Below are 72,089 nucleotides of genomic sequence, written 5' to 3'. Positions count from 1 at the left end.
TTAAGTATCCTAAAGTATGAGTTGAGGCATATGGATCAACAAGTGGGATTTGTCCATCCCGATGACGGATAGATATACTCCTGGGCCCTCTCGGTGGAATGTCGTCTAATGTCTTGCAAGCATATGAATGAGTTCATAAGAGACCACATACCACGGTGCGAGTAAAGAGTACTTGTCAGAGACGAGCTTGAACAAGGTATAGAGTGATACCGAAGATCAAACCTCGGACAAGTAAAATATCGCGAGACAAAGGGAATTGGTAATATATGTGTATGGTTCATTCGATCACTAAAGTCATCGTTGAATATGTGGGAGCCATTATGGATCTCCAGATCCCGCTATTGGTTATTGGTCGGAGTGAGTACTCAACCATGTCCGCATAGTTCTCGAACCGTAGGGTGACACACTTAAAGTTGGATGTTGAAATGGTAGTTCTTGAATTATGGAATGGAGTTCGAATATTTGTTCGGAGTCCCGGATGAGATCCCGGACATCACGAGGAGTTCCGGAATGGTCCGGAGAATAAGATTCATATATAGGATGTCATTTTATGTGAAATAAAATGTCGCGGAAGGTTCTATGGAAGGTTCTAGAAGGTTCTAGAAAAGTCCGGAAGAAACCACCAAGGAAGGTGGAGTCCACAAGGGACTCCACCTCCATGGCCGGCCAGCCCTAGTGGGGGTGGAGTCCCAAGTGGACTCCACCATAGGGGGCCGGCCAACCCCACATGGGAGGTGGGAATCCCACCTTTGGGTGGGAGTCCTAGTTGGGCTAGGTTTGCCCCCTCCTATGGAAGGTTTTGGTTTCGGGTCTTATTCGAAGACTTGGACACCAACACTTGGGATCCACCTATATAATGAGGGGCCAAGGGAGGGGGCCGGCCACCCCAAGACCATAGCTTGGCCGCCCCCCTTGAGTGGCCGGCCACCCCCTCCCAAACCCTAGCTTTGCTCCTCCACTTCATATTTCCCGCGTAGCTTAGCGAAGCTCCGCCGGACTTCTACACCGCCACCGACACCACGCCGTCGTGCTGTCGGATTCAAGAGGAGCTACTACTTCCGCTGCCCGCTGGAACGGGGAGGTGGACGTCGTCTTCATCAACAACCGAACGTGTGACCGAGTACGGAGGTGCTGCCCGTTCGTGGCGCCGGAACCGATCGTGATCAAGATCTTCTACGCGCTTTTGCAAGCGGCAAGTGATCGTCTACCGCAGCAACAAGAGCCTCATCTTGTAGGCTTTGGAATCTCTTCAAGGGTGAGACTCGATACCCCCTCGTTGCTACCGTCTTCTAGATTGCATCTTGGCTTGGATTGCGTGTTCGCGGTAGGAAAATTTTTGTTTTCTATGCAACGTTATCCTACAGTTTGTTCTTCTTCAAGTTCATCCTTTAGAGATGCCACATCATTGGCAGACTCTCGTTCAAGAGCACCCATTTTATCAATGGTGTTCTCATGCATCCAAATAAGTTTTTGGCTCTCAATAGCGGTAGTCAAGATTTCAAACAAGTGAGTGCTAGCAATTTTATCTTTGCAAATAACCTTGAATACGCTCTTACCCTTATCGCGTAGAGAGACAACCCAATCCTCTTCTTCATATTCATCCTCATCCTTATCACCACGAGACATATCAGGTTCCATGGTAGGAGGTACCGTGGAACCCTTGGCCATAAGGCATTTATGAGGACCGTGAGATAAAGATGAGGAGTTACTTGAGGCTCCTTTCAAGATCTTGTCTTTACCAATAGAATCTTTGGTTTCCTCTACATTGTTAGACACACAACAACTAGAGGAAATAGAAGCATTTTTATCATGGCCACAAGACAATGCAAGCATATCATCATTAGATTTATTCAAGCAACTTACACATGATATGCAAGGACTATCAACACAAGCATGTAAATCATTTCTAGTGCTAGATGTGTTTGAGTCCGTAGATGAAGCATTGCAATGAGATAGAGATGAAGAATCATCTATAGTAAGCTCAATATCAACATTGCAATTTTCATCACCACTCACCATATCATTACCTTGTGTCTTGACACACTTTGGTGAAGTGGATGAAGATGAGAACTCATCACGGCCGGAAGTGGAAGTAATACAATCATCCTTAATAATATTGGACACATCATATTTGTCTTGAAGCTTTGTCCATAATTCATGAGAGCTCCCAAAAGGCATGATTGACGAAGTAACTACATTGCTCACAACAATGGAAAACTCATGAGAAGCAAGAGCATCGAGGCAAGAGTTTTTCTCCTCCTCAAGAGATAAATTTTGAGGATCCTTAGGAAAAGAAAAATCCATGCCAAGATATCGCTCCATGTCCGGGGACATACCCCGTAAGATTTTAAGCACATAAATTTTCCATAGATCATAATTTGTGCCATCAAATATAAACAAGTTATTGTGCGCTAATCCCCTAACCGACATCTTTACTCTCAAGGCGGTGAAGCCTAAGAATGAGAGACCTTGCTCTGATACCAATTGAAAGGACACAGATGTCGCCTAGAGGGGGGGGTGAATAGGCGATTTAAAACTTTTACGAGATGGGCTTAACAAATGCGGAATAAAACCAGCGTTTACTTTGTCAAGCCCAAAGCCTATATACTATGGTTCACCTATGTGCACCAACAACTTATGCTAAGCAATACAAGCAAGTATGTGATAGCAAGATATATATAACTTCAAGCACGATGGCTATCACAAGGTAAAGTGCATAAGTAAAGAGCTCGGGTATAGAGATAACCGAGGCACACGGGAGACGACGATGTAGCCCGAAGTTCACACTCTTGCGAGTGCTACTCTCCGTTGGAGCGGTGTGGAGGACAAGTCACTCCAAATGCATGAGGGCCACCGTATTCTCCTCGAGAATTCCCACCAAGAGGGATGTCCTCGATCCACTATGTAACCTTAGGGAGGTTACCGAACCCGCACAAAGCTTGGGGCTATGTCCACAACTTAATTGGAGGCTCCCAACAAATTGCCACAAAGGCCTTGCCCTTGAAGAATCTCCACAACTTAATTGGAGTCCCCAAGAACACCACTAAGATGCCACAAAGGCCTTGCCCTTGAAGATTCTCCACAACTTAATTGGAGTCCCCAAGGACACCACAAAGATGCCACAAAGGCCTGGAAACCGTCTAGGGTTCCAAGAACCCAAGAGTAACAACTTTCTTGCTTTCACCTCCACGAATCACCGTGGAGATCTCAAACCGATGCACCAAATGCAATGGCAAGAACACCACAAAGATGCTCAAGTCCTTCTCTCTCAAATTCCAACAAAGCTACAAAAGCTATTGAGGGAATAAGAGAGGAAGAACAAAGGAATTCACAAAGAACACCAAGATCAAGATCTAGAGAGTTCCACTCACAAAGAGATGGATTTGATTGGTAGAAATGTAGATCTAGATCTCCTCTCTCTTTTCCCTCAAATGGGGGCAAGAATCATGGAGGGATTGAGAGATAGAGCAAGCTTCTCTAGTTCAACAATGGAGGAGAGAGAGAGTGAGAGAAGCACTTTGTTCCAATGGGGAAGAAAGCTATTTATATGAGAAGATGCTCCAAATCTGACCGTTATGCACGTTTATGTATAACACCGGAAGTTCCGGCCACAGGGGCCGGAAGTTCCGGCTGGATCCCTTCGCACCTGAGCATCTGATGGACTGAGTGTAGGCGGAACTAGGGCGGAACTTCCGGTGACCGGAAGTTCCGGCCAAGTTCCGGCCTACTTCCGGAAAAGCGCGAAAACCATACTGGAACTATCTGCGAGTAAAAACGATGTTTCCGGAACTTGCCCGGAAGTTGGGCGGAAGTTCCGCTGACCGGAACTTCCGGCCAACAGCACCGGAACTTCCGGCCAGCGAACTTCGAGCTTCAACGTGACGGGCGCTGAGGATCTGCTGAGAGGAGCATCTGCGCGGAACTTCTGCCAGAAGAGGCCGGAACTTCCGCCAGGAGCAAAAGACAAACCGGTAAAACCTCCAACCTCGAAAATGCAATAAGTTGAGTTAGGAAACTCGGTTTTAAGTGAAACCAATTTTGTTGGAAAGAGGACGACAAGAGCTACCCAACAAAAAAGCAACACCTCAACACCTCAACATGAGAAACCGAGAAAATCGCCAAACTAGAGGGGGGTGATTTTCTATTATTTTTAGAGGTGCATTCCACTTGAGGTCGATGATGACGATCTTGACCGCAACAAGATGGAACGCCTTTCTTGCTTGTGCTTGCTTGACGAAGTCTTGTAGATTGCTCCCCCATAAACCACCATGGGAGAGCTTCTTCTTCGGCGCAGCTTCACATATCCATGATCACCATATGGATGGCAAGACTCAATCAAAGGATCTCTTCAAGATGGCTCATCTTGAACTAGCACTTCATTTCTCCATGGCAAGCTTCAAGCTTATGATCTCTTCGAGTTGGCTCATCTTGAACTTGCACTTCATTTCTTCATTCTTCATCATGTTGATGTCTTGAAGTAACTTGAGGGCTCACTTCATCTTCATCTTCAAGACATACTTGACACTTGATATCCTTCATCAATTTCTTCTTATTGCAACCTAATACAAACATGTTGATGTCTTGAAGTAACTTGATGGCTCACTTCATCTTCAAGACATACTTGACACTTGATATCCTTCATCAAATTCTTCTTATTGCAACCTTGAAGCCAACATATGGTTCAAGAATTGCCTATGGACAACTCCTACAAATATAACTCAATGCAAACATTAGTCCATATGGATTGTCATTAATTACCAAAACCACACATGGGGGCTCCATGCACTTTCACATGGTTGCTTCAGATCTTGATTGGCATGTGTCTTGCTGCAACCAGTCGATGATTGCTGCGGATCTTGCTTTGCTCAGGCTCTGTAGAATTTAGATCTGGTTTACTGCAGTCCCTATATGATTACCTACTGCCGATCTTGCTTGCTGTATGCAACCAGTTAATTAGTGATGCGGATCTTGCCTGACGTGGGTCTCGCTGCAACCAGTCCGTGATTGTTGGGGGATTTTACTTGGCTTGGGCTCTGTAGATTGTACATCTAGTTTACTGCAGTCCATATATGATTTGCTGCTACAGATCTTTCTTGCTGCAACTAGTACATAATATGATTACCTGCTGCGGATCTTGCTTGGTACAGATCTTTACCAAGGCATGCCCTTTTATATTTCATCGATGAACATTTATATTGCCCTTTTATCCTGTGTTGATGAAACTTCTCCCAAACAAAGTTTGGTTTCCCTGTTTACCTGTACATGCCTACAGCTTTATCTGTGTACATGTCTATTGTTGTATGAAGGGATATGTCTAATGATTATAACCTGTTATCTTCTTAGGTAATACTATCAAGGTCTGACCTACTTCAAGGAGCAAGGTGAACCAGGTGATTGTTGATCAACATGAACCTATGTTGCTTGGTTCTTTAATTGCATCCATATGTTGTATCTGCTGTCACTAATTGTTATTCTTTTCGTGCCAGCACATATCCAACCCATCAACATCAGGCATGGCAAAGACTGGGAAGAAGCAGCTAGCTGGTATGCGGCTTCATCCTAACATCATCGTGTCTAATTGATGCTTTTAATCGGGTGCTGGGGTTTTTTGGTTCTGTCTGAATATTTCTGTACCCTAGGATTAAATGAAACTAAAAGCTGAAAATTGCTATGATTAAACAATTTACCTTAGTTGTTCGAGTTGGCTTGCTTCTATGCATTTCAACCATCAATCTAATGGTTACATATTTCTCCCATACATGTAAAGAAGCGCCCCTCACCGAGATAGAGAAGGACAGGGCTAGGACAATGATGCGGAACAACCGTGTCTTGCAGTCCCTGGGTATTCCCGCCGTAGTGTCAATATTTAGGAAGTCACGTGGTGGTCAAGGTGGAGGTGGTTTCACACTTTCAAATGATGAGTCATCTGCAATAACACAAGGCGAGAGCTCAGATTATCATCCGAGCAATGACCAATTGGTTGACCAGGAGGATGGGGAGGTTGAAGGGAGTATAGGGGAACACATTGAGAAGGTGCATTCTGGTTATCATCTTTGGAGGGCTGGCATTACTTGTATCTGTTTTCTTATTTTTGTCTTGCTATAACCTGTGATGTAATGCCATTTTTGTTTTGCTATTTTTGCGAGGCATTGAAGGATCCCAAGAGTAGAAAGAAAAAGGCATCTGTTGGAAAGACAAGCCCAGGGAGGAGGAGTAAGAGGTTGCAGAAGGAACAAAGTTCAATGCCTCCTGGTAGAGTGTTTGCTGATGCTCCAGGAGGGAGAAAGAGGCATCTGGAACCTGTTGCTGAGGCTCCTTCCAAAAGAGTCACCAGGAGGACATCAAGTGAAGCGTCTGCAACCAACAATGAAGATACTCCGCCCCGCAACAATCGCAGTAGCTCACCGCAGATTGATGAAAGGATCAATGAAGGAAGCACTGTTCGCAGGGACATAGGTCCTACTGCATCTGATGTCATGGACCATCAGCACTTTGATTCTGATGGTTTTCTTGATCCCGAGGATGATGAAGGCAAGTTTTTGTTGGACAGCTGTCCTCACTATCTACTGCCTTTTTTGTTTATCTTTATAAACTCTTTTGGATGTGGGTGCTGCTTTCTGACATGATCTTTGTATGTATGCTATTCAGGTGGAACCACTGCTGCAGGTGGCCGTAAAAGGAAGGGCACCGGGCTGGAGTAGATTTGCAAGGGGATGGGAGTCAAGCTTACCATTGAGATTCCTCCAGGGCTGAAACGTCCTGAGAAGCCTTTGCCTGCTGCCAAGTTTGCATCGGAGGGTGGAATGCTTGCAAGAGGCCAGATGCCACTCCTTCCGCATTTCAAGTTGTACAAGAGGGATGAGAATTTGTTGGCCGACTTCGTTGGAAAGATGGGGGTAATCTTCTTCATCACCAGTTCATTAGTTAGATGATAGGACTGCTTGCTTGATAGTTCATAGTTCATGATAACTAACCTCGTCCTTGCCCTTGTTTGCTTTGTAGGCAAATTTCAACATGGACACAGAGTCGGAAGACATCCAGAAGACTTGCTATGACGTACTGCGGAAAGTGTCGAAGAACAGGCGCTACATCCTGAAAAGGGACTACTTCGACAAAGTACCAGCAAATGAAGTCAGCATCAAGTCCCCTGTTAAGGATGTCTCAGATGAAGAATGGGAAGCTCTAACTGCTCTGTGGGTAACCCCAAGACACAGGGTATGTTTTTTGCTTCAGTTGCAGTCATTAGTGCTTGCATGGTAGACATGATGCTCATCGTTATAGTGTGCACATTGCTGAATATCATGATTGTGCCCTTCTGCAGAACACATGTACCAAGAACAAGGACAGTCGTGCTGCGGTCAAATTTGGCCAAAAGACTGGCTCTCGTAGCTATGCTGCTCATCTGTATGCAACTGTAAGAACACTCTTACAGAATTTCCTTTTGCATCTTACTCTTGTCTCCACAAGCTTTATGTTCTGATTCTTGGTGAACATCATTTCCAGAGGGAGGAGCGCAGAGGTGAAGAGCTAGATGCAGTTGACATCTTTAAGGCGACCCATCACAGCAAGAAGGATGGTTTCTCTGAGGAAGCTCTAGCTGCAATAGTAAGTGCTTGTTCATTTCACTTTTGTGAACCATTCTTGGACCTATGCTTTTCCTGAATTGATGACTCTTTTGGAAACGGATCTCCAGGCTGATATGGAAGCTGAGATGGCTATTCCTGTGCCAGAAGGTGCACTGCCAAGGTCTGCAGTCGCTGTTGTTGCACATGTTCTTAGCAAGGAAGCCAAGCACAACACTTTCCTGAAGAATGCTGGACTTCAGCCCAGTTCCACTGTCAAGCTCAACAAGCCCACCACAGCTGCTGTATCGGCGCATGTTCATGACCTGGAAGCACAGCTGAAGAGGTCCCAGGAGGAAGCTGAACAGATGAAGCAGCAGTTTGCTGCCATCATGGAAGAAGCAGCTGCCCATAAGGAGAAGCAAGCGGCAAATGAAGCGGCACAAGCTCAGCGCGACAAGGACTACATGGAGCTCCTCAAGCGGACTGAGGAAAGTGATAGGAGGCTTGCTCACATGATGTCCATCTTCGGAGCTTCTGCGAATTAGCTCCTGCTACTGGTCGTATCCCTTTTTTGTGTCCCGCCATGGAACTTGGTCACATCCTGGCAGCGTGACAATAACTTGGTCATATTTGTGAACTTCTTATTGGTGAATCTGTGAACTTTCTTGACATGTTGGTGAATCTGTGAACTTTCTTGACATGTTGGTGAATCTATAAACCTGGTCATTTTGCTGATGTGACTCTGCTGTGAAATTTGCAGATTCGAAATGTTGTCTTTTATATTTTGCTGTTGAATTTCCTAATTTAATATATGCACTGTTGGGCTATTGTGGGCTCTTAAAAGGCCAAGGCCCAAAGTAGCCTAGAAATATATGGGCTCTTGAAAGGCTACAGCCCAACAAATAATTGACCCTAAAAAGGCTGAGGCCCAAAACCTTTGTGGACCCTAAAAAGGCCTAGGCCCAAAATCTTCATGGACCCTAAAAGGCCAAGGCCCAAAACCATAATGGACCCTAAAAAGGCCAAGGCCCAAAAGTGTAACGGACACTAAAAAGGCCAAAACCCAAAACTGTAATGGGTCCTAAAAAGGCCACGGCCCAAAACTGTAATGGGTCCTAAAAAGGCCACGGCCCAAAACTGTAAAGGGTCCTAAAAAGGCCACGACCCAAAACTATAATGGGTCCTAAAAAGGCCACGACCCAAAACTGTAATGGGTCCTAAAAAGGCCACGGCCCAAAACTGTAATGGGTCCTAAAAAGGCCACGGCCCAAGACTTTAAACAGGCCAGGCCCAATGAAAATTGGCCCAGGCCCAGTAAGTACAGCAGCTAAAAAGGCCGTTGAATAAAAAATAAGCTAAAAAGGCCGAGGTAATAAGCTAAAAAAAACTAAAAAGGCCAAGGCCCAACAAAGCCGAAAAAAATAATCAGTACTAATGGGCTCATCCCACATAAGGAGATGAATGGACCGGGCTGAATTCAGATAATGACGTTTCTAATTCGTCACAATTTTGCCACGTCGGATTGCCACGCTGGACTCGGGGGTAGGTGCCCATGACGTTTTGGGAACGTCATGCCGTTAGTGACGTTTGCAAACGTCACAAAGATCTACTACATTTTCAAGTGGAACGTCGCAAGCAGTCACTGCTGACTCCCAGCTTTCGACGTTTTGAAAAGCGTCACTGTAATGTCACAAGTAACCATCAGTGACGTTTCAGTGACACCTTTTTTTTGTCAACTTATGGCAGATTTCTTGTAGTGGGCGCCGCCACCGTCCACCAATTCCTTTATCCCCGTCACCCCGATTCCTCTCGCCCCCCACCCGCGCCAGAGACTCGAGGTCAAAGCTTGCATCTTTTGTGCCGCTGGGCGAGGAGGCGCTAGATCTTCATCCGCCACCGACGTGCTTCTGGGCGAGGAGGCCCTGGACCTGCGTGCGCTGGCGAGCGATGTCCTGCATGGCGAGGAGGCGCTGGATTTGGTGACGAGGGCTGCCGCGCCTGGGCGGCTCTGCTGGGCGCGTACAAGGTGGGGCGGACCCTCGGGGAAGGCAGCTTCGGCAGGGACCTCGTCTTCGTCGACTTCGGGCCAACTCCAACGCTCCCCGAGCAAATCCCACTCCTTGCTCTCACTCCCGAAGCTTCTGTCGGCTGACAGGTGGGGCACCGACTCGCCGTCGGCCGTTTCCATGGCGGGGCAGCCGCCGCCTGGCGCGGAGGACGACTTCCTCGACCACTTCTTCAGAACCCCCTCCTTCCCCGCCGGCCAAGGCGCAGCTGCTGCGCCCAGGGACCACCACCCCTTCCCGCTCGCCGCCGCCGCGGAGCCCTCCGTCGGCACCAGGCGCCTCCCCGATGGCGCCGCACCTCCGCCCTGCACCGCCTCCTCAGGTTGATTCGAATTAAGTGAATGGTGTGTACTTTAACCTTCGATTTGTTAAGGCTAGTACTGATTCGTTGTGTTTGATTAAAATCTAGGTTTTGTGATGCCATGAGCAGCTTTCTAATGCAGATTATGCAGTGTTCATATTTGTGAAATCATATGATTCTGTTTCTTTTCCATGGTCTGCATAAGGAATTGACACATGTGCTTTTCATTGGAAAATCCTACAAGGTCCATACCAGAACACAACAAGCTGGACATAGGAGATACCTTCATCTTTTAATGGAGTAGAAATTTCAGTAAAGTGATCTGCAATAAGTGGGATAGTGAACATCTTTGTCTGCTTTATGTGCTTAGCCACAACCGAATTGTAGCTCAATTTCTATCTTGTGTGCTTTAGTGCTTGTAGTGCTGCCATGGTAAAACTTAACCGAATCTGATATAATTGAACAGGCTATTGCTGAAGGTAAATAATCATATGCTACTTCCAATGTGAAGATGGCGCCTTCGCATGGAGCAGCGGGAAGACTGTCGCCTGCCCCGCCATGCCTCGACAAGAATCTGAGACAGGTAATCCCCTTTACTCTCAGTCCCATCTCTCTCTGAGCGCAAGGGAAAACGCATATTGCTGTCAGCCTACTTTTATATAGTGATTTAGAGCGGAGTAGTTCAGCTTTGCGCTACTAGCTAAACTCTTCCTAGTCACGCAGATGCACCCACAAGCAGATATCTTCTTCTGCAAATATCATTGATCTTAATACTGTTCTTTTTTAACCGAGCAAGTAGTTCAGTTAGTGCATGAGTAATTGCAGTAGATAAACTTTCATTGTCACATGCTCACCTCCTGCATCTTGCTCTTCATGGAGATTTTGTTCAGCCATTTCTTCTTTTGTGCATGAGTAATTCGGTTAGTGTATGAGTATATAGCAATAAAAGTACTCCTGTTTCGTGATTGCACTAGACTAAAACTTGCATTTTCTTGCACATGTGTATGATTCATGCACTAGAGTACTCCTACTGAATTTATTTGTTGTTGTTTTAAGACTTAAAGTTTGGTTGGTATTTTGTGCAAATGTGCAATGTTCCTGTTACAATGGCACACATTAGCATTTAGCAGCATGCTGTACTCTTCCTTTTCCTTATTGTTACTTTATACTAGAGTATATAAAGCTTTTGACCACCCACATTCCTTACTGAGAAAGCTTTGTGTCGGAAGGGTGATTGGCCCCATAAGAAACTCATGTAATAGTCTTTAAGGTTTAATGTTACCTGCTTAGTTTATTACTTCACTGTTAACCTGTCTTAACTTAAGAAGATATTCAGTTTAGTAGATGGAAGTGCAGTATAATGGTTCACATCAATAAATTTTGTAATTTCATCATGTTTCAATTTAAAATCGCTCAAAAAGATTTTGTATGTTGTATAGTGCCTTAATTCTGAGGTATACTAAATGATTGTACCTATTTAAATTCAGTTACATGGACATGTTCTTCGGGTGGAGTGAAATTCCATATTAACTCTCTCATATATGGGCAAAGGCAACTAGTCAAGTGGAGTAATGAGTTGAAAACAATACACCACCTCAAAAGGATACAGCTCCGTGGTAGAATGTACCTCCCTGTTGTAAGCAAACTCCACATGCGGCAAACACTCTTCCCACTCCTTCAGGTTCTTCTTGATCATGGATCTCAACAGTTGTGATAATGTTCTATTCACCACTTCAGTTTGTCCACCAGTTTGGGGATGACAAGTAGTACTGAAAATTAGCTTCGTCCCCAGCTTTCTCCACGGCGTCTTCCAGAAGTAGCTCATAAACAATAGTCTTCGGGACTCCATCTAGTCGTACAACGTCCCTGAAAAACAGGTTAGCAATATGCGACGCATCGTCTCTTTTGTGGCAGGCAATAAAATGTGACATTTTAGAAAATCTGTCCACTACCACAAATATAGAATCATGGCCTCATTTAGTACGCGGCAAACCCAACACAAAATCCATACTAATATCCTCTCAAGGTGTAGTAGGTGCCGGTAAAGGAGTATACAAACCGCGAGGATTAAGCTTGGACTTGGACTTGTTGCAAGTAATGCACCTCTTCACATACCTGTCCACATCCCACCTCATCTTTGGCCAATAAAAATGGTCAGCTAGCATGAGTAGCGTCTTCTCACGCCCAAAGTGACCCATCAAACCTCCAGCATGTGATTCCTGCAATAAGAGCAAACGCATAGATGATTCTGGAACACATAGTTTGTTAGCTCTAAATAAGAACCCATCATGTATGTGATATTTTTCCCATGCTTTACCAATAGCACACAAGCGATATGGTTTAGAAAAATCATGATCAATGGCATACAAATCACATAGCACTTCTAATCCAGGAATTTTAACATCAAGTTGAGTTAATAGCATATTCTTCCTAGATACCTACCTATCCTGCCCATCTGTTCCGTAGGAGGTATCGCATGCGGCGTAGCTTGTTCGTCCGAATCGTCAAAGCCTGCGAATTGCATTCGAATTACTTCAAGCAATGTAGGAATGCCGTCGGGGTGATGGGTTTCAGCGCTTTCCAAAAGATCGCTGCTGCCATGAGGGTAATTGCGTATGGCATCCCCGCGGATTACACCGACGAGTATCTTCGAATTGGCGAAGATACTACCACGGAGTCAGTCCACAGGTTTGCTCGCATGATTATCAAGTTGTACGGGCCTACGTATCTCCGAGCTCCCAACGAGGATGACACCAAACGGTTGATGGAGATAAATGAGAAAAGAGGTTGGCATGGAATGCTTGGTAGTCTCGATTGTATGCATTGGACATGGAAGAATTGTCCAAAAGCATGGCATGGACAATTCTGTGGCAAGAGCAAAGATGCAACCATTGTCCTTGAGGCCGTAGCATCACAAGATTTGTGGATTTGGCACTGTTTTTTTGGTTTGCCGGGGACACTCAATGACATCAACGTCCTGCAAAGGTCTCCTTTGTTTGCTAAATTAGCAAATGGGGAAGCACCCACTTGCAACTACAAGGTCATGAACAATGAGTACACAATGGGCTATTACCTAGCCGATGGCATTGATGCTAGCACGCAGTCGACATGCCCGTTGGAAACCCAAGAGGAAGGTGTGATGCGTACAGCGGCAAGTTTTCCCTCAGTAAGAAACCAAGGTTTATCGAACCAGTAGGAGCCAACACTACTAGGAAAAGGCCTAGACGTAAGATTGCTATCAGTGGCGCACCACTAAACAGGTGCGCCACTGCTATATAGTGGTGCTTCACTAGTAACTTATTACCAATGGCGCACTAGTATAGTGCTAGGCCACTACTAATTTTTAAGTTGAATTACAGATAAATCTCAAGTTAGCAATGGCGCACCACATCTAGATGCGTTATTGCTATATAAGGTAGCAATGGCGCACGTATAGACTGTGCGCCACTGTGCTGGCCAAAATCGCACCCGCCGTGGCGCACTGCGCGTGCTGCGCCACTGTGTTGGCCCCCTCCCCCACAGACCACATCCCCACCTATCACCCACACACTTCTCTCTCTCCACACCACCACGCACGAATCCATCTGTAGAATTGCTCTCCACCGTCCCTATCTTATCCTCACTCTGCTCAGCTGCACCTCAATCGCACCCGCACCATACCATACAGAGACGCCACCAGCACACAAGAAGACGGCGGCGGGATGTTCCTCCGGCGGATCCTGAGCGACGGGTTGGGCTAGCGGCCCTGCGCTCTGCGCGGGCGGTGAAGCAAACGACGCTACACGCGCGCGCAAGCCCTCAACGAGATCAAGGCCGTCCCCGAGGACGAGGGCTAGGCCGTCGATGTCGGCGGAGGACGGGCTCCTCGCGCTGGCGCGACTTCTCCACCGAGGCGTCGTGCCTGGAGCTGGCGCTCAGCCCGGCGCACGCCGCCTCGCTCCTCCCGCTTGCCGAGGCCCACACGTGACTGCGCCTCGCCCGCTCCAAGGTTCTCGCCTCCGTCCCGTCGAAGAAGCAAGTGCTCCGCCGTGGGCTCGGCCTCCTCGCGTCCGCCTCCGTGTCTGGTCTCCTCCGCCCCGGACGTCATCGCGGACGAGCTCGCCACGGCCGCCGCCGTCGTAGAAGCATGTGCTCCACCGCGGGCTCGGCCTCCTCGTGTCTGCCTCCGCGTCTGGTCTCCTTCCCCTCGGCCGTCGTAGCGGTCGAGCTCGCCACGGCCGCCGCCGTCGCGGACGAGCTCCCTCGTTCAGGGCGAAGTCGTCGAAGAGCGCATGGAGGCAACGGCGGCGGCTCCACCGCGCCGCTAGGATTTGATTGCTTTTTTTTATTCTTTTTAGGGTCCTAGATGCAAAGTTTAGAAACTATGATTGTATTTTTCCATTTGGCCATGCGCCACCATGTTACAGGGTTTTGTAATAGAATAATAAAAGTGGGTTTTCTTTTAATGCCTGGCTCAGATCCACCGCGCAGAGACACTGCCCCAGTCGAACAGACCAACGTGGCCTTCTTTAATTTAATCATTAGTGAGTGGCTGTGGCGCACCGCATGTATTTGACAGTGGCGCACCGCATGGATTTGATAGTAGCGCACCATTTTGCTTAGCAATGGCGCATTAGGAGGTGCGGCACTACCATTTGTGCTAGTAGTGGCGCATTAGGAGGTGCGTCATTGCTAATAGTTAGCAGTGGCGTGATAGTAGTGGCGCACCACTAGTGCGTCACTGATGGAAAAAAGTGGTGCGCCACTGATTGCCTGTTTTCTAGTAGTGCAAGAAGCACGTTGAAGGTTGATGGCGGCGGAGTGTAGTGCGGCGCAACACCAGGGATTCCGGTGCCAACGTGGAACCTGCACAACACAACCAAAGTACTTTGTCCCAACGTAACAGTGAGGTTGTCAATCTCCCCGGCTTGCTGTAACAAAGGATTAGATGTATAGTGTGGATGATGATGTTTGCAGAGAACAGTAGAACGAGTATTGCAGCAGATTGTATTCGATGTAAAAGAATGGACCGGGGTCCACAGTTCACTAGAGGTGTCTCTCCCATAAGAATAAGCATGTTGGGTGAACAAATTACAGTTGGGCAATTGACAAATAGAGAGGGCATGACCATGCACATACATGTTATGATGAGTAGTGTGAGATTTAATTGGGCATTACGACAAAGTACATAGACCGCTATCCAGCATGCATCTATGCCTAAAAAGTCCACCTTCAGGTTATCATCCGAACCCCCTCCAGTATTAAGTTGCAAACAACAGACAATTGCATTAAGTATGGTGCGTAATGTAATCAACGAATATATCCTTAGACATAGCATTGATGTTTTATCCCTAGTGGCAACAGCACATCCACAACCTTAGAACTTTCTGTCACTGTCCCAGATTTAATGGAGGCATGAACCCACTATCGAGCATAAATACTCCCTCTTGGAGTTACAAGCACAAACTTGGCCAGAGCCTCTACTAGCAACGGAGAGCATGCAAGATCATAAACAACACATAGATGATAGATTGATAATCAACATAACATAGCATTTACTATTCATCGGATCCCAACAAACACAACATATAGTATTACAGATAGATGATCTTGATCATGTTAGGCAGCTCACAAGATCCAACAATGATAGCACAATTAGGAGAAGACGACCATCTAGCTACTGCTATGGACCCATAGTCCAGGGGTGAACTACTCACTCATCACTCCGGAGGCGACCATGGTGGTGTAGAGTCCTCCGGGAGATGATTCCCCTCTCCGGCAGGGTGCCGGAGGCGATCTCCTGAATCCCCCGAGATGGGATTGGCGGCGGCGGCGTCTCTGGAAGGTTTTCCGTATCGTGGCTCTCGGTACTGGTGGTTTCGCGACGAAGGCTTTAAGTAGGCGGAAGGGCAGGTCAAGGGGCGTCATGGGGGCCTCACACAACAGGGCCGTGCGGGCCCCCTGTAGGCCGCGCCGCCCTACTGTGGCGGCGCCCCGTGGCCCCACTTCGTTTCATCTTCGGACTTCTGGAAGCTTCGTGGAAAAATAGGCCCCTGGGCGTTGATTTCGTCCAATTCCGAGAATATTTCCTTACTAGGATTTCTGAAACCAAAAAAGCAATGAAAAAGCAATCGGCTCTTCGGCATCTTGTTAATAGGTTAGTGCCGGAAAATGCATAAATATGACATAAAGTAAGTATAAAACATGTAGGTATCATCAATAAAGTAGCATGGAACATAAGAAATTATCGATACGTTGGAGACGTATCAGCATCCCCAATCTTAGTTCCTACTCGTCCCGAGTAGGTAAACGATAACAAAGATAATTTCTGAAGTGAAATGCCATCATAATCTTGATCAATTCTATTTTAAGCATATGTAATGAATGCAGCGATCCAAAGCAATGGTAAAGACAATGAGTAAACAACTGAATCATATAGCAAAGACTTTTCATGAATAGTACTTTCGAGACAAGCATCAATAAGTCTTGCATAAGAGTTAACTCATAAAGCAATAAATTCATAGTAAAGGTATTGAAGCAACACAAAGGAAGATTAAGTTTCAGCAGTTGCTTTCAACTTGTAACATGTATATCTCATGAATTGTTGTCAACATAAAGTAATATGATGAATGCAAATATGCAAGTATGTAAGAATCAATGCACAGTTAACACAAGTGTTTGCTTCTTGAGGTGGGAGGAAATAGGTAAACTGACTCAACATAAAAGTAGAAGAAAGGCCCTTCGAAGAGGGAAGCATCGATTGCTATATTTGTGCTAGAGCTTTTATTTTGAAAACAAGAAACAATTTTGTCAACGGTAGTAATAAATGATACGTCTCCGACGTATCGATAATTTCTTATGTTCCATGCCACATTATTGATGATATCTACATGTTTTATGCATACTTTATGTCATATTTATGCATTTTCCGGCACTAACCTATTAACGAGATGCCGAAGAGCCGATTCTTTGTTTTCTGCTGTTTTTGGTTTCAGAAATCCTAGTAAGGAAATATTCTCGGAATTGGACGAAATCAACGCCAAGGGGCCTATTTTGCCACGAAGCTTCCAGAAGACCGAAGATGATACGAAGTGGGGCCACGAGGTGGCCAGACGCTAGGGCGGCGCGGCCCAAGCCCTGGCCGCGCCGGCCTAGTGTGTGGGCCCCTCGCGTCGCCTCCTGACCTGCCCTTCCGCCTACATATAGTCTTCGTCGCGAAACCCCCAGTACCGAGAGCCACGATACGGAAAACCTTCCAGAGACGCCGCCGCCGCCAATCCCATCTCGGGGGATTCAGGAGATCGCCTCCGGCACCCTGCCGGAGAGGGGATTCATCTCCCGGAGGACTCTTCACCGCCATGGTCGCCTCCGGAGTGATGAGTGAGTAGTTCACCCCTGGACTATGGGTCCATAGCAGTAGCTAGATGGTTGTCTTCTCCTCATTATGCTTCATTGTCGGGTCTTGTGAGCTGCCTAACATGATCAAGATCATCTATCTGTAATACTATATGTTGTGTTTGTTGGGATCCGATGGATAGAGAATACTATGTTATGTTGATTATCAATCTATTATCTATGTGTTGTTTATGATCTTGCATGCTCTCCGTTATTAGTAGAGGCTCTGGCCAAGTTTTTACTCTTAACTCCAAGAGGGAGTATTTATGCTCGATAGTGGGTTCATGCCTCCATTAAATGCAGGACGATGTGATGAAAGTTCTAAGGTTGTGGATGTGCTGTTTCCACTAGGGATAAAACATCGATGCTATGTCCGAGGATGTAGTTATTGATTATATTACGCACCATACTTAATGCAATTGTCTGTTGTTTTCAACTTAATACTGGAAGGGGTTCGGATGATAACCTGAAGGTGGACTTTTTAGGCATAGATGCATGCTGGATAGCGGTCTATGTACTTTGTCGTAATGCCCAATTAAATCTCACAATACTCATCATATCATGTATGTGCATTGTCATGCCCTCTCTATTTGTCAATTGCCCAACTGTAATTTGTTCACCCAACATGCTATTTATCTTATGGGAGAGACACCACTAGTGAACTGTGGACCCCGGTCCATTCTTTTAATCGAATACAATCTACTGCAATACTTGTTCTACTGTTTTCTGCAAACAATCATCATCCACACTATACATCTAATCCTTTGTTACAGCAAGCCGGTGAGATTGACAACCTCACTGTTTCGTTGGGGCAAAGTACTTTGGTTGTGTTGTGCAGGTTCCACGTTGGCGCCGGAATCCCTGGTGTTGCGCCGCACTACATCTCGCCGCCATCAACCTTCAACGTGCTTCTTGACTCCTACTGGTTCGATAAACCTTGGTTTCTAACTGAGGGAAACTTACTGCTGTACGCATCACACCTTCCACTTGGGGTTCCCAACGGTCGCGTGTTGTACGCGTGTCAAGCTCTTTTTCTGGCGCTGTTGCTGGGGACATGAAGAGAAGTTGCACCACAGGGATCTCTAACTCCCACGTCAACTTTGCGCCAGCAACTCTTTTTCTGGCGCCGTTGCCGGGGAGATCAAGACACGCTGCAAGGGGAGTCTCCACATCCCAATCTCTTTACTTTGTTTTTGTCTTGCTTTATTTTATTTACTACTTTGTTTGCTGCACTAAATCAAAACACAAAAAACAATTAGTTGCTAGTTTTACTTTACTTGCTATCTTGTTTGCCATATCAAAAACACAAAAAAATTAGTTGCTAGTTTTACTTTATCTGTTATTTTGTTTGCTATATTAAAAACACAAAAAAATTAGTTACTTGCATTTTACTTTTGTTACCATGTCTAGTTCTTCACTTGTTACTTCTTCACCTGAAGAATTAGTCTTCACTTTTAAACAAGGGGATGAGGAGAGTTTTAAAGATGCTTGGTCCAGAATTTTTACTTCTTATCGTAAAGCTGAACCTCAAATGACTCTAAATTTGCTCCTTAGTAACTTTTATTTTGGTCTTATGATTCGCTATAGATATGCCTTGGATGCTTTAGTGGGAGGAGATTTCCTTCATTGCAATGGGGATCAAGCTTTTAATGCCATAAAGAAGTTGGTTGCATCACATGATTCAGCTAACAACTTTGATTCAGCCCTTATTAGCATTTATAATAGATTAAACACTCTTGAGACAAGTGCATCTCGCTTGAATGACAACTATCGCTATGTTCGTAACCGTCTTGAACAAGTTTTAGTGAACTCTGAACCTTCATTATGAGATCCTACTATTAAAATTGTTATTGGTGATCAAACTCTTCATGCCAATTGTGATATTATGTCTGAATTTTGCCTTATGCCTAAGAGTATTCATGAATTTTTGAAACTTTGGGGATTCGTCGAAGGGGGAGAAGGAATAACTCTTATTGATAACTCTGTTATAATCCCTAAGGGAATAGCCGCAGGTGTGCATACAACCATTCTTGGAAGAACAATATCCATTGATTATCTTGTTATTGAATGTGCAGGAACAGGACAAATCACACTCGGAAGATCCCTGCTGAAACTATTGGGAGCAGTCATAGATATGGGAGAAGGCACCCTAAAATTCACCTCTACACCGGGGGGAAGACATGTATTCCCTAAATCAAAGGGTAAGAAAAAGAACAAGAAAGGTAATGGCAAGGCCCAAGGTAATGTTGATACACTATCTCTTGATAACACTTGATATACACTTTCTGCGCCTAGCTGAAAGGCGTTAAAGAAAAGCGCTTATGGGAGACAACCCATGTTTTTACTACAGTACTTTTATTTTATATTTGAGTCTTGGAAGTTGTTACTACTGTAGCGCAACCTCTCCTTATCTTAGTTTTGTGCATTGTTGTGCCAAGTAAAGTCGTTGATAGTAAGGTTCATACTAGATTTGGATTACTGCGCAGAAACAGATTTCTTTGCTGTCACGAATATGGTTCTAATTCTCTGTAGGTAGCTCAGAAAATTATGCCAATTTACGTGAGTGATCCTCAGATATGTACGCAACTTTCATTAAATTTGAGAATTTTCATTTGAGCAAGTCTGGTGACTCAATAAAATTCGTCTTTACAAACTGTTCTGTTTTGACAGATTCTGTCTTTTATTTCGCATTGCCTGTTTTGCTATGCTTGATGGATTTTTCGATTCCATTAACTTTCAGTAGCTTTGTGCAATGTCCAGAAGTGTTAAGAATGATTGTGTCATCTCTGAACATGTAAATTTTGATTATGCACTAACCCTCTAATGAGTTGTTTTGAGTTTGGTGTGGAGGAAGTTTTCAAGGATCAAGAGAGGGAGATGATACAACATGATCAAGGAGAGTGAAAGCTCTAAGCTTGGGGATGCCCCGGTGGTTCACCCCTGCATATATCAAGAAGACTCAAACGTCTAAGCTTGGGGATGCCTTGGGCATCCCCTTCTTCATCGACAACATTATCAGGTTCCTCTAGTGAAACTATATTTTTATTCCATCACATCTTATGTACTTTGCTTGGAGCGTCGGTTTGTTTTTGTTTTTGTTTTGTTTGAATAAAATGGATCCTAGCATTCTTTGTGTGGGAGATAGACACGCTCCGCTGTTGCATATGGACAAATATGTCCTTAGGCTTTTCTCATAATATTCATGGCGAAAGTTTCTTCTTCGTTAAATTGTTATATGGTTGGAAACGCAAAATGATACATGTAGTAATTGCTAAAATGTCTTGGATAATGTGATACTTGGCAATTGTTGTGCTCATGTTTAAGCTCTTGCATCATATACTTTGCACCTATTAATGAAGAAATACATAGAGCTTGCTAAAATTTGGTTTGCATAATTAAGGTCTAGATAATTTCTAGTATTGAGTTTGAATAACAAGGAAGACGGTGTAGAGTCTTATAATGTTTACAATATGTCTTTTATGTGAGTTTTGCTGTACCGATTCATCCTTGTGTTTGTTTCAAATAAACCTTGCTAGCCTAAACCTTGTACCGAGAGGGAATACTTTGAAGGAGATATGCCCTAGAGGCAATAATAAAGTGGTTATTATTTATATCTTTATGTTTATGATAAATGTTTATATATCATGCTAGAATTGTATTAACCGAAACATTAGTACATGTGTGATATGTAGACAAACAAGAAGTCCCTAGTATGCCTCTTAAACTAGCTTGTTGATTAATGGATGATTAGTTTCATAATCATGAACATTGGATGTTATTAATAACAAGGTTATGTCATTGTGTGAATGATGTAATGGACACACCCAATTAAGCATAGCATAAGATCTCGTCATTAAGTTATTTGCTATAAGCTTTCGATACATAGTTACCTAGTCCTTATGACCATGAGATCATGTAAATCACTTATACCGGAAAGGTACTTTGATTACACCAAACACCACTGCGTAAATGGGTGGCTATAAAGGTGGGATTAAGTATCCGGAAAGTATGAGTTGAGGCATATGGATCAACAGTGGGATTTGTCCATCCCGATGACGGATAGATATACTCTGGGCCCTCTCGGTGGAATGTCGTCTAATGTCTTGCAAGCATATGAATGAGTTCATAAGAGACCACATACCACGGTACGAGTAAAGAGTACTTGTCAGGAGACGAGGTTGAACAAGGTATAGAGTGATACCGAAGATCAAACCTCGGACAAGTAAAATATCGCGAGACAAAGGGAATTGGTAATATATGTGAATGGTTCATTCGATCACTAAAGTCATCGTTGAATATGTGGGAGCCATTATGGATCTCCAGATCCCGCTATTGGTTATTGGTCGGAGTGAGTACTCAACCATGTCCGCATAGTTCTCGAACCGTAGGGTGACACACTTAAAGTTGGATGTTGAAATGGGAGTACTTGAATATGGAATGGAGTTCGAATATTTGTTCGGAGTCCCGGATGAGATCCCGGACATCACGAGGAGTTCCGGAATGGTCAGGAGAATAAGATTCATATATAGGATGTCATTTTATGTGAAATAAAATGTCGCGGAAGGTTCTATGGAAGGTTCTAGAAGGTTCTAGAAAAGTCCGGAAGAAACCACCAAGGAAGGTGGAGTCCACATGGGACTCCACCTCCATGGCCGGCCAGCCCTAGATGGGGAGGAGTCCCAAGTGGACTCCTCCATAGGGGCCGGCCACCCCACATGGGAGGTGGAAATCCCACCTTTTGGTGGGAGTCCCTAGTTGGGCTAGGTGTCCCCTCTTATGGAAGGTTTTTGGTTCGGGTCTTATTCGAAGACTTGGACACCAACACTTGGGGATCCACCTATATAATGAGGGGCCAAGGGAGGGGGCCGACCACCCCAAGACCAGAAGCTGGCCGCCCCCCTTGAGTGGCCGGCCACCCCCTCCCAAACCCTAGCCGCCCCCTTCTCCTCCATATCTCCCGCGTAGCTTAGCGAAGCTCCGCCGGACTTCTTCACCGCCACCGACACCACGCCGTCGTGCTGTCGGATTCAAGAGGAGCTACTACTTCCGCTGCCCGCTGGAACGGGGAGGTGGACGTCGTCTTCATCAACAACCGAACGTGTGACCGAGTACGGAGGTGCTGCCCGTTCGTGGCGCCGGAACCGATCGTGATCAAGATCTTCTACGCGCTTTTGCAAGCGGCAAGTGATCATCTACCGCAGCAACAAGAGCCTCCTCTTGTAGGCTTTGGAATCTCTTCAAGGGTGAGACTCGATACCCCCTCGTTGCTACCGTCTTCTAGATTGCATCTTGGCTTGGATTGCGTGTTCGCGGTAGGAAAATTTTTGTTTTCTATGCAACGTTATCCTACAGTGGTATCAGAGCCGTGTCTATGCATAGATGGTTGCACGAGTAGAACACAATGATTTGTGGGCGTTGATGCTCTTGTTATCTTTAGTTTGAGTACTTTGCATCTTTGTGGCATAGTGGGATGAAGCGGCTCGGACTAACTTTACATGACCGCGTTCATGAGACTTGTTCCTCGTTCGACATGCAACTTGTATTGCATAAGAGGCTTTGCGGGTGTCTGTCTCTCCTACTATAGTGAAGATTCAATTTACTCTTCTATTGAAAATATTAGTATCAACGTTGTGGTTCATGTTCATAGGTAGATTAGATCTCTCTTGAAAACCCTAAACCACGTAAAATATGCAAACCAAATTAGAGACGTCTAACTTGTTTTTGCAGGGTTTGGTGATGTGATATGGCCATGATATGATGATGAATATGTATGAGATGATCATTATTGTATTGTGGCAACCGGCAGGAGCCTTATGGTTGTCTTTAATTTTCATGTTGAGTAGTATTTCAAAGTAGTTGTAATAGTTGATACATGAGGTGAACAACCATGAAGACGGCGCCATGAACCTTGGCGCTTCTGCCGACGATGATGGAGATCATGCTCGTTGATGATGGAGATCATGTCCGTGCTTTGGAGATGAAGATCGAAGGCGCAAAGACAAAAGGGCCATATCATATCACATATGAACTGCATGTGATGTTAATCCTTTTATGCATCTTATTTTGCTTAGATCGCGACGGTAGCATTATAAGATGATCCCTCACATTAATATCAAGATAATAAAGTGTTCTTCCCTCGTATGCACCGTTATATGATTAAATGCGTTTGAAGCATCTCGTGATGATCGGATGTGATAGATTCAACGATTCACATACAACGGGTGTAAGCCATGTTGCACACGCGGAATATTTGGGTTTGCTTGACGAGCCTAGCATGTACAGACATGGCCTCGGGACAACGGAAACCGAAAGGTTGAACACGAGTCATATGGATGATATGATCAACATATTGATGTTCACCATTGAAGCTACATCATCTCACGTGATGATCGGTTTTTGGTGTAGTGAATTTGGATCGTGTACCACTTAACAACTATGAGGGATGTTGTATTAAGTGGGAGTTCATTAGTAATTAGATTAAAACATGAACTAATTATCATAAACATAGTCTGAGTAGTATTTTGAATTAATTTTGTAGTATTGGCATCCGTTTTCTACCATGCGCTAGTCTTGTAATTGAGATAGAAATACTGTTAAAATCTGACAAGAAACTTTACGGATTGGTACCGTATTGTTAGAGAATCAAGAATTGATTAAGTCCTATTGCAAACTTTTAGTAAACCTCACATTGTTGATTCAAAGAGCTATGGTTTCAATTAGTACCTAAAGTTATCTTGTCTCCGTGAAATTTGAAGTTCAAATTTGTTTGAAAAGTAAGGAGCTGAAAATTTAGTTTTCAGAAATAATCAAGGTATGAGATATAAGTGATATCTAAGACCTTATTGCAAGATGATAGAATATATTTTGGTGAGACTACATGAACTCATAAGTTTTATGGGAATGTACGAAGGTTGAAGACGCAAGGCGTCACAATCCTCCAACTATTGGGGCACTAACGATATTCACATATCCATGAAGTGACCATCCTTAATATGCACCGTTGCTAAGACTCGTCGTTTCGAAGCATCACGTGATGATCGGGTGTGATAGATTCTACGTGTGCATACAACGGGTGCAAGCTAGATTTGCACATGCAAATACCAAGGTTAAAACTTTACGAGCCTAGCATGTACAGACATGGTCTCGGAAAGTCGTCATGATATGATGGATAAAATTATGAGTGAAATTGTTCATCATATTACAAAGTTACTAATAAGTGAAATATGGAACACTTGTCATATGATGATCAATTTCAAAGTAAGAACCTCAAGGTTATTGGTATTTGACCAACAAACCTAGAAGTTAATGATGTTGAAGTGTTTTTCTGAATAATGAGGAAAGCTAAAAGAGAAACTGCAAAAGATATTTTGGCAAAAAGAAAAGAAAAGACTAGAAAGTCTAGCTCAGGTGTATATAAATGATATACATGTTATGGTTGTATTCCTAGTTAAGTCACACTATGAAATTCTTGGGTATTAGTACTATATTGGTTGGTATGAAGTGTCATACAATACAACGCAATACAAGAATACAATGGCCTAAGTGACTGACAAAGAATATGATAGAAATGCACGTCTGGAACAAAATAAAGTGTTATTATGTCCGTCGTTGGCATTCTATCTAGCCCTTAGAATTTATAATAAAGAACTTAATAATTGTTATTTTGCTCTGGTCAAATGAAAACAATGAGTTGTTCAAATTATGACATTACTCCATATATGATGGATAAGTTATTATAAATCTTAATGGTGAAACACACATACATAACAACGACTAAAATGCCATACGGCAAATGATTTGAATTCCACTTATTAGTGGAACCGCCATTTAGGTCATGTTAGAAAGGAGCATGAAGGAACTCCATGCAAATGGATTTTTGGAGTCATTTGATTTTTGAATCATTTGGCGCTTGCAAAATCTTTTCTAAAGAGAATGATTAAAATACCATTCATAGGCCAAGAGTTGAACGGGCAACAAACTTAGTGAAAAAAAAAATACATAATGATGTATGTGGTTCACTGAGCATAGTTGTGTGCGGGAGATTCTTCTACTTCATGAAAACTTTCAAACAATGAATTGAGTATATATGTGGATATATTCAATAAGGAAAAGTTTGAAACATTTGAATGGATTCAAATAAATTTCAGCATGAAGTGGAAATCATCGTAATAGAAAAGACAAATATCTATGATTGGATCATGGTGGAAATATTTGAATTACGAGTTTTAGCGAACATCTAAGAGAGTTATGAAATTGTTCTACAACTCACGTTTCTTGGAGTATCATAGTGATGAAGAAGTATCCAAGAGATGTATCCAATACTTGTTGGATCAATGATGAGATAAAATATTGATGCCATTATATTTTTGTGGATTATGCTTTAGTGACTACCGCTTTTACCTTTGAATAGAGCATCATCATGATCCGATGAAATGACATCATACAAGTTATGCCATGGTTATAACCCTAATAGTCTTTTCTTTAAATTTTGGTCTAAGAGTTTACAACCAAAATCGGATGAATGTCTTCGTTGGTTATCCCGAGAGATTTAATTGGGAATTCTTCCCACAAGACAAAGACAAAAGTGTTTGTCAATGTTCTTATTTCCAAGAAATTGTTTCTAGTGAAGTATTTGAGTGGGAGGACAATATAATTTGATAAGGTTTATAAACCTGAGCATAATGATCAGAGTAGCGCAGCATCGGAATTGGTTTGAAGCGGCCACGGCGATCATGGCTCCCATGACTACAAAGTGTTTTAGCCATGGAGATCGAAGTACATATTGAACCTACTGTAGGTATGGTTTACTTTGTGATCAAATAAATGATTTGTGGACAAAGGATTGATTTTGAACAATGATAAACCAACTACAAACAAAGAAGTTATGATGGGCCACGACTCAGTTAAAATGGCCATGCGCCTTGAAATCCATAATAGATGAATACTTTTTGAAAGTAAATGGATCTATAGACTTGGATGAAATATCCTTGAAGAAAGCTCGACTTGTTGAAAAATAGTTTACAACAAAGTTCAAAGAGTTGACTACGATAAGATTAGATCTTCCGTAGCAATGCTTATAGTCTATGTGGATTATTCTAGTAATCACTACATATTTCTTTTAGGAGATATGCTAGTAGGATGGCAAAATACATTACTTATCAGAAGTATGTATTAAAGGTGTATACAAGATACAACCAAGAGTTTTGCTGGTCTGTGGAATACTAGATAGGTATACGAACTTCAATTGGATGAAGTAAGTATTGCGGAGTAGGAATCTTCACCAGATGAAATAGTCAAAGAGTTTTTCGATTTCATCAGAGACGATGAAGAAGCTTGCATTTGCAAGAAATTAAGTGGGAGCGCTGAGACATATTTATAATACTTTATGTAGATGACATATAGTTGGTTATAAATAATGTAATTATATACTTGATTAAAATGTTTCATTGAAAATTAACTTCAATGAAAGGATATGGACTAAAACATATTTAGTGTCAAGATCTATGAAGATAGATTGAAACACATAATAAGTTTAAGTCAAAGTACATAGAATGGATATTGAAATAGTTCAATATAGAAATATTAAGAAAATGTTCTTGTCATGTGAAGGTTTAACAAGACTTGAGTGTATCTGACACTCAATGAGTAAAAACACATGAGTGATTATAGATCACGAATAATATGTACACAATCAGATATCATGTGTTATGAGCATATACCGGAATGATTCATAAGATGATCATGGGACGACAGTAAGAATATCCTTGAGTACTTTAGAAGAACTAAGGATATATATATTTTTTTGTATGAAGAAATGACAAACAAATCGCTGTAAGGTGTTACACCGATATTGGTTTTGTCATATATAAAATATAATTTCAATCTCAAATTAGACTAAGTGTTGTTTTAAAAGTAGCACAATGAGCTAGAAGTTGTCTATGCTAGATTTAGAAGAGTTCTAAATATTGTGACGGAATCTACAAAAGAAGGCAGAGTATGTCATTGTTTTGACAATGACAAAAGATGTTAAGTCAAGAGGTTCTTTGAGAACTTGGTGTATTTCCGACAGAGTCAGAACTTTGAAGCTATATTGTATGTGACAATATTAGTGACATATTTCAGACCGCGGAATTAAGGTTCCACCAGAAGACCAAACTTATTTAATGCCGACTCATTTGGAAATGAGTGATGCGTTGAGACGCAAATGAATTACAAAATACATACGGTTCTGAGCTTGTCAGATCCGTTGACTAAAACCTCTCCCGTGAGCGAAACATGATAAAACACCAGAAGGCCAAGGTGTTATATCTTTACAAATGTAAACTAGATTATTGACTCTAGTGCAAGTGGGAGACTGAAGGAGATATGCCCTAGAGGCAATAATAAAGTGGTTATTATTTATATCTTTATGTTTATGATAAATGTTTATATATCATGCTAGAATTGTATTAACCGAAACATTAGTACATGTGTGATATGTAGACAAACAAGAAGTCCCTAGTATGCCTCTTAAACTAGCTTGTTGATTAATGGATGATTAGTTTCATAATCATGAACATTGGATGTTATTAATAACAAGGTTATGTCATTGTGTGAATGATGTAATGGACACACCCAATTAAGCGTAGCATAAGATCTCGTCATTAAGTTATTTGCTATAAGCTTTCGATACATAGTTACCTAGTCCTTATGACCATGAGATCATGTAAATCACTTATACCGGAAAGGTACTTTGATTACACCAAACACCACTGCGTAAATGGGTGGCTATAAAGGTGGGATTAAGTATCCAGGAAAGTATGAGTTGAGGCATATGGATCAACAGTGGGATTTGTCCATCCCGATGACGGATAGATATACTCTGGGCCCTCTCGGTGGAATGTCGTCTAATGTCTTGCAAGCATATGAATGAGTTCATAAGAGACCACATACCACGGTACGAGTAAAGAGTACTTGTCAGGAGACGAGGTTGAACAAGGTATAGAGTGATACCGAAGATCAAACCTCGGACAAGTAAAATATCGCGTGACAAAGGGAATTGGTAATATATGTGAATGGTTCATTCGATCACTAAAGTCATCGTTGAATATGTGGGAGCCATTATGGATCTCCAGATCCCGCTATTGGTTATTGGTCGGAGTGAGTACTCAACCATGTCCGCATAGTTCTCGAACCGTAGGGTGACACACTTAAAGTTGGATGTTGAAATGGTAGTACTTGAATATGGAATGGAGTTCGAATATTTGTTCGGAGTCCCGGATGAGATCCCGGACATCACGAGGAGTTCCGGAATGGTCCGGAGAATAAGATTCATATATAGGATGTCATTTTATGTGAAATAAAATGTCACGGAAGGTTCTATGGAAGGTTCTAGAAGGTTCTAGAAAAGTCCGGAAGAAACCACCAAGGAAGGTGGAGTCCACATGGGACTCCACCTCCATGGCCGGCCAGCCCTAGATGGGGAGGAGTCCCAAGTGGACTCCTCCATAGGGGGCCGGCCACCCCCCACATGGGAGGTGGAAATCCCACCTTTTGGTGGGAGTCCTAGTTGGGCTAGGTTTCCCCTCTTATGGAAGGTTTTTGGTTCGGGTCTTATTCGAAGACTTGGACACCAACACTTGGGGATCCACCTATATAATGAGGGGCCAAGGGAGGGGGCCGACCACCCCAAGACCAGAAGCTGGCCGCCCCCCTTGAGTGGCCGGCCACCCCCTCCCAAACCCTAGCCGCCCCCTTCTCCTCCATATCTCCCGCGTAGCTTAGCGAAGCTCCACCGGACTTCTTCACCGCCACCGACACCACGCCGTCGTGCTGTCGGATTCAAGAGGAGCTACTACTTCCGCTGCCCGCTGGAACGGGGAGGTGGACGTCGTCTTCATCAACAACCGAACGTGTGACCGAGTACGGAGGTGCTGCCCGTTCGTGGCGCCGGAACCGATCGTGATCAAGATCTTCTACGCGCTTTTGCAAGCGGCAAGTGATCATCTACCGCAGCAACAAGAGCCTCCTCTTGTAGGCTTTGGAATCTCTTCAAGGGTGAGACTCGATACCCCCTCGTTGCTACCGTCTTCTAGATTGCATCTTGGCTTGGATTGCGTGTTCGCGGTAGGAAAATTTTTGTTTTCTATGCAACGTTCTCCTACATACTTCTCATGCATCCAAAATCCTTGAGCCAACCACTATGCCATTTGTGTCCACCATACCTACCTACTACATGGTATTTCTCCGCAATTACAAAGTAAATTGCTTGAGTGCTACCTTTAAAATTTCCATTCTTCATCTTTACAATATATAGCTCATGGGACAAATAGCCTAAAAACTATTGTGGTATTGAATATGTACTTATGCACTTTATCTCTTATTAAGTTGCTTGTTGTGCGATAACCATGTTCACAGGACGTCATCAACTACTCTTTGTTGAATATCATGTGAGTTGCTATGCATGTTCGTCTTGTCTGAAGTAAGGGAGATTTACCACTAAAATGGTTAGAGCATGCATAATGTTAGAGAAGAACATTGGGCCGCTAACTAAAGCCATGATCCATGGTGGAAGTTTCAGTTTTGGACAAATATCCTCAATCTCATATGAGAAAATTATTAATTGTTGAATGCTTATGCATAAAAGAGGAGTCCATTATCTGTTGTCTATGTTGTCCCGGTATGGATGTCTAAGTTGAGAATAATCAAAAGCGAGAAATCCAATGCGAGCTTTCTCCTTAGACCTTTGTACATGCGGCGTAGAGGTACCCCTTTGTGACACTTGGTTAAAACATATGCATTGCGATGATAATCCAGGTAATCCGAGCTAATTAGGACAAGGTGCGGGCACTATTAGTATACTATGCATGAGGCTTGCAACTTGTAAGATATAATTTACATAACACATATGCTTTATTACTACCGTTGACAAAATTGTTTCTTGTTTTCAAAACCAAAGCTCTAGCACAAATATAGCAATCGATGCTTTCCTCTTTGAAGGACCTTTCTTTTACTTTTATGTTGAGTCAGTTCACCTATCTCTCTCCACCTCAAGAAGCAAACACTTATGTGAACTGTGCATTGATTCCTACATACTTGCATATTGCACTTGTTATATTACTTTACATTGACAATTATCCATGAGATATACATGTCACAAGTTGAAAGCAACCGCTGAAACTTAATCTTCCTTTGTGTTGCTTCAATACCTCTACTATGAATTATTGCTTTATGAGTTAACTCTTATGCAAGACTTATTGATGCTTGTCTTGAAGCACTATTCATGAAAAGTTTTTGCTTTATGATTCATTTGTTTACTCATGTCATTTACATTGTTTTGATCGCTGCATTCATTACATATGCTTACAATAGTATGATCAAGGTTATGATGGCATGTCACTCCAGAAATTATCTTTGTTATCGTTTACCTGCTCGGGACGACAGAAAACTAAAGCTTGGGGATGCTGATACGTCTCCGACGTATCGATAATTTCTTATGTTCCATGCCACATTATTGATGATATCTACATGTTTTATACATACTTTATGTCATATTTATGCATTTTCCGGCACTAACCTATTAACGAGATGCCGAAGAGCCGATTCTTTGTTTTCTGCTGTTTTTGGTTTCAGAAATCCTAGTAAGGAAATATTCTCGGAATTGGACGAAATCAATGCCCAGGGGCCTATTTTGCCACGAAGCTTCTAGAAGACCGAAGATGATACGAAGTGGGGCCACGAGGTGGCCAGACGCTAGGGCGGCGCGGCCCAAGCCCTGGCCGCGCCGGCCTAGTGTGTGGGCCCCTCGCGTCGCCTCCTGACCTGCCCTTCCGCCTACATATAGTCTTCGTCGCGAAACCCCCAGTACCGAGAGCCACGATACGGAAAACCTTCCAGAGACGCCGCCGCCGCCAATCCCATCTCGGTGGATTCAGGAGATCGCCTCCGGCACCCTCCCGGAGAGGGGATTCATCTCCCGGAGGACTCTTCACCGCCATGGTCGCCTCCGGAGTGATGAGTGAGTAGTTCACCCCTGGACTATGGGTCCATAGCAGTAGCTAGATGGTTGTCTTCTCCTCATTATGCTTCATTGTCGGGTCTTGTGAGCTGCCTAACATGATCAAGATCATCTATCTGTAATACTATATGTTGTGTTTGTTGGGATCCGATGGATAGAGAATACTATGTTATGTTGATTATCAATCTATTATCTATGTGTTGTTTATGATCTTGCATGCTCTACGTTATTAGTAGAGGCTCTGGCCAAGTTTTTACTCTTAACTCCGAGAGGGAGTATTTATGCTCGATAGTGGGTTCATGCCTCCATTAAATGCAGGACGATGTGAAAGTTCTAAGGTTATGGATGTGCTGTTTCCACTAGGGATAAAACATCGATGCTATGTCCGAGGATGTAGTTATTGATTACATTACGCACCATACTTAATGCAATTGTCTGTTGTTTTCAACTTAATACTGGAAGGGGTTCGGATGATAACCTGAAGGTGGACTTTTTAGGCATAGATGCATGCTGGATAGCGGTCTATGTACTTTGTCGTAATGCCCAATTAAATCTCACAATACTCATCATATCATGTATGTGCATTGTCATGCCCTCTCTATTTGTCAATTTCCCAACTGTAATTTGTTCACCCAACATGCTATTTATCTTATGGGAGAGACACCACTAGTGAACTGTGGACCCCGGTCCATTCTTTTAATCGAATACAATCTACTGCAATACTTGTTCTACTGTTTTCTGCAAACAATCATCATCCACACTATACATCTAATCCTTTGTTACAGTAAGCCGGTGAGATTGACAACCTCACTATTTCGTTGGGGCAAAGTACTTTGGTTGTGTTGTGCAGGTTCCACGTTGGTGTTATCACCAGAATTTGACCGGATCAGAGGTGGGCCGCGATCAAGAGTGGGCTTGAAGAAATATACATGAAGAAATACGTGAACCGGCCTTGTACACGAAGTTTGGGCTAGTTTGCCCTTGTATCTGTAAATATAGTAGGATACATGTCGGTTAGTTAGAGTTTGGCTCGTGCACGGTTGGGATTGTTCCCATGTTAGAAAGTCTACGGACTATAAATATGTATCTAGGGTTATCAAGAAAGACAACAATCACGTTCATCACAAACCAATCTTGGCGCATCGCCGACCCCTTGTTTCGAGGGTTTCTTCCGGGTAAGCATCATGCTGCCTAGATCGCATCTTACGATCTAGGCAGTATACGTTTATTCGTTATCCATGCGTTGCTCGTGCTGAAGCCTTGTTGATGGCGAGCAACGTAGTTATCATAGATGTGTTAGGGTTAGCATTGCTTTACCGTGCTACATGTTTTCGTCCATGCAACCCTTAGACGTCTAGCCTTCCTTACACCTTTCTTAGGTGTAAGGGCGGCACCTTGCTTGATCATTGTTTAGTAGATCCGATCTGTTATGATCGCTCCTTGATTCATCAAGGATTAGTTTAATATCTGCATAGTTAGGCCTTACAAACGGGTTGAATGATCCAGTAGCACGTAGGGTGTGGTTTGCTAACCCTAGACAAGATGTTCCGGGGATCAACTTAATGTTGGTTTTTAGGCCTTGTCTAGGGTCGGTTTATTATCACCGTGCGTGGCTGTCAGGCTCAATCACGAGTAGGATGTTCCGATTATGCGGTGAAAACCCTAGATCGTCGTAGGTCGTTTTAGCTTTGTTTTGATCAAGCAGGACCACCATGCAATCGTAAACCCCATACGAGTCATGGGTGGATCAGCTCCTTGAGCCGATTCACGGGACAACCTGAGAGCCGATCGAGGCTCGTATTTAATGTTTACGTGTATGCCATGCAGGAAACTAAGCGAAGCAAATCCATCACCTTCCTGATCAGGTATAGATCAGGTGGCACGCCCTTGCACCAACATCGGGACGTGCGTACCAGGAGCTTTGCGGGCCGTCGCTCGGAGGGACCAGGGCCAGCCGCAGCCCTAGGTTGTTCCCGGCTCTTCGTGTTGCCAGCCGTTGCTCGCCGGTGGGTTTCGGACGCCAACACATTCTGGCACGCCTGGTGGGACTGTCTTCGACATCAACTGCATCGCCATCTACATCTGAGATGGCGGAAGGTACTCCAGTCACGTACGAGGATCTGCCCGAGGAGCTCAAGAAGAAGTATGACGACGTCAAAGCTATCCTCGAAGCCGACCTCATCGGCTCTTTCCACAGGACCCGCTCACACGGCATCAGGTGGAGAGGGTTCACACCTGAAGGCTCGCTCGATGGAGTGGACCTGTCCACCCCTTCAGAAGAACGCACCAGGTCCTTGCGTCAGGATATCAATTTCATGGTAGCTCATTCGCTACACCGCCACTCTGAGAGCTTGGTGAACACTTTGGAGCGTGTCGCCCTTCGGGTGCTCCATGAAATCTTGAGGCATCAGTACACTCCGTCAGGACCTGCTCTAGGGACTCACCAAGGAGAGCTACCACTCCAGAGCCGACCACCGCTGCCATTCGCGCTGGCAGCACCAGAGGTGCCGACTACACCAGCATTCGTTGTCTACAAGATCGGTGGCGATCCTAGCGATTACCAGTTCTTGTATGAGGCGCCTAAGGAAATCCCTCACGGATACATGTGCACATACGTGCCAGACAGCAGTAACTGGGCACTCACGAACCAGGCTGCAACAGCAGGGACTTCCGGAACAGCAGGAGGAGCTTCTGGATCAGATCTTGACAAGCAGACGTGGCTAGCTAAGTATGCCACTCCGACGAACCTCCAGAGCTCAACTCCTGTGGCTAGCTCAGATCTTGAGAAGCAAGCGTGGCTAGCTAAGTATGCCACGCCAGCGAATCTTCAGAGCTCCACTCCTGCAGCTAGCACTGCGGATTAGATCAACACGATCTTGAGAGACCAGTTCGGCATGGTGCCGAAAAGAAGGGCAATCGGCTATTCCAAGCCGTACCCCAACGACTACGATTTGATCCCACTACCACCCAAATATCGGCTCCCTGAATTCTCCAAGTTTAGTGGGTCAGATGGCTCTAGCTCTATCGAGCATGTAAGCCGATATTTGGCGCAGCTGGGCACGATCTCAGCTGCAGATGCACTACGCGTGAGGTTCTTCGCACAGTCCCTCAAAGGATCGGCTTTTGGGTGGTACACGTCACTGCCACCAGATTCGATCCGGACTTGGAAGCAGTTGGAGGAACAATTCCACATGCAGTATCACTCAGAAGCTTCCGAGGCTGGCATTGCCAATCTAGCACAAGTACGTCAGAAGCGCGGAGAAACAGTGTCAGAGTACATCCAGCGCTTCAGGACCGTTAGGAACCGATGCTATTCGGCTCGTTTGACTGAAAAAGAAGCAGTCGAGTTGGCGGTGGTGGGTCTCGCATCACCGATCAAGGATATGGCTTCCCAAGCAGACTACCCATCACTGGCGCATATGGTTCAGAAACTGTCATTATATGAACAACGCCACCCAGAGCTGTACCAGGACAAATTCAAGCGTGCAGTAGTCCTGGTTGAGACAGAGGAAGATGAAGGGTCTACGGGAGATCAAGAGGTAGCAGTGGCTGAATGGACTCGGGGGGGCAACCCCCGTGTCCTGCAAGTGGGTTAAGCCACAAGGTCCACCCAGAGGGTTTGACTTTGACGTAACTAAAGCTGAGCAAATTTTCGACCTCTTACTTAAGGAGAAGCAGCTGAAGTTACCCGAAGGCCTCAAAATCCCCGCGGTACAGGAGCTGAACGGAAAGCCATACTGCAAATGGCATAACACGTTCACCCATACCACCAACGACTGCAGGGTGTGGCGTCAGCAGATCCAAATGGCGATAGAACAAGGACGTCTAATTTTCAACCAGTACGCCATGAAAGTCGACACACACCCCTTCCCCGCCGTTAACACGGTGGAATACGCTTACCCCGAGGGGTGCCAACCAGGTTTCTCGTTAAGCATTAACATGGTCGAGCACAGGCACCACTGCGTAAGAACAAAGGCGAGGGCAGCCGCTCTCGTAGCAAGGACAAAGAGGAAGCCGCTCCACGCGATCGGCTCCGGCACGATGGCAAACGCTACATCACAGAGGGAGAAGTGAAGAATGTGCGATATCAACGACCTCTCTCTGATCATCTCCTCAATAAATATGTAAGTCAGTACGACCAGCGCCGGCGGTACAACAGCGACGATGGAAGGGATCGTCTAGCTAGCAGGGACGCCAGGAGACATCGTCGGCATGATCGTGATGAGGAGAGATACGAGCGCCGTGCCAAGGAAAGGTCAAGAGAACAAGACGACATGGACAAGCACTGGGACTGTCCTTTCTTCAAACACTGCTGGGATTCAGGAATGAGCCGATTGCCTACAATCGGCAACTGCCCGAGAATGTAGACGAAGAAGAAGGGTGCAACGAGACGTGTCGGTGTTCAAACGTCTAGGGCCTCTCCCATCTAGGAACAAGCAACCGAGTCCTCTCGGGAAGAAGACCTCGAGGAGTTAGGAGATGACTACGAAGAAGAAGAGGACAAGTACCACCGGCCAAGGTGGTGCCCTGATGGACTCAGCCGTTCCCAAAAGCGTAGGGTTCAGCGACTGCGTGGCTTGGAGGAAGCCGAAAGGTTATACCTGCACACGCTAAGGAAGGCGCGGCCCGATCTGGCCGCGAAAATTCAACAAACCCTGGATGAAGAGGGTCGACCACAAAAGATGGAGTGGCGCCCCAAGCAAAGGAAAGCCGATGATGAGACATCGGCTAGTACAAACATGGTGTTCATCCTTCCAGCGGAGTTTTGTGCTCCAGGATTAGACGGCGCACAGTGGCACAATCGGATCGGCCCACGGCCGGTTATCTTTGAGAAGCCACGTGAAAGAAGCTACAAACACACTGAAGGCCATGTACTTACGAGGTTATATCAATGGGCAGCTTTGTCAATAGGATGCTGGTGGACACGAGAGCGGCGATCAACATCATGCCATACTCCATGCTACGTCGGTTGGGACGCTCTAGCTCGGATCTGATCAAGACCAACGTTACACCGAGCGATTTCAACGGCCAAGCATCGATGCACAAGGTGTTACGAACGTGGATCGGCCGTAGGGAGGAAAACCATCCCTACGACATTCTTCATTGTCGATAGCAAGAGCACTTACGCTGTCCTGCTAGGGAGAGATTGGATCCACGCCAACTGTTGCATTCCATCTACGATGCACCAATGCCTAATACAGTGGGATGGAGATGAAGTAGAAGTCGTCCATGCAGACGATACAGCCGAGATTTCAACGGCTGGCATGAACGTTTGGGAGACGGAAGGCCAAGAGCCACTCTCAGGCATCACTTTGGACGACTGCGAGTACATTGACGTGTCAAAAAACGGGGTGAGGCTGGTCTTATCCACTGGCCTGACCGTGTAACAAGAGCAAAGTCTATGAACGTACATGGGAAGGCCGATCCTTGTGATCGGCCCCAAAAAATAAAAAGTAATGATCTTGTCTCAAGCATGTCACGTAGTCATAGTGAAGCACGAACAAGATGTAAACCTCTTTTGAGCAATGCAATCAAGATGGGGGCCGATTCCAGCAATCGGCCCATATTATCCTTACCACACGTTTTCCCTGTGTTCAGTGTCGATCTAACAGGCTATGGAAAGCTAGGGTATGGGTTTACATCGGCTTGTGAGCTCGAAGAAATCGGCATTGGCCATGTCCGCAGAGCCGATGTTCAGGTTTAGTTCTTTGGATAACTGCAGAGCCGATATCTGCAGTAACCTGACAGATTCGGCTCGGGGGACACCTAATCAGAGGAACATGTGCGATACATGAGCAGTGAAGTACGAAGGGCCGATAGAAAAATCGGCCAGTAAAAAAAATTACTTAAGGAAATATGCGAAGATAACAGCATACAAGTGCAGCCGATGCAAAGACATCGACTTCAGAATAAAAAGCCGATGCACAGTCGTCGACTTTAGGGGTACAAGTTCAACAAAACATTTGTCAGTTTACACAGATAGGCTGTACTGAAGAAACACGTTAAGGGCGTGAAGGGCGTCAGCACGGATGCGATCCACCTCGGCGATCTCGGCCTCGTCGTCCTCGTCCTTGCCCGTCACCAGCTGACTGCTCAGGGCACGAATTTCAGCCAGATCGGTTTTCAGATCGGCTGTGAGGCCCTTTGCTTCCTCTTGACAGCGGGCAATAAGGGCTTCCTTGTCTTGGATAAGCTGCTTGGTCACCCTAACCCTCTCTTCAAGGTTTTCCAGTTCCTTATGCAGGGTCTCGAGTTCGGCACTGCTGGCAGAAGTGTCAGTTTTGGCGTCTAAAGCACCCTTTTTCTCGTTGAGCCGTTGACACTTGTCTGCAATATCAGCCCTCAACGGTAGCTGGGCATGACGGAGGGTAATTCTTTGACGAGCCGATTGCACCCTTGACCTGAAAACCGACAGAGTCACAGCTGGCCAAAGCTTCACCTGCAGTGTCACCGGGAGATGAGGCTGGATGTCTTCGAGGATACCCTTGACCTCCTCGGGGTTTTCAACCAGGGTCTCAACTGAGGAGGAGAGCAAAGCCTTGAGACGCTGGAGTGGACCATGGACCGTGCTAGGACTTGGCTCTTCACCTGCCTTGGAAGTAGCTGGTTCGATGGATTCAGGATCGAACGTCAGCAAGCTTGAAAGATCACAACCCTGACAAGACGAACAAGAGCGGTATCAGTATACAACAAAGAAAAGGGTAGAGCCAAGGGAGTGGAGTGTACCTCTCCCAAGGTAGGAGGAGCAGCCGATGTTGTAATAATCGGCTTTTCCGTGGGCTTGGCTAGGTTAGCCACTTGGTCAGCCACGCTCGTCGAGGTGGCTAGGTCTAGCGTGGCGGGCGGCATCAGTACCTCTTCGACGTCTCCGCTAGAGGTATCATTGGTCTACAAAAGGAAGTGATCAGCCAATCCGAGTGGCAATGGGTTAGCATGAAATGTAAACTAGGGAGGTAATTACATTTGAAACCTCCTGGCTTGACGGAGAAGCTCGTGGGTCTTTGCGAGCCCTCTTGACGCATCGACGCTTCACGCGTGACCCTGTTCTGGTCGGAGCTTGAAAGGCAGCAGGCTCGGGAGTTAGTCTTTTCTTGGAGGCCGGCGATGGCGAGTCCGTCTGGCTCTGCGTAGTGGATCTCCCGGAGTTGCCCAGGCTCGAGTCCCTTTGGCTGGACTGTGCCTCCCCGCTGGAGTTTTCTTCGGTGGAAGTCTGTAAAAAGAAGTGCAAGCATGTTGCAGAAGACTGGGAGGACAGATAAATTTAGCCAAGGCACGAGTCAGCTTACGTGCAAGCTTTCTTGGGCGGGAGCTTTGCGTTTCAGGGTCTTTCTGGCAGCTACTTTCCTCACTGCCTTCCTCGCCTGGATTGAGGCTCGGGGGGCAACTGGCCCCGAGGATGCTTTACTCTTGGGAGCCGATTTCGGTGACATCGGCTGGCTCTCCATTATGACCTTCTTCAGGGGTGGCGAGCTCTGGCAGAAGAGAACCACCGGGGCTGGTGGAAGGAATTTGAAGGGGGAGCCATCGGCTTGCATAGGCTCCGGGCCATCTTGTTGCTGCCGAGAGATAGAGTCAGGTTACAAACAATTATCATGAGCCATTGCAAGAAATTTATGAGTAATGGTACCTGGTCTGCAGGAACGTCATATTCGGCATCAAGTTGTCTCAGCAACGGTCCTAGAGCTCTTCTGAAAGCATGGGTCTTCCACATGGACCACCAAGTCTCGAAACCATCGGTAGTGGTGGTGAAACGGAGGTTGTGGGGAATTGGAATGGCCAGAGCGTCAAAGAAGGTATAGCACCTTTGGCCAGTGAGGATGTCAGGCAGTTCAGCTCTACTTGCTGTCAGGTGGTGGAGAAAGAAGTGTGGGGGCACCTGCCCAAGACCAAGCTGCCGGGCTACTACTACCGGTTAGTAAGACTCATAACCAGGCTTGATGATCCGGTTTGAGGTACTCATGCCAACTGGGAGAAAGCAAGGACGAATCATGATAGAGTACAAGTGCCGGGTGCTAGCGTCATCGGCAAAGTTATCCAATCGAAAGGAGACTGGGTTCTCAAAGTTCTCCGATTCAGTATAAGGATAGAACTGGGGGTTGTCCAAGCCTTGGAAGAAAATCTTGAACCACCCTGCTGCTTCCTTAGGGATCAGCCTGCTGCCTGGGAGACCATACAAAGCTTGGCCATAGCTGGTGCATCGGATCTCCTTTCCATTAGCATCTGGGAAGGTGCAGGTGGCTAAGGGTGGGAAGTCTGGGATCTGGTTCTGAAAGTACAGCTGAGCCCATAACTGAATAAACCACCAGGGACCTCCGGTTTTAACTGTCTTTTGAGAGAACAGTTTGACAGACATTAGTTGAAGAGATCGATAGACCTCTCCAAGAAACAGTTTGCCAAGGCCAAGCTGAGTACCTTTGGCAAGTTCATAGGCCAGGGAAAGGTAATTCTTGGTTGGGGCGAGTGATGGGCCACAGAATATGAAGTGCTCCAACCAAAAGTTCAGGAAGGCTGTGTGTTCTCTCTCTGTCACAGGGCCTTTGGTTTTCATGTAACGATTGAGGTAGGCACCCCAGCTGGTACACTATTTTTTGGAGGAAAGGGTGAAAGGGACTTTTGGCAGCTTAAACGCAGAAGGGCTTGGGGATGCAATGTCTAGGCCTGTGATCATGGCCACGTCCAGCAGAGTTGGTGTCATGGGACCGTGGCCAAACATGAAGCAGTTCAGTGCATCAGACCAGAAGTAGCCGATGGTTTTCAGAATATTTTCATTCTTTTCAAGGGGAGACAATGATAATGACAAGGCATCGGCTATCCCTATGGTTTGCCAGGTGGCATAATGGGTTTTTGACACTCTATTGTACCATGCCACCCAACCCTCAGGAGGGTTAGGCCAGGCTCGCAGGCAGTCGGCCCAGGAGGACAGATCTAAGTTCTGGTTCACGAAGGGGATTCTGTTAGCCTCGCATGAGATTAAGAGAGCGGGACTCTCGGAAGAACGGGGACCAAGACACATAGAATTTGCGAGAGAAGGATGTGGCAGCAGGATGTCTGAAGCCTAAAATTAATAACGGAATAGGACATTAATTTAGGTGTTTGCTGTTAATCCTAACGTTGATTCGAATGGCGAGAGGCGGTTAAGGATTACCTTCAGACCGGAGACCATGGCGTTGGCATTGGATGATTCCGCCATTGGATGCGCTGTGGAGTTGGGGCGGTGCGGTCGAGATCTGAGATGCGGGCGGCCGTGAGTTGGAACTGCTCGGGCGGCGATTTGGGGATCTGAGTTTGCCTTCTCAGACGGAGGTCATAGGTTACCGTTTGGAGGGGCAACCGGGTGGCCTTACTCGTGTTTTATGGTAGAGGCCGATGCGATGCCATCGGCTCTTTTGGGGATTGTTTGACTTTGACTATCGGCAAAAAAAAAATTGATTGGGAATACTTCTTCATTAATAAAAGGGGATTCTTACAATGAAGAGTCGATTGCTCAAGAAAGGAAGAACAAAAGAAGAGCCGATTGCTCAGGAACTACTAATCCTACACTACTAGTCCTCGCTGGCCTCATCGTCGGCATCGTAGCTGCCGCCGGCGCTGCTTCCGGAGAGTTCCTCGTCGCTGCTGCCCCAGCCCTCGGCTGGAGCTTCCTCCTCCTCGTCATCATCATCGTCTTCGCTGTCCGCCCAAGCGCGGAAGCGCTTCACCGGCGGATATCCAGCGGAGGAGGAGGAATCATCCTCCTCTTCTTCCTCTTGTTCCTCCTCTTCCTCCTCTTCTTCTTCTTCTTCCTCCTTGTCGGAGGAGGTGGGGTTCGCCCAGGAGTGGAGGTCGTCCTCGCTCTCGCTCTCCAGCTCCCCTTCGATGAGAAACTGGAGGTCGTCTTCCCCATCAGTCAGGGGCAAGTCACCATCTGACCCAACGAGGGCCTCGGGTGGGCCATCTGGCACGAAGTCGAAGTCCCACTCTGGCTCACTCGAGGAAGAAGATTGGAAAGAGAGGCCTGATGAGACGGAGGAAGAAGACATTGCTACAGGGAAAGAGGGTTTTTTGGTGCCGATGGCTAGAACAGAGCAAGGGGATGAAGAGGCGAATCGTCCGGCACAGTTAAATAAGGGGAGCATAGTGGAAATTTAATGCCATTACGGTTTCCGAGGAAGTGATGCTAAGGCTATCAAATCTTGCAGAGGAGTTGAGAAGGCAAGGCATCATGATGAAGAATACTGCGACGGTTCTGCTCTGCCACGACATGACCCGACGAAGAAAAAGCAGAGTGATTTTGGAATTATCAATTCCAAAACCAGGGGGCATGTGTTATCACCAGAATTTGACCGGATCAGAGGTGGGCCGCGATCAAGAGTGGGCTTGAAGAAATATACATGAAGAAATACGTGAACCGGCCTTGTACACGAAGTTTGGGCTAGTTTGCCCTTGTATCTGTAAATATAGTAGGATACGTGTCGGTTAGTTAGAGTTTGGCTCGTGCACGGTTGGGATTGTTCCCACGTTAGAAAGTCTACGGACTATAAATATGTATCTAGGGTTATCAAGAAAGACAACAATCACGTTCATCACAAACCAATCTTGGCGCATCGCCGACCCCTTGTTTCGAGGGTTTCTTCCGGGTAAGCATCATGCTGCCTAGATCGCATCTTGCGATCTAGGCAGTATACGTTTATTCGTTATCCATGCGTTACTCGTGCTAAAGCCTTGTTGATGGCGAGCAACGTAGTTATCATAGATGTGTTAGGGTTAGCATTGCTTTACCGTGCTACATGTTTTCGTCCATGCAACCCTTAGACGTCTAGCCGTCCTTACACCTTGCTTAGGTGTAAGGGTGGCACCTTGCTTGATCATTGTTTAGTAGATCCGATCCGTTATGATCGCTCCTTGATTCATCAAGGATTAGTTTAATATCTGCATAGTTAGGCCTTACAAACGGTTTGAATGATCCAGTAGCACGTAGGGTGTGGTTTGCTAACCCTAGACAAGATGTTCCGGGGATCAACTTAATGTTGGTTTTTAGGCCTTGTCTAGGGTCGGTTTATTATCACCGTGCGTGGCTGCCAGGCTCAATCACGAGTAGGATGTTCCGATTATGCGGTGAAAACCCTAGATCGTCGTAGGTCGTTTTAGCTTTGTTTTGATCAAGCAGGACCACCATGCAATCGTAAACCCCATACGAGTCATGGGTGGATCGGCTCCTTGAGCCGATTCACGGGACAACCTGAGAGCCGATCGAGGCTCGTATTTAATGTTTACGTGTATGCCATGCAGGAAACTAAGCGAAGCAAATCCATCACCTTCCTGATCAGGTATAGATCAGGTGGCACGCCCTTGCACCAGCATCGGGACGTGCGTACCAGGAGCTTTGCGGGCCGTCGCTCGGAGGGACCAGGGCCAGCCGTAGCCCTAGGTTGTTCCCGGCTCTTCGTGTTGCCAGCCGTTGCTCGCCGGTGGGTTTCGGACGCCAACAGTTGGCGCCGGAATCCCTGGTGTTGCGCCGCACTACATCTCGCCGCCATCAACCTTCAACATGCTTCTTGACTCCTACTGGTTCGATAAACCTTGGTTTCTAACTGAGGGAAACTTACTATTGTACGCATCACACCTTCCACTTGGGGTTCCCAACGGTCGCGTGCTGTACGCGTGTCAATAAAGCATATGTGTTATGTAAATTATATCGTACAAGTTGCAAGCCTCATGCATAGTATACCAATAGTGCCCGCACCTTGTCCTAATTAGCTCGGATTACCTGGATTATCACCGCAATACATATGTTTTAACCAAGTATCACAAAGGGGTACCTCTATGCCGCCTGTACAAAGGTCTAAGGAGAAAGCTCGCATTGGATTTCTCGCTTTTGATTATTCTCAACTTAGACATCCATACCGGGACAACATAGACAACAGATAATGGACTCCTCTTTAATGCTTAAGCATTCAACAACAAATAATATTCTCATAAGAGATTGAGGATTGTTGTCCAAAACTAAAACTTCCACCATGGATCATGGCTTTAGTTAGCGGCCCAATGTTCTTCTCTAACAATATGCATGCTCAAACCATTCAACTCATGGTAAATCGCCCTTACTTCAGACAAGACGAACATGCATAGCAACTCACATGATATTCAACAAAGAGTAGTTGATGGCGTCCCCAGGGAACATGGTTATCGCACAACAAGCAACTTAATAAGAAATAAGATACATAAGTACATATTCAATACCACAATAGTTTTTAGGATATTTGTCCCATGAGCTATATATTGCAAAGACAAAGGATAGAAATTTAAAGGTAGCACTCAAGCAATTTACTTTGGAATGGCGGAGAAATACCATGTAGTAGGTAGGTATGGTGGACACAAATGGCATAGTTATTGGCTCAAGGATTTGGATGCACGAGAAGTAATCCCTCTCAATACAAGGCTTAGGCTAGCAAGGTTATTTGAAGCAAACACAAGCATGAACCGGTACAGCAAAACTCACATAAAAACATATTGCAAGCATTATAAGACTCTACACTGTCATCCTTGTTGCTCAAACCCTTACTAGAAAATATCTGGACTTTAGAGAGACCAATCATGCAAACCAAATTTCAACAAGCTCTATGTATTTCTTCACTAATAGGTGCAAAGTATATGATGCAAGAGCTTAAACATGATCTATAACAATTGCCAAGTATCAAATTATTCAAGACATTCTACCAATTACCACATGTAGCATTTCCCGTCTCCAACCATATAACAATTAACGAAGCAGTTTCAACCTTCGCCATGAACATTATGAGTAAAGCCAAGGACATATTTGTCCATATGCAACAGCGGAGTGTGTCTCTCTCCCACACAATGAATGCTAGGATCCATTTTATTCAAACAAAACAAAAACAAAAAACAAACAGACGCTCCAAGCAAAGTACATAAGATGTGATGGAATAAAAATATAGTTTCACTAGAGGAACCTGATAATGTTGTCGATGAAGAAGGGGATGCCTTGGGCATCCCCAAGATTAGATGCTTGAGTCTTCTTGAAATATGCAGGGATGAACCACCGGGGCATCCCCAAGCTTAGAGCTTTCACTCTCTTTGATCATATTGTATCATCCTCCTCTTTTGATCCTTGAAAACTTCCTCCACACCAAACTCAAAACAACTCATTAGAGGGTTAGTGCACAATCAAAATTCACATGTTCAGAGGTGACATAATCATTCTTAACACTTCTGGACATTGCACAAAGCTACTGAAAGTTAATGGAACAAATAAATCCATCAAGCATAGCAAAACAGACAATGCGAAATAAAAGGCAGAATCTGTCAAAATAGAACAGTCCGTAAAGACGAATTTTTACGAGGCACCAGACTTGCTCAAATGAAAATGCTCAAATTGAATGAAAGTTGCATACATATCTGAGGATCACTCACGTAAATTGGCAGAATTTTCTGAGTTACCTACAGAGAATTCAGCCCAGATTCGTGACAGCAAGAAATCTGTTTCTGCGCAGTAATCCAAATCTAGTATGAACCTTACTATCAAAGACTTTACTTGGCACAATAATGCAACAAAATAAAGATAAGGAGAGGTTGCTACAGTAGTAACAACTTCCAAGACTCAAATATAAAATAAAAGTGCTGTAGTAAAATCATGGGTTGTCTCCCATAAGCGCTTTTCTTTAACGCCTTTCAGCTAGGCGCAGAAAGTGTGTATCAAGTATTATCAAGAGATGAAGCATCAACATCATAATTTGTTCTAATGATAGAATCAAAAGGTAACTTCATTCTCTTTCTAGGGAAGTGTTTCATACCTTTCTTGAGAGGAAATTGATATTTAATATTACCTTCCTTCATATCAATAATAGCACCAACAGTTTGAAGAAAAGGTCTTCCCAATATAATGGGACAAGATGCATTGCATTCAATATCCAAGACAACAAAATCAACGGGGACAAGGTTATTGTTAACCGTAATGCGAACATTATCAACTCTCCCCAAAGGTTTCTTTGTAGAATTATCAGCAAGATTAACATCCAAATAACAATTTTTCAATGGTGGCAAGTCAAGCATATTATAGATTTCTTAGGCATAACAGAAATACTTGCACCAAGATCATATAAAGCATTACAATCAAAGTCATTGACCTTCATGTTAATGATGGGCTCCCAACCATCCTCTAGCTTCCTAGGAATAGAAGCTTCACGATTTAATTTCTCTTCTCTAGCTTTTATGAGAGCATTTGTAATATGTTTTGTAAAGGCCAAATTTATAGCACTAGCATTAGGACTTTTAGCAAGTTTTTGTAATAACTTTATAACTTCAGAGATGTGACAATCATCAAAATCTAAACCATTATGATCTAAAGCAATGGGATCATTATCCCCAACATTAGAAAAAAATTCAGCAGTTTTATCGCAGGCAGTTTCAGCAGTTTTAGCAGTTTCAGGCAGTTTTTCACGCTTTGCATTAGAAGTGGAAACATTGCCAACACCAATTCTTTTACCATTAATAGTAGGAGGTGCAGCAACATGTGAAGTATTAGCATTGCTAGCGGTGGTAATAGTCCAAACTTTAACTACATTATCTTTAGCATCTTCTTCTTTCTCCCACCTAGCACGCAATTTGGCCATCAATCTTATATTCTCATTAATTCTAACTTGGATGGTGTTTGATGTAGCAAATGACTTAATATCTTTATTTTCGTTAGGCATAACTTTCGATTTCAAAAGATCAACATCAGCAGCAAGACTATCGACTTTAGAAGCAAGTATATCAATTTTCCCAAGCTTTTCTTCAACAGATTTGTTAAAAGCAGTTTGTGTACTAATAAATTGTTTAAGCATGGCTTCAAGTCCAGGGGGTGTATTCCTATTATTGTTGTAAGAATTCCCATAAGAATTACCATAACCGTTACCATTATTATAAGGATATGGCCTATAGTTGTTACTAGAATTGTTCCGATAAGCATTGTTGTTGAAATTATTATTTTTAATGAAGTTCACATCAACATGTTCTTCTTGGGCAACCAATGAAGCTAAAGGAACATTATTAGGATCAACATTTGTCCTACCATTCACAAACATAGACATAATAGCATCAATCTTATCACTCAAGGAAGAGGTTTCTTCGACAGAATTTACCTTCTTACCTTGTGGAGCTCTTTCCGTGTGCCATTCAGAGTAATTAATCATCATATTATCAAGAAGCTTTGTTGCGTCGCCTAGAGTGATGGACATAAAGGTACCTCCAGCAGCTGAATCCAATAAGTTCCGCGAAGAAAAATTCAGTCCTGCATAAAAGGTTTGGATGATCATCCAATTAGTCAGTCCATGGGTTGGGCAATTTTTAACCAAAGATTTCATTCTTTCCCGAGCTTGGGCAACATGCTCATTATCCAATTGTTTAAAATTCATTATGCTACTTCTCAAAGATATAATTTTAGCAGGAGGATAATATCTACCAATAAAAGCATCCTTGCATTTAGTCCATGAATCGGTAATATTCTTAGGCAGAGATAGCAACCAATCTTTAGCTCTTCCTCTTAATGAGAAAGGAAACAATTTTAATTTTATAATGTCACCATGTACATCCTTATACTTTTACATTTCACATAGTTCAACAAAATTATTGAGATGGGCAGCAGCAGCATCAGAACTAACACCAGAAAATTGCTCTCTCATAACAAGATTCAGTAAAGCAGGTTTAATTTCAAAGAATTCTGCTGTAGTAGCAGGTGGAGCAATATGTGTGCATAAGAAATCATTATTATTTGTGGTTGTGAAGTCACACAACTTATTATTTTCAGGAGTACCCATTTTAGCAACAGTAAATAAAGCAAACTAGATAAAGTAAATGCAAGTAACTAATTTTTTGTGTTTTTAATATGGAGAATGCAAACAAGACAGTAAATAAAGTAAAGCTAGCAACTAATTTTTTTTGTGTTTTGATATAATGCAGCAAACAAAATAGTAAATAAAATAAAGCAAGACAAAAACAAAGTAAAGAGATTGGAAGTGGAGACTCCCCTTGCAGCGTGTCTTGATCTCCCCGGCAACGGCGCTAGAAAAGTCTTGATGCTAGCACGCAGTCGACGTGCCCGTTGGGAACCCCAAGAGGAAGGTGTGATGCGTACAGCGGCAAGTTTTCCCTCAGTAAGAAACCAAGGTTTATCGAACCAGTAGGAGCCAAGAAGCACGTTGAAGGTTGATGGCGGCGGAGTGTAGTGCAGCGCAACACCAGCGATTCAGGCGCCAACGTGGAACCTGCACAAAACAACCAAAGTACTTTGTCCCAACGTAACAGTGAGGTTGTCAATCTCCCCGGCTTGCTGTAACAAAGGATTAGATGTATAATGTGGATGATGATGTTTGCAGAGAACAGTAGAACGAGTATTGCAGCAGATTGTATTCGATGTAAAAGAATGGACCGGGGTCCACAGTTCACTAGAGGTGTCTCTCCCATAAGAATAAGCATGTTGGGTGAACAAATTACAGTTGGGCAATTGAAAAATAGAGAGGGCATGACCATGCACATACATGTTATGATGAGTAGTGTGAGATTTAATTGGGCATTACGACAAAGTACATAGACCGCTATCCAGCATGCATCTATGCCCAAAAAGTCCACCTTCAGGTTATCATCCGAACCCCCTCCAGTATTAAGTTGCAAACAACAGACAATTGCATTAAGTATGGTGCGTGATGTAATCAACGAATATATCCTTAGACATAGCATTGATGTTTTATCCCTAGTGGCAACAGCACATCCACAACCTTAGAACTTTCTGTCACTGTTCCAAATTTAATGGAGGCATGAACCCACTATCGAGCATAAATACTCCCTCTTGGAGTTACAAGCACAAACTTGGCCAGAGCCTCTACTAGCAACGGAGAGCATGCAAGATCATAAACAACACATAGATGATAGATTGATAATCAACATAACATAGCATTCACTATTCATCGGATCCCAACAAACACAACATATAGTATTACAGATAGATGATCTTGATCATGTTAGGCAGCTCACAAGATCCAACAATGATATCACAATTAGGAGAAGATGACCATCTAGCTACTGCTATGGATCCATAGTCCAGGGGTGAACTACTCACTCATCACTCCGGAGGCGACCATGGCGGTGTAGAGTCCTCCGGGAGATGATTCCCCTCTCCGGCAGGGTGCCGGAGGCGATGTCCTGAATCCCCCGAGATGGGATTGGCTGCGGCGGCGTCTCTGGAAGGTTTTCCGTATCGTGGCTCTTGGTACTGGGGGTTTCGCGACGAAGGCTTTAAGTAGGCGGAAGGGCAGGTCAAGGGGCGTCACGGGGGGCCCACACAACAGGGCCGCGCGGGCCCCCTGTAGGCCGCACCGCCCTACTGTGGCGGCGCCCCGTGGCCCCACTTCATTTCCTCTTCGGACTTCTGGAAGCTTCGTGGAAAAATAGGCCCCTGGGCGTTGATTTCGTCCAATTCCGAGAATATTTCCTTACTAGGATTTCTGAAACCAAAAACAGCAATAAAAACAAGAATCGCTCTTCGGCATCTTGTTAATAGGTTAGTGCTGGAAAATGCATAAATATGACATAAAGTATGTATAAAACATGTAGGTATCATCAATAAAGTAGCATGGAACATAAGAAATTATCGATACGTTGGAGACGTATCAGGCATCTATCCGGATTGGGCAACTTTTGTTAAGTCTGTCAAGGATCCCCAAGATAGAATAGAAGCTGAATTTGCCAAGGCTCAAGAAGCAGCTCACAAGGACATTGAGAGAGATTTTGGTATTTTGCAAGCAAGGTTTGCCATTGTTCGTGGCCCAGCCAGATTTTGGGACAAGAAAACCCTTGTCAACATCATGACATGTTGTGTGATTCTTCACAACATGATCATTAAGGATGAAAGAGACTTGAGCTTGCCCTGCTTCTATGAAAATGTTGGCACCCGAGTGGAACCCCAGCGTAATCCGGATCGCATTGAAGCTTTCCTTGAGGCACATCGGCAGATTGAGAATTCCACTACCCATGCCCAGCTCGTCTATGATCTGAAGATGCACCACTGGCAGCGACATGGCCGTCGCCTTTGATCCTATCATTTCATTCATTTGCTTGTCACATGTATCATTGTTGAGACATTTGTGCATTTGTCCAATTTTCCCGAAGTTGTTGTAATTTGGTTGAGATATTTTACATTTGTTCAATTTTCCTAGAACTGTTGTAATAATTTGGTTCAGACAATTATTTATGTGTTGTAATAATTTGGATGATTATTTGATTAATTAAGATACATTGTTCTATGTGTTGCATATGAAAAACCCTGCTTTTACGGGTTCAGAACCCGCAGGCGCAGAACAGAGCCCGTAACGAAAACTGAAAAACAGTTTTTCAGTTTTCGTTACGGGCTCTGTTCTGCGCCTACCATTTTCCAGCCCGTAAACACGAGTTCGGTGCACTGAACTCGGGTTTTTCGGTTCGCGTTTTTACGGGCTCTGTTAGAGATGCTCTAACAACTTGCTGTTTGGTAATGCATTTTAATTTTAGTGCATATCATACTTAAGTTGAACGATGTTTCAACAAGTCAAAGCATATATTTGGGGTATTATTACTGACTCTTCACTTTAATTGCAGCATCCGTGTCGGAAGTTCATCCATGGCTCCAAGATTAAGATATCTAATAGACACCTTTTTTATAATATGAAATATGAAATGATAATTAGGTACACTCCCCTACTTTCAGACCTAGAATGTTCAGCATGTCTGTTGCCTTCACTGTGTTTATACATGCCTATTTATTTTGGTAATTTTACAGCAGCTACTTACTGTGGTGGCAAAAAAGGCGACCAGTTCTTGGTATTGGGTTGCATCACTATCATGACGGAGCAGTGCGTGTGATGGCTGCAGTATCGCTCACCCTCCCGAGAAATGCCCTGCAAGAACCAAGAAGCATCCAACAGTTCAGTTAAATAGCTTCAGTTCCTCACCTGAAACCTGTGTAAGAATCGTAGGATACAGAGGCAAATAACCAGTTACCGCTTGATGGCGCTGTAGCCATGGCTGCCGATGACGAGCAGATCCGCACTGTGCTTCTCGACTGCAGTTCAAAGGACGTACCTCGGCTCCACTTCGATCATCTCCACCACACCCTGCACCTGTGAATTCCTCCCTATCCTCTTGATCTAGGTAACCTCCAAACATACTGTTCTTTAGCTTCATCTGTACTACTTTCAGTACTAAAACAAGAACCAGCAGAACTCATGCTCCTGAGATTGAGCTATCACATAGTAGAAAGTTTGCACACTGAAAGAGGCATCGATAGCATTGAAAGTAGTACAGATATAGCTAAAATTGCTCCTGAGATTGAGCTATCACATAGTATAAAGTTTGCACACTGAAAGAGGCATCGATAGCATTGAAAGTAGTACAGATGTACTAAAACAAGAACCAGCATAACTCATGCTCCTGAGATTGAGCTATCACATAGTAGTACAGATGCTCCTGAGATTGAGTTATCACATTGAAATAATGAGTTCTGCTGGTTCTTGTTTTAATTCACTGGTTCTTGTGTTCATGACCATTCAATAAATATACTTGTTATTTCTGACCTATTTCAAGGATAGATAGCAGCTGCAACAGGGCAGCAATTTCCTGTTTATTCATTTTATTTATGACAAGCAGAAAAGAAAAGAAAACGTGGCTATTTTTGCGTTGGGCTTCGAAGCTCAGATAGTGCTCTTTTTTCTATAGAGAAAAGTGAACCACATGTCCTGATTTCTTTCAAGAAATTATTCGGTTGTTTTGTCACAAGGAATTATTTGGTTATTTTGATTATGTCGGTTTTATGACAAGCAGAAAAGCTTCAGAGCAGAAAGAAAGGTAAGTGCAGCTCTGTTTAGTGACTTTCAGTTGGCTATCGAAGGATGGTTTACACGGTTATTCTCTGCTTCTTGACTTCGTCTTCCGCCTTTTGGTGTGGTGGACTATGCTAATCAAGGCATTTCTGTTGTATTTGTAGGTGTGCCATCATTTTGGATCCATATTGTTAGATGTATATATCTGTATTTTGTAGTTTCCCAATATGTTAGGGGGCTTTCTGCATATGCGCACCTGTACATGTACTATATATTGTGGCATTTGGCCCCCTGGTAATATAACAAGCATATTACTCTAACATGGTATCAGAGCAAAATTGATCCTAGTTCCCCGGCTGCCGACGTTGCTTGTTCCAATCTGTCGTCCGTCGCCCGTCCTGCTCCAATCTCCCGTCCGCTGCCGTCCTCTGCCTGCACGCCAGGTCCCTCGCCGCCGGATTCTGCTGGCCGATTCCCTGGCCCCGATCTATTCCCCCGATCGATCCCCCTGGCCCCGATCGATTCCCCTGATCGATCGATTCCCTCTGTCCCCGATCGATTCCCTGCTCCCGCTCGCCAATTCCTCCTGGCCCGCCCACGGGCACTGCTGTCAGGCCGCTCCCGCTGCAGCGCCCTCTCTCGCTCTGCTCTTCTTGCGCCGCCGGCCCGAGCGCCAGGCTCCCTTGCCGCCGGCCCGTTCTCTCGCCCGCCTCCGGATCTCCGCTCGGTCGCCTCCGATCTCAGCTCGGCCGCCTCCGATCTCAGCTCGGGCGTCTCCGTTCGGCCGCCTCCGCTCGGCCCATCCTTGGCCCGCTCGGCCGCCTCCAGTAATGCCGCTCTGTTCTCGTCTAGTTGATTTTGATCTGCAAAAAAAAAAAAAAAAAAATTGTCGTCGGCTGTTATCCGATGTCTTCTTCCGCTGATCCCGCCTTATCTTTGGGCCTCCCTTCAGTACTTGGTATTTGCCCGCTGCCTCCGTGTCTGATGGCTAGCCATTCTTCGTCGCCGTTTGCAGCCTCTTCACGCAGCTCTGCCCGCTCTTCACCGACTCCGTCTACGTCGGCTTGCCGCTCTACATCGACTTTTGCGGCCTCTTCATGCGGCTCTGCCCGCGCTTCGCCGACTTCGTCTACGTCGGCTTGCCGCTCTACATCGACTTTTGCGGCCTCTTCATGCGGCTCTCCCCGCGCTTCGCCGACTTCATCTACGTCGGCCCGTCGCTCTACATCGACTTTTGCGGCCTCTTCCCGCGGTTATGGCCGCGCTTCGTCGACTCCGTCTGCGCCGGCCTGCCGCTCTACATCGACTTTCGCGGCCTCTTCACGTGGTTATGACCGCGCTTTGCCGACTTTGTCTTCATCGGCATATTGCTCTCCGTCGCCCCCTTTGGTGGCCTCTGTGCGTGTGGGTGATAGCTCCTCGTCGGCACCTGATTGTACGTCGACCTCTCCAGTCGCGCCTCTCTCTGCGCATGAGATAGCGCAGCTTCACTGCTGATGTCTACGGGTGCTTTTATTCTTGTAGACAGTGTTTGGCCTCCAAGAGCAGAGGTTTGTAGAACAGCAGCAAGTTTCCCTTAAGTGGATCACCCAAGGTTTATCGAACTCAGGGAGGAAGAGGTCAAAGATATCCCTCTCAAGCAACCCTGCAACCACAAAGCAAGAAGTCTCTTGTGTCCCCAACACACCTAATACACTTGTCAGATGTATAGGTGCACTAGTTCGGCGAAGAGATAGTGAAATACAGGTGGTATGAATGTATATGAGCAGTAGTAACGGCACCAGAAAATAGCTTGATGCTACAACTGGCGTGTGGTTGATGGTGGTAATTTTGCAGGCAGTACAGATGCAGTAGAACAGTAAACAAGCACTGATGATTACAGTATTTGGGAACAAGGCCTAGGGATTATACTTTCACTAGTGGACACTCTCAACATTGATCACATAACAGAATAGATAAATGCTATACTCTACACTCTCTTGTTGGATGATGAACACCACTAATTGCGTAGGATTACACGAACCCTCAATGCCGGAGTTAACAAGATCCACAATATTCGATATTCATGTTTAAATAACCTTAGAGTGTACGATAGATCAACACAACTAAACCAAGTACTAACATAGCATGCACACTGTCACCTTCACACTATGAAAGGAGGAATAGATCACATCAATACTATCATAGCAATAGTTAACTTCATAATCTACAAGAGATCACAATCATAACCTACGCCATGTACTACACGATGCACACACTGTCACCATTACACCGTGCAGGAGGAATAGAGTACTTTAATAACATCACTAGAGTAGCACATAGATGAATAGTGATACAAAACTCATATGAATCTCAATCATGTAAGGCAGCTCATGAGATTATTGTATTGAAGTACATAGGAGAGAGATGAACCACATAGCTACCGGTACAGCCCTTAGCCTCGATGGAGAACTACTCCCTCCTCATGGGAGACAGCAGTGTTGATGAAGATGGCGGTGGAGATGGCAGCGGTGTCGATGGAGAAGCCTTCCGGGGGCACTTCTCCGTCCCGGCGGCGTGCCGGAACAGAGACTCCTGTCCCCCAGATCTTGGCTTCGCGATGGCGGCGGCTCTGGAAGGTTTCTCGTCTCGTGGCTTTTTCGTCTCGAAGATTTAGGTCAGGGACCTTTATATAGGCGAAGAGGCGGAGTCGGAAGGCTGACGAGGCGGTGTCACACTAGGGCGACGCGGCCCACACCCTGGCCGCGCCAGCCTGGTGTGTGGTGGGCCTGTGGCCCCCCTCTAGCGGCTCTCGGGTGTTCTGGAAGCTTCGTCCAATTCTAAGACTCTGGGCGTTGATTTCGTCCAATTCCGAGAATATTTCCTTACTAGGATTTCTGAAACCAAAAACAGCAGAAAACAGGAACTGGCACTTCGGCATCTCGTCAATAGGTTAGTTCCGGAAAACACATAAAATCATCATAAAGTATGTATAAAGCATGTAGGTATTGTCATAAAATAAGCATGGAACATAAGAAATTATCGATACGTCGGAGACGTGTCAGCATCCCCAAGCTTAGTTCCTACTCGTCCCGAGTAGGTAAACGATAACAAAAAAATTATGATAGCATGTCACTTCAGAAATTATCTATGTTATCGTTTACCTACTCGGGACGAGTAGGAACTAAGCTTGGGGATGTTGATACGTCTCCGATGTATCGATAATTTCTTATGTTCCATGCTTGTTTTATGACAATATCTACATGTTTTGTTCACACTTTATGATGATTTTATGCGTTTTCCGGAACTAACCTATTGACGAGATGCCGAAGTGTCAGTTCTTGTTTTCTGCTGTTTTTGGTTTCAGAAATCCTAGTAAGGAAATATTCTCGGAATTGGACGAAATCAACGCCCAGCATCTTAGAATCACACGAAGCTTCCAGAACACCCGAGAGCCACCAGAGGAGGGCCCTGTGGGCCCCAGATGATAGGCTGGCGCGGCCAGGGGTGGGCCGCGCCCCCCTACTGTGTCGTCGCCTCGTCAGCCCTCCGACTCCGCCTCTTCGCCTATTTAAAGGTCCCTGACCTAAATCTTCGATACGAAAAAGCCACGGTACGAGAAACCTTCCAGAGCCGCCGCCGTCGCGAAGCCAAGATCTGGGGGACAGAAGTCTCTGTTCCGGCACGCTGCCGGGACGGGGAAGTGCCCCCGGAAGGCTTCTCCATCGACACCGCTGCCATCTCCACCACCATCTTCATCAACACTGCTGTCTCCCATGAGGAGGGAGTAGTTCTCCATCGAGGCTAAGGGCTGTACCGGTAGCTATGTGGTTAATCTCTCTCCCTATGTACTTCAATAGAATAATCTCATGAGCTGCCTTACATGATTGAGATTCATATGATGATGCTTGTAATCTAGATGTCATTATGCTAGTCAAGTGGATTTTACTTATGTGATCTCCGGAGACTCCTTGTCCCACGTGTGTAAAGGTGACAGTGTGTGCACCGTGTGGGTCTCTTAGGCTATATTTCACAGAATACTTATTCACTGTTATGAATAGCATATTGAAGTGCTTATTTATATCCCTTTATGATTGCAATGTGTTTTGTATCACTATTCATCTATGTGCTACTCTAGTGATGTTATTAAAGTACTCTATTCCTCCTGCACGGTGTAATGGTGACAGTGTGTGCATCGTGTAGTACTTGGCGTAGGTTATGATTGTGATCTCTTGTATATTATGAAGTTAACTATTGCTATGATAGTATTGATGTGATCTATGCCTCCTTCATAGTGTGATGGTGACAGTGTGCATGCTATGTTAGTACTTGGTTTAGTTGTGTTGATCTATCGTGCACTCTAAGGTTATTTAAACATGAATATCAAATATTGTGGAGCTTGTTAACTCCGGCATTGAGGGTTCGTGTAATCCTACACAATTAGTGGTGTTCATCATCCAACAAGAGAGTGTAGAGTATAGCATTTATCTATTTATTCTGTTATGTGATCAATCTTGAGAGTGTCCACTAGTGAAAGTATAATCCCTAGGCCTTGTTCCCAAATACTGCAATCATCGCTTGTTTACTGTTCTACTGCATCCGTACTGCCTGCAATATTACCACCATCAACCACACGCCAGTTGTAGCATCAAGCTATTTTCTCGTGCCGTTACTACTGCTCATATACATTCATACCACCTGTATTTCACTATCTCTTCGCCGAACTAGTGCACCTATACATCTGACAAGTGTATTAGGTGTGTTGGGGACACAAGAGACTTCTTGCTTTGTGGTTGCTTGAGAGGGATATCTTTGACCTCTTCCTCCCTGAGTTCGATAAACTTTGGGTGATCCACTTAAGGGAAACTTACTGCTGTTCTACAAACCTCTGCTCTTGGAGGCCCAACACTGTCTACAAGAATAGAAGCACCCGTAGACATCAGTTAGGCAAACAGATTCATCTTCCCTATCCTACTAGTGTGTCTGTCTCTCAGCGACCGTTCGATTTAGTCCATTCAGATGTTTGGGGTCCGGCTCCCTTCGCTTCGAAAGGGGGCCATCGATACTATATCTTATTCATTGATGATTTTTCACGGTACACCTGGGTGTTTTTCATGCACTCTCGCAGTGAGGTGCTCTCTATTATCAGCGTTTTGCGGCCATGGTCCGCACTCAGTATTCCTCACCCATTCGCGTGTTCCGTGCTGATTCTGCTGGTGAGTATATCTCTCAGCACCTTCGTGGTGTCCTTGCTGAGGAGGGCACCCTCGCTCAGTTTTCTTGTCCCGGCGCGCATGCTCAAAATGGCGTCGCCGAGCGTAAGCATCGTCATCTTCTTGAGACCACCCATGCTATGATGATTGACTCTTCTCTTCCGCCACATTTCTGGGCTGAGGCTGTCGCTACGTGGGCCCACCTCATTAACATTCAGCCTTCCGCTGCTCTACAGGGTGGCATTCCTCTCGAGCGTCTCTCTGGTGTTTCTCCAGACTACTTGACTCTCCGTTCATTTGGTTGTGTCTGCTATGTCCTTCTGCCTCCTCGCAAACGCACCAAACTGACCGCTCAGTCTGTTGAGTGTATTTTTCTTGGATACAGTGATGAGCATAAGGGCTATCGCTGTTGGGACCCTGTTGGTCGTCGGATGCGTATCTCTCGTGACGTCACATTTGATGAGACGCGTTCCTTCTATCCTCGCCCCACCTCGGGTACTTACCCGGTGGATGATATCTCTTTTCTTCTTTTTCCGGATGCACCCCCTGCTGTCCCTCCTCCCCTCCCTCCTACTTCTGATGCGCCCCCTTCGGCGCCCTCCTCTCGTTCGTCTAGTCCACCTAGTACTCCTCGTTCTCCGGCTTCGGCTCCTTCCGATGATGTCCCTTCTTCCTTTTCTCCTGATGACTTGTCTTCCGCAGATGAGCTTCCCCCTTCCCGGCCTGTTCGTCAGCGTCGTGCTCCACTTCGTTACTCTCCTAGTCAGTATGGTCTCTCTGTCGTTTCCGAGCCGACTTCTTATCGGGATGCCGAGCGTCATCCTGAATGGCAGCTTGCCATGGCTGAGGAGATCGCTGCGCTTGAGCGCACTGGCACTTGGGATCTTGTTTCTCCCACTTCTGGTGTTCGTCCCATCACGTGTAAGTGGGTCTATAAAATTAAGACTCGCTCTGATGGATCTCTTGAGCGCTATAAAACGCGTCTTGTGGCTCGTGGTTTTCAGCAGGAGCACGGCCGTGACTATGATGAGACTTTTGCCCCTGTGGCTCATATGACTATTGTGCGTACTCTTCTTGCTGTTGCTTCTGTTCGCCGCTGGTCTGTCTCCCAGCTTGATGTTCAGAATGCTTTTCTTAATGATGAGTTGAGTGAAGAGGTTTACATGCAGCCTCCTTCTGGGTATTCTGTTCCCGATGGGATGGTTTGTCGTCTTCGACGTTCTCTATATGGTCTCAAACAGGCCCCTCGTGCCTGGTTTGAACGCTTCGCCTCTGTCGTGACTGCTGCTGGTTTCTCTCCTAGTCTTCATGATCCAGCACTTTTCGTTCACACTTCTCCTCGTGGACGTACTCTTCTTCTTCTCTATGTTGATGATATGATCATTACTGGTGATGATCCTGAGTATATTGCTTTTGTCAAGGCTCGTCTTCGTGATCAGTTTTTTATGACTGATCTTGGTCCTCTTCGCTATTTTCTTGGCATTGAGGTTTCCTCCACTTCTGATGGCTTTTCTATCTCTCAGGAAAAGTACATTCAGGATCTTCTTGCTCGTGCTGCTCTTGGGGATGAGCGCACATTCGATACTCCTATGGAGCTTAATGTTAAGCTTCGTCCTACTGATGGTGATCCTCTTCCTGATCCCACCCGTTATCGCCATCTTGTTGGGAGTCTTGTTTATCTTGCTGTCACTCGTCCTGATATTTCTTATCCTGTTCATATTCTGAGTCAGTTTGTCTCCTCTCCTACCACTGTTCACTATAGTCATCTCCTCCGTGTTCTTCGTTATCTTCGTGGCACGATCACTCGTCGCCTTTTCTTTCCCCGTTCCAGCTCTCTCCAGCTCCAGTGCTATTCGGATGCTACGTGGGCGAGTGATCCTATGGATCGTCGTTCGCTTTCTGCTTACTGTGTGTTTCTTGGTGGTTCGCTTGTTGCTTGGAAGACGAAGAAACAGGTCGCAGTTTCCCGTTCGAGTGTTGAGGCTGAGTTGCGGGCTATGGCTTTGTTGATTGCTGAGGTGACTTGGTTACGGTGGTTGCTTGCAGATTTTGGGGTCTTTGTTATGACACCCACTCCACTTTTGTCTGACAGTACAGGTGCTATCAGTATTGCACGTGATCCGGTCAAGCATGAGCTGACCAAGCATATCGGTGTTGATGCTTTTTACACACGTGCACAGGTACAGGATGGTGTTGTTGCGGTTCATTATGTGCCTTCAGATTTGCAGTTGGCGGATTTCTTTACGAAGGCACAGACTCGAGCGCAGCATGATTTTTTACTCTCCAAACTCAGTGTTGTGGATCCACCATGAGTTTGAGGGGGAGTGTTAGATGTATATATCTGTATTTTGTAGTTTCCCCATATGTTAGGGGGCTTTCTGCATATGTGCACCTATACATGTACTATATATTGTGGCCTTTGGCCCCCTGTTAATATAACAAGCATATTACTCTAACACATATGTGGTTCGCTGCTCGCTCCTCCTCTGCATTGTCACTTCTTTTTCTTCATCTATGAAATAAGCTGGTGACCAGCCGTACTAGCCATATATAATCTGCAGTTTAGAACAGAACTATGAGTCATTGTATTCAATTTTCCTGAAACAAGCCTCTTTTGTTTTGTAAAATTAAACAGATACTCCTAATTTCGGATATATCTTCAGACAAATTTATGAAATCCTTTTATGAACAAGGGTAGTACTTTAAATTGCAATGTCTATAGCCAACAGTTTGGTTCTTTCCGGCATTGATCTCCCTTTCTGGATGCACTTGTAATTAAAAGAAAAGATCATCTACATGATCAGTGAATTAAGAAAAAAAAAACTTAGGTTGCTTTTTAGTTCAGAAGCACGTGGTAAAATTGGACGATCACACAACACAATGATCAAAACTTCACCTGAAAATTAAACGTTTTATCCCTTGATTTGACAGCCACCGTACGGTGAGGAGGCGCTCAAGGGGCGCCCCAACCACTAGTGAGTGGATAATCATCGGAAGCCGAGGAACCCCCAGGGAAGCACTATCCTCCAATGAACGAACAGCAAAGCTGTAGACATCACCGTACAATTAGAATTTTCTTCTAGGCCGATGCATCCCACCACCAGCACAAAATAACTGGGCGTATCTTGGAGCATGCATCACCGATATCTTCCGCTCGCGCGAGCTGTCCCACCCACCGATATAGTCTTCTTCCTGGCTATAGGATGCACTAGTTTCAGCTACCCAGTAAAGAATACTTCCGGTCCATCCCTGATAGCGGCCCTTATAGCAATTTAGGGGCCGGGAGCGAAAATAGGCTCGCACCGGCGCGCCGCGAACGGGGCTGGCGATTTTAGGAGCCCAATAGAAGCGACGGCAACCCCGTGCCGGCCCTTCGTCAAGGGCGCGAATCGGACGCGCCGGCGCCTCGCGGGGCTAAAAATTTTGGGCGTGTGAGCCGCCTGTCAGCCACACAATAACAAAATATACATCTTCTCCCCCAAAACCCCATCCCCTCCGCCGCTCATTTCTCCCGCCAGCCGCTCCATCTCCCATCCAGCCTCCAGCCCGAAAAACTCTCGCCGCTGCGCCATGGCACCGAAGAGAAAGGCTCCGGTGAAGGCAGCGAAGCCACCAACGAAGGCGCCGCCGAAGACACGCACCGTCACGCCGAAGGTGGAGCCGGCGACCATCTCGCGGGAGGAGTGGGAGACGGAGATGGACCGTCGCGCCTTCATCGGCCGACCGCAGGAGGCACCGCATCGCCGCCCTCGAAGCAGCGAAAGCGGTGGCCTCTGTGGAAGCGTGCCTGAGCTTGGCCGGCGGCCTGAACATCATCTCGAGCTCCCAGTCGTCGCCCGGTTACTACGCGGGGTACACCGCGGACGCGCCGTCGATCTCGCAGATGCGGCTGTCGCAGATGGACGGTCGCGCTCGCTACTCCCCCGAGTTTGGCGACAGGGACATGACCATCGACAACAACGGCTCGTTCTCACCGGAATCAACGGCTCAGGGCAGCGGCGCCTTCCGCTTCCCCGACCTGAACGATCCGCCGGATCTACGCCGCACCGAGGGCCACGTGACGGATGGCACCTGCCTTCCCCGCCACCTCTTCCCCGGCGACGGAGCTGCCGCCGGCCGCCGATGAGGAAGTCGTCGAGGTTGCGCCGCCGATGACCTCCTTCATTTGATCATGTGATCATGTGGCTTGGAGGCCCTTTTTTTGCGCCGGAAACGGCGATCTGATGGCCGTGTGTTGGCCCAAACTTCTTACTCGTAGACTTATTCGAATTTTTGTGGTTGTGTTTGAGATTTCAAATTCAAATTATCTATCGGGATCGCCTGTTTGGGGGCGCCGATGTGTGAGCAGCTCCCCCAAATGAAGGATGTTGTGCTGTCACCCCCTAAATGAAGGTGCCGGTGCCCATGCCGACGCTTATTTGGAGGCGCCGGTGGAGATGCTCTCACCTCGTTCAGTCAAGACGCCTCGCGTAGCCGCATCTTCCTTTACCGGAGGGAGGCTAGCTTCTGCACGGCGCCGCGCCGCGCGGATGAGCGGTTCGTGGTGGTGAGGTTGATCTCGACTCGACAGTCGACATGGCACTGCGCGTGGAGAACGGCTACCACCCCTCGCATCACCAGCCAGGTACGTCGTTGTACGCGCCCCCCTAGCTCCCCGCTTTCGGCAACCTTTGCCTTTCGTTTTCCGTCGTCTCCCTCCCGTCGCGTCTCCCCTTTCCTCGCCTCTGCTGCGTCTCGTCGCATTCGTATCATCAGATAGTACAGTTGGCATGAGGTCGCGAGCGTGGATAGGGCTTCGGGGTCCGGCTGTGTCGCTCCATGACTGTTTGTGTGCAATTACACGCACGCACGCACGCGCGTCGGCTTGCTCTTGATCTCTTCTGTGTCGGATATCGAGCTCGCGATCGCGACCGTTCATGGACGGATGTCATGTATCGCCGGAATGGGCGTCTGCTTGCGCTTAGATGGCATGGCAACAGCGATCTGCTTCGGGCCCTCGACGAAACAGTCCCCGGAATCTTTCTATTTTAAGCGCCCGAGTTTGCTGTGCGTGATCGGTACCATTCGCAATACTGGCCAGGCCAACCAAAATACTGTAGAGCCATGTCCAATACATATACACTGGAGTGGGAGACGTCTAGCTATATAGTGTCACTGGTCACAAGAACTTTTTTTTGCGGTAAAACGGACCTTTATTAAGAGGGAAAATTTGCTACAAGACACTATTATTTTTTGGCGTTGACAAAACACACCGCTTGATTGTGTCTTTGTCAAGTACCATTATAATTTTGTGGCACATTTGCCAGAACACACCACATGTCCAAAAAGGGAAATTTTGGCACTTTTGCCTGGGATGACCATGCTATGACTAATTTTGAAGAAAAATTGCAAAAGTTTCCATTTTTGGACGGTGGTGTGTTCTGCCAAATGTGCCACACAATTGTAATGGTACCTAACAAAGACACAATCGAGCGGTGTGTTTTAGCAAACAATGTAAAATAACGGTGTTCTGTAGCAAATTTTAAGAAGATAGGGCTACAAGCAGCTCATGGTCTAACTCCTGAAGAACAACATCATGTGAGCCAAACACCAGTACTATGTTCTGCTCTCGCAAAGTTTGGGAGGCAGTGGCTAACCCTAACTTTCGAACGGTCCACTTTTACAAAGGTACACACCCTATCCGGATATGCTAAAAATTTGATCTCTGAAACTATATTTGAACACTATGAGCGATCCATAGTTCTTCCTTTCGCTGCAGCTATAGCTTGAGCGCAATATGATTCCACGATGATCGGCAGCTGGCTACGCTCCAGGGTAAGCTACAGACCCTCATGGCATGCCCAAAGTTCAGCTTCCACAGCTTCAACGCAGCGAGGTACATATCGACAAGCCAAGAAGATAACATGTCCATTCTCGTCCCTCAGAACCATACCACAACCAGCAGATCCATCGTCCGGTTTGTAAGAACCATCAATGGACAATTTAACCCAACCCGTCGGCGGTATAGACCATCCTAGTAGCCAATTATCCGGTTCATCTTTGTGCGGAGTGTGCAAGCACATTGTGTGTGACCGACAATTGGATGACTGAAACTCCTAGCTTCCTACTCCTTGCGGACTACCCAGCGAATGCTTTTAGTTAATAAACCTCTCTTAAATTCCCTGCAAAAAAACAAGAACTAGTAGCCTAGTATAGCTACGTACACGGCGAAACCTGTAGCGGCACTCATCTGTTCGATCAGTGTTCACTGTTTGTAAGATGAACTCACCGTATGCACGTGCCATGACATAGAGTCACATGCATACCTTATCGTGGAAACGCGCCTGCAGTCCTGACTGTGCGTACGGTACACCGCATATGATCATAGCGTTACAACGTGCCGCTCCCCCAAGCGGCGCCAGAGGAGGAAAACTGCACCGTGTCGAGGACCCCCCACTCCCCGTTTTTCAGGGGATGTCGTTGGGTGGTCACCGGGTCCTGGGTGCGTTGGCGGTCCGTCGGAGGGAAACCGGATCAGCATACTCGGGTCGATGCGGAGGGTGTATCAGTGGGCGGCGGCGATGCGTGGTGCTCGGTGTCAGCGGAGGTGCAGGGAGTGCTCCCATGCTGCGCTCGCGGTAGCAGGCCATTGGCTGGGCCTAGGAGGGGCTGATTGGCTTTTGTAAGCCGAAGGATCTAGGTGCGTGAAGGATGGCAATGGAGCGGGTTTGGATGGATATAACAAAATCAGATCCATGTTCAAATCCACCAGCGTCGCTCTGGCCCGCACACGAAACTATCTAGGGGCATGGTTGTCACTCTAAATCTAAATCCACCGGATATCCATGCGTTTACGTACTATGTACATGAACATAACATATTAGAGCATAACAACACCATTTTATTGGCATTTCGTCAATATTTCCCTATCATTTCAACAATAATTATGTGGGCAATGAATAGGACGAGGAGGAAGATAGACGGGATAAGAGCAAGCCCACTGCCGGCCTGTGCGTCTCCTAGGCGGAGCACAGCCAGACTACTAGAGAGGTGGAAGGGAGGGTCGCTGACCAAGCCATCCCTCGAAGTGTGCGAGGAAGTCGGAGAGGGAGGCCATGAAAGAAGTGGTAATCAGGGATTACGTGATTTAGCGGGCCTTTGGTGATTTTGGCTTCAAGAGAAGGGCAGCCTATCCTAGGTTAAATCGTATGTATCACTGACATGTGTTGCTCACATGTCAGTCGGATATCTCCATGGAGCAAAATCTCTATCCATGCCCACCCCATAAGTTATTGGATATCTTCCCCATCAAATCCGTAGGGATAATCAGCCCACCATAGTCGTGCCCGTTGGGCCGGATATCCATGGATACCCGAATCCATAAAATTGCCACCCTTACACCCTGCATAGTGGAGTCGGTGTCGAGCGGCTGGGCACCGTCAGGAAAGTCCAGGTTGTGGTGGTGCCGATGTGGTGTTGCTCGTAGGTGTTAGATGGTGTCGGGCCATTGACCGGCGGGTGTGGGGCCATGCGGTGGCGGACGGAGGCCTCCTGCCCTAATCCTGTCGATGGTGGCATGGAGTCCCTTCCCCTCCTCTGACGAGACAAGAATCCTCTCGTTGCACCGGTGGCCATATCTGTCTTCGTTTGTCGCTGCTCACATGGACCTCATGGGGGTGACGGGTGGGCCAAGAAGATATCCTTGCTTCGCGTTGAGGACCAGTGACGCCTACAGGTGTGAAAAATAAAAATTACAAATTGATCTTTAGACCACCTAGCCGACTAGAAACACCAACGCGAGTCGATGACGTGCCACCGTCCTAGCACATCCACCACTAAAAAAGCAAAACTTACCGCAGCAAAGCTTATTATACTAAACACACGGGAAGTGGTCATGCTAAAATCTCAGAGAGCCAAAGAGCCAATGCACCAAATAAACAACAGTACGTGCTAACTATGGTAAGTGCTAACTATACAGGCACTAGTAGCTCACACATACGCAAACTTAGCCGGCACTAGTCCTCTGCTAGTTTTTTTTTTCCTTGACCAGAAGTTAAAATTTTCTCCGCGGAAAACATTGTAATTCATTCTTCTCCTTACTTATTTTTCAGGGTAGTCTCGGCTAATTCGGCTATTAAGCTAAGCCTTTGACTAGTATGGTATGAGTTTCTAAAACAGTTCACAGTATATTAGCTTCCCCTTTCGCTTTCGTGGCTTGGCCACTAGCAAGAACTGTTAAGCTTCATGCACTAGCCACTCGAACCAAAAGTCCGAACGAGAGAAGAGAGTCAACACGTGAAAGAAGAAGAGCACACAGAGGGGGGAACAACAATTTTTAGGCTTAATTGCGAAAATCATGTAAGAGGGGGGCAACAACAATTTTTAGGCTTAATTGCGAAAACCATGTGAAAGTCAGGATTTGAACACGAGACCTGGGGCTCTGATACTATGTTAAGCTTCATGCACTAGCCACTTGAACCAAAAGTCCGAACTGATGAAAATGGCTAGGCAATCTACTTGTACACTTCACAACAAGAACATCAACCGATTCTATTAAACTAGTACTCCGTACCACTTTTGGGGAAAAACTAGAGCTCCTAACTCAAATCTAACTCAAAAAATCGACAATTCGTAATGCTCTCTTCCTTTCCAGACCCGATGCCCGTTGTTTTTTCCATGAGCCAGCAGATCGGAGACGCCACCGTGCATCCCGCACCCAGGTTACCGGCGCGCGCTGGCCGGAGTTGCGCGGGGAGGAGCTGGCGGCGGCTGACGAGGGAGCAAATATCGCTGCTGTGCGTGAACGTGGACGCCGTCGTGCTCGTGGAGGTGGCCCCGCGCGGCTAAGCGGGACACGTTTCGTGTTACGAGCGGCCCGACCCATTTGAAAATAGAGGCGGGCCGGCACGTTTGAGACGGCCTCCTGGCGACCTGCAAGAGGCCTGGGTGTAGGGGCCCACAGCTCAGAAGTGGAAGGCGCTACTGTTCGTTCGTCTGTAGTGTGTGCACGGTCACTTCGTGCCACGCCATGGTCAATGCACCAGCGAGGAGACAATCACACTGACGCATGTACAGTGCCAACAAATAGTCTTATTTTATGGATCGCATGTTGAAATGTGTTTTTTGGCTCCCAAGCATTAGTACTCTCGCCATTTAATTTCTTTTTACAAGTTACTAAAGAATATGAAAATAATTCGGGAGATTTACGGTCATACATCTCACAATCCTCGAAAATCTCAACCCAGAATTCTTTTTATTTTGTGCTATACAAAAATAACAAATGTGTGTCGCTTAGAACATTAAGTACTCCCTCTGTTCATAAGAGAGAGCTTCTCAATTCTATATAGATACGAAGGTATATATAGACATGTTTTACCTATAGACTTATCCGTATGTAGAAAAAGTTGTGAAGCTTTTTTAGGAACCGAGGGAGTATTTAAAATTAACATTTTGCAGGTTTGTAGGATACACCATTGAATATATGCGAATTTGTTTTTCAGACTTTTTTAAAACTTATAATTATGATTTTTGTTTTTGTTTAATAAATGAGATCAGTGGTACTCATGTGCACCAAATCTCCGTCCCATCCCTTGTATCATGCCTTTATTTCGGGTGGACCATGCAATGACAAATTATCAAAATGTGGTTAAAATCCATGTGGTTAAAATGCCCCAAAAATTGAGATTACATAGTATCTCAGTTGTGCATTTTCTCCAGTTATTGCGTTTGATAACCCAGTTAGACCATTACACTGTTGCACTAGTTTCAGTTATATGTGGGCATCCTGTGGGCCGGGCTAAGAAAAGGCCGATGCTGAAAAATCAGACCTAAGCTTGGCCAGGTTAAAAAGCCTAAAAACATTATGGAGTGGCCTCTTCGTAAAATCACGAATCTACATTACCCATGCTTGGCCCCGTCCGACTGTGGGGTCTAAATTTCAGGTCTAGGCTTGGAATTTTTTGGCCGAACTGCCCATGCCCAGCTATAGTTTTTCTGTTGCTACATTTAGCCATGAGCGACGTGAAGCAAATGGGGAAGCACATCGACAGGCGCGATCATCGACTACTTTAGATAGCGGTAGGCATGTGTGGTTTGCCCCCCCCCCCCCCCCAGTCATCTCGGAATTTCTGTAAACGTTGCAATTATTGAATAAAGCTCTGTCGTTCTGCTAAAACAAAAGCTATAGTTCTAATTAAGGATGACAATGGGTAGGATATATGCAGGGTAGATCAATATATACCCATATAGTTAGTTGGTATAATTTTTACCTACATGGCAGGTAGATCAAATAATACATAAGCTATTCACAAATTTACATCTATCGATAACAAATTTGATTAAACGTATGAATTGTCACAACTAAATAACAGGCAGTTGAGTACATAATAATTATCAAAATGTCGCACTCGCAATCCTATTTTCTAACTCACGAGTTAACAAGAGTAGTCGTGTCACATAAAAACGATAATAAATGGTAGAATATGAGTGTACCCGCGGGTACAAAACTATATACCCGTGTCCTATCTATGACTTAAATAGTAGAGTTTTGTACTACCCGTGTGTATAAAGTGTGCTCATACCTTGCCATGCGGGTAGGTACCCATGCGCACGGGCAAAATTGTCATTATTTGTTTCAATAGATTTGTCCTTCACTCATGCTGAAATGCAGTAGTACCTGGCCTCTAGTGCCATTGACATATGAGCACAAGTGCTCCTGATATTTTAAAATCATATCATTTGGATTTAAAAAAATTGAAATTAAATACCCACATGTATGTAAATGTTTCGAAGATACGGTAGGAATTTTAGAGAAAAATATGTTATATTTTAAGCTATACATAAAAAAGACAAATTTCTGACAAATGTACGCCTCTATACATAGCCACAAATTTGTTTTTTTTTTTTCATGTAGTTCAAAATACAATGCAACTTCTACCGAAACTTCGCTCGAGTATTTGGAACATGTATATGTAATCATGGAATAAATGTGATGATTTTTTGAAACCCATATATACAATTTTTTAAATATTTTAGAAATTGAGAGCACCGGTGCTCATGTGCAATCAGCTTCTTTCCCGTGTCAGTCCACGAAAGCATTGCACTAGGAAATGTTTTCTCTGATGGTCTGTGCTACTTCTGCCAGTTAATTTTTGTTGCAGAATTTGGCAGTGTTTCGCATCGTGTAGGCCGTCCTCCAGAGGCCTGAACGACGCCGTCCAACGCCATTACCAGCGTTTCAGCGAAGCTGGGCTCTACCGCGCAGCCTTGAAGCGCCGAAACCGGACAGGAACTTGGTCGAAACGCTGGTATCTTTCGCATGCAAGTCTCTGCAGCTCTGCAATGCTTTTGCCGTCCACATGCACATGGCCGAGAGCGACGGCGCGCGCCCGGGCTCCGGCGGGTAGCTCGCTAGTCGCTGCACCACACTAGGTGCCGGAATAGGCAAAGAGGGCCAGGAGAAGGCCGTTGGTTTGTGCAGTCTCCAGGCCCGAGGAGGTAGCCCACTGGCCTGGCCTGGCGCCCCTCGTGGCTCCGTCCCTCTCTTGCCTCGGGCCTCGGTCCCAGCATGGAAACAACGGCTGGCTGCCTCCGGCGAGAAGAAGAATTCCGGCCAGCACAGTGACGGCGAGGCGTCTCACTGCGCGGCGGGACGGAGCGGCACCTTGGGTCAGCGTGTCATTGAGCCGGCGAGCCGCAGTGTGGGTGGGTCGAGCGCGACAGAGCTGCGTGGGCGACGCACTGGCCCGTGCGCCCCGTCGCCGGAACCAGACCCAGCCATTGATCCGGTAGGGCTTACAGGCTACCTCTAGACCGCCGCTGTTGCCACAGCGGCCGCGCCACTGTTGGCCTACGTCGAGCGGCGCCGTGGCAGGCAGGGTCCAGCCATCGGCCCGCCCATTCCCTTCTTTTCTTGAGCCGAAACGGCATGGCAGACAGCGACAGCGACGCGCCCAGTACGTACGCCCCCGTTACGCTGTCGCTGGTCTCGCGTCCATTTGACCCATCACTCACTTGTACCGCCTGTACTACCTCCACAGTACGCGCCTTGTACTGCTCCACGTCATCGTCGTGTCGTGGGTGTACGTTTGTGTACTACTCATGTGTGTGACCGTCACGCGAAGAAAAGTCGTAATATGAACCCGGCCAGCGTGATGCTCAGGCCGTCAGGGTGGGATCTTCATGGTACCGGCGGTGAGAGCGACAACGAAATGTACTATGCCTCAGTCTATAAACGTCAAAGATTTGTCTAAATTTAAATAAACCTTAGACATTAATTTATTTATAGACCAAGGGAGTATTTGTTTTGGTCTATTTAGGTTGAGTCGCGGATATTAAAATGACTCTTAGTGTTGCACTTGTTTTTTTCTTTGTGTGAGGCTACCCAACCCAAATGATTTTTTCTAATTTTTTAATAAAACATAATAATTTATATTATATAACTAAAACATAAAATACATATAGTTTTTAAACGAGCCTCCAAACCTTAGCCACTACTCGTCATCGTTATAAAGCTGGATCAAGTCGGCGATCACCGACATCTACCATGGCCAGCTGGGCGCTACCACGTCCATGGGGATCACTATGAGAGGAAAGGGATGAGGAGTAGGAGGAGCGGCAGACTCATCCCACGGCGAGGATAGGGCCGATGTGGTTGAGGCTAGCAAGCCCTGCCTACCTCCTCCTCGAAGACGCATGTCGGCATGTGCAAAGTGGCATATCAGGGCTCCGCCTGCTTGGAGATAAAGACAGCGAGCCTCGTCGCCTCCTCTTCGTCGAGATTGTTCGGCTAGGCGAGGAGCTAGTCCAGTGTTGCTTCCACCTTGGCCTTCTCAGTCATGTTGGCAAGGTAGCCTAGGTAGTCGTCGGTGTCATCCCGGGGTTCCTCGTCGTAGAAGAGCTCCTTGTCGGGCTCTAGTGGATCCTCTGTTGCGATGTCTTCACCGATGATGACCCGGACTTGTCATCGTGACTCTTCTTCTTCGTTCGTGGAAACGCCTTTTTGCCCATGGTGTCTCCTTGAAGCTGCCGCCGTGCTAGGTAACATGCAAGGCTGGATTTGGCAATGGGGGCAAGGTATTGGACTCTAGGAAGGGTGGTTGTCGGTGACCTTAAAGAGGCACATGACAGTGGTGGCCTTCAATTGCGATGCATGACTCAAATCGTGTGTCCTTGATAGCGGCGCAGAAGTCTATTCACCACCAGCTAGTCCTGCCGCGACCGCTGAAGTCGAAGCGTGCCATCAATAACGCATAGTGGGGCGGTGATGCTTCTTCCACATTCGTGCAAGTGTTGCACGCCGCTCACCCACCGCGAGACAGGCCATCCACGCCGATGTATTTGCGCCCCAAATTTAGAGCGAAAATAAACGGATAAGCCGATCAATTTGTGTGTCGAGCAGCTGGCCTTGGATTTTACCTATATTTTTGACGAAAACAAACACCGGAAATCGTTTAGGCCGATGGAAATGCCTGAGCCTAGTGAGCGACCGTACTCACTCGTGATGCTCAGGTCAGTGCATCCATCTTTACTGTACCGGCGGTGAGAGCGACGGGGCGATGGGCGTGCAGGTGCAGAGTGCGCTCCCATGATGCAGCGCAAGGTGCGGCGCGCCGCTCCGCACGCGGCGGCAGAAGGAAGCGCACGCCGCCAATCAGGTGCCGAAACGTCTACGGGCCCTGTTGCCTGCTGGGCAGCACAGCGCAATTATCCACCCCTGACGCCTCGGCCCCGCCCGGTTTTTTTTGTTATACTGTAACTTATCTTCATAATGTCGGTTTAGCGCCCCCACTAATCCTCGCGCCCGAGGCGCGCCCGGCCCGAATCCCGCGCGGGCCCACGCCGTCATTCATTACTTCGATATCCCAACCCTCCCACGTCCGTACGCACGAAGCCCACTAACTCGCCCGCAAACGGGTCCGGTCAGCCCTTACCGGGTCCGCGTCGCGCGCCCGGGACCTGACACGCGCACCCGCACTGCCGCTAGTTAACCGCAAGCGGCCGTCATCTTTCTCCTCCCTCTCCTCTCCCCTCCTCAAAAAAGCCGTGCGAGAGGGGTCTGTTCCTGGTGGAGGCGACAGCAGCAGCAGCAGCACTACCGAGCCACAGCCGGGCGACGGCCTAGGGTTTCGCCGCCGCCTCCTCCTCCTCCGCCGCCGCCGCTCGCCGGGCGTCGCAAAGGTACCGGCCCCGCTCCCCAGATCCGTTCCTCTCCGTCCCACGCGCCTCTGCTTCCCCGCGGCGTTTGCGGAAATCGCGCGGGCGCCTGCGCCGTCGCGCGCGGAATTCCAGTGTAGCTCGCCGGGGTCTGTCGCCGGATTCTGCCGGATCTATTTTCGTTGCGGGCTGATTCCTGCGCCGATATTTTCCGCTTTCCTCGTGTTCTCGCGCGATCGTCCTCCTCGTATTTTTTTTTTTGGGTTATGCTCCGTCGCGGCGTTTCCAATGCGGAAGCCCTCCCCCCGCTCTCAAGTTTCGACCGCACGCATTTGCCCGGAAACCCTTTCTGAGCGCAGTTCCCGTGCCATCTTCCGTTCCGCTCGCTGCGTGCGCTACAGGTTAATCGGGTTTAGGATATCGGTTTTGCTCTTGTTTCCCCGTCATTAAGCAATATCTATCTAACCGCGTGCCCTCTTTAAATCCGTCGCCATCAAGTCGGACGAAATTGCGGCCTCATATATTATCTGCTCTAGGCTTCAGGAGTTCGGGTTGAGCCAGGTGCTTCCGAATGGGCTAGGGCTGTACCTTCGTTACAAAGTGCGAAAATATGTAATCTAACACGGTATATCTGGACGAATCTGTTGTCGGTGGTGCTCTGGTGAGTTATTAGTGGGAACTCTGGTGTTTACTGAACCTTTCGTAATATTTGATTTGATGCCACCCCCACCCCAAAGGACCAATCAGCTGTTCTTTGCCACATGTATGATCTAAACGGTCCTAGGACTTCAATTGCTAATTATGTGTTCTAGTGGCGGTGTACAGATTCGAGCGCTACACGTTTCTCATACATTGCGCGCGCTGATGTTCCTTTGAATTTTGTGGTGCTACTGTATTAATATTCAAAGGATATCGAGTCTGCTGAATTTTCTCAGCTAGTCAGATGGTATTCTGGTGTACTGCTATGCTCTTGGTTTGTTCTGCTCTCAGCTAGCTAGCGGCGCTACATTCTTGTCTGGCGATTCCAGTCCATTTTCAGGCACAAATATGTTTCCTGCTCTGTCTATTGCTCTGAAGCTTCGTAGGTAGCGTGGTTTTGAATATAGATATTGCTGCTGTTTTTCTGTTATTAAGCAATATCTAATTGTGTACCCTCTCTCCTTTAAATGTGTCATCAACTAGGATGAAATTGCTGCCTCAGTGAATACTTTTATGGTTTAGATTTCAGGTTAAGTTGTACTTTCGTTAGAAGTGCGAAAATATATGATCTCCTACGGTTTATCTGGACAAATCTGTTGTTGGTGGTGCTCTGATAAGTTACTAGTGGGAACACTATGATGTTTATTGTACTATTCCTAATATTTTATTTGATGCTACCCCTATCCTAAAGGCCCAAACAGCTACGATTGAACACATATATGATCTAAATACAATGACACTAGTGAAATGATCCTAAAAGATTTCCAAGCCTTATGCTTATGGTCCTAGGACTTCCATTATTATGTGACTATTTTTTTTAATACTAGTATGTAAATATGCAACACAACAGAAGGCTGGGGACAGTGGATTGGGGGAAACCTGGGCAATTACATATAATGGTCAAGGCCTTCCTCTTCATGAACCACCAACCTACAAA

General features: G+C 46.0%; 1 protein-coding gene across 1 annotated transcript in view; it reads left to right on the top strand.

Moving 5' to 3' along the window:
- Positions 1–70,311: 70,311 nt before the first annotated feature.
- Positions 70,312–72,089, top strand: part of LOC127335901 (protein argonaute 1B) — a 10,030-nt gene continuing 8,252 nt past the window's right edge. The window contains exon 1 of the mRNA XM_051362636.2: positions 70,312–70,477. The gene's annotated coding sequence lies outside the window, so the exon portion shown is untranslated. The remainder of the gene's footprint in view (positions 70,478–72,089) is intronic.

This window comes from Lolium perenne, chromosome 2 (genome assembly GCF_019359855.2).
Source record: "Lolium perenne isolate Kyuss_39 chromosome 2, Kyuss_2.0, whole genome shotgun sequence".
NCBI lineage: Eukaryota > Viridiplantae > Streptophyta > Magnoliopsida > Poales > Poaceae > Lolium > Lolium perenne.
Note: the sequence above shows the minus strand (reverse complement) of the source record. Positions and strands in the feature narration are given on the sequence as shown.